Source organism: Rhinolophus hipposideros (genome assembly GCF_964194185.1).
Source record: "Rhinolophus hipposideros genome assembly, chromosome: 16".
In the NCBI taxonomy this organism is placed as follows: Eukaryota; Metazoa; Chordata; class Mammalia; order Chiroptera; family Rhinolophidae; genus Rhinolophus; species Rhinolophus hipposideros.
The window spans coordinates 37,170,140-37,242,228 of NC_138062.1; the positions used below are offsets into that span (position 1 = coordinate 37,170,140).

At 35.3% G+C, this 72,089-nt stretch overlaps 1 pseudogene across 1 annotated transcript; it reads right to left on the bottom strand.

Annotated features, from left to right (window-relative positions):
- Positions 1 to 9,006: 9,006 nt before the first annotated feature.
- Positions 9,007 to 49,326, bottom strand: LOC308509388 (eukaryotic translation initiation factor 4 gamma 1-like; annotated as a pseudogene). Its single transcript has 2 exons — positions 49,315 to 49,326; positions 9,007 to 12,835 (listed from the first exon to the last, which is right to left on the bottom strand). The product of its transcript is annotated as a eukaryotic translation initiation factor 4 gamma 1-like (transcript).
- Positions 49,327 to 72,089: the final 22,763 nt, after the last annotated feature.

The following is a 72,089-nucleotide window of genomic DNA, read 5'->3' on the forward strand; positions in this document are numbered from 1 at the left end:
CCTGGGGAGATAGCCATTAAAGAACTGTTTTGTTAGTTTGCTACCGTCTTATTAAACCTGTAAACAGAAGCCCTGAAGGATACCAGAGCCAGGTTACCAAAGGAAGTGTTTTCTGGGAAGCAGCTACAAAAGCCAGGGTACCACATTGGTACACAAAATCTCCTTTTTCAGAGACACTGGCAACCTGTGGTGGGCAGAGGGAGAGTTAGAAGATGGTGCCCAATGGAATTCTTTGTCTCTGGAAAAGATTATATCAGCTTCTAATGTGTGTTTACTTAGAAGTCTGCTCCACAGTCTGCGGGGTTAATATAAGCTAATAGGTCTCTTTTATAGACGAGGTGTTTCAGTCTGCTGCCTCTTCACTGTGCCCTGCTGTGTAATAAGTTAAAAACTGTTTCTCCATTTGTTATTGTCCTATGGGACCCATGATCATAAACCCAGGAGTCACCAGAGCCACACAATCAAGGGATGTCCCCTGGGCAGCAGCCACAATAATCAGGTCACCCTATGTGTGCACCAGCTCCCTTCTAGAAGCTACTGGCAACCTGCAGCATGGCAGAGAGAGAGCATTAAGAAGACACCTGCCAGCCTCTGTTTTTGGAGAGTATTTCAGTCTGCCTCTAGAGGTATGTTAAATGATATCTGCCTGTTGGGCTGAAACTTTAAGATAAGCGATTAGTCCTCTTTCACAGAAAATCTGCCCTTTTCAATTGGCTGCCTCTCTGCTGGTCCCTGGGATATGTCCAAGTGAGTATCCGTCAACCATCTCTTGGTTCACTATAGCCTTTTGGATTCTGTGGACACAAAGCCCATTAGCTTTAACGGCTAGATTTTTGGAGGGTTTGTATCTCTGGTGCAAGCCCTAAAAGTTGGGATGCCAGATATGAGGATCAAACCCTTTACTCCTCAGGGAGAAAGTTGGAATTATGAGTTCTCTCTGGATTGTGGATTGCTCCACTGGGAGTGGAGTTTATGGTGAAATTGTGTCTCAGTCTCTCCTACCAACTTTATTGTTTTTTGTCTCATTTGCCTTATGTGTAGGAGTTACTCAGCGAGTTTTGGGGTGTCTTTCATAGAAAATTGTTCCATATGGAGGTGTATACTCAGTGTGTCCATGGGGAGAGTTGAGTTCAGGATCATTTTTCTTTGCCATCTTGGACTGGAACTAGCTGAATAATTTAATTGAAAATAAAAAGGACTTATAAAATATCTTTTATACTTTTTTGTTTTAAACTGTCTCTTGAGATGCTTAATCTTTGACTGAATGTCTTCTGTAAAGAAATAAGAAGTAATTAATTTAGGAACAGATGAGGAGACATGTTTCACCTTATCATTGGCCATGAATTCTTCTAAAATATTGTGTGTGTGTGTGTGTGTGTGTGTGTGTGTTTTAATAGGCTTAGAAACCTATGTATTCTTCAGAATTACATCTGGGAAATATTAATTTTGAAATGCATATGCATTCAAAAGCATGTGAGTGACAGATAATCTTTAGAGAGATCTCATGTAAAGTGTAAAAATGAAGAAAACACTGAGCAAGGATCATAGCTCCCCAAGGAAGCATAAGACATATTCACACATTTATCTCTCTCTTGAAAAAAGTAATATCCACATCAGACTAAAATGATATATAGTTATTGTGTGTTTTTTTATTCATTTGAGTTGTACATTCCTTTATTTATTATTTACTATGCATTACTAAACTCTTTTTAAATCTGTTAAACACCAACTATATATAGGCATTGCAGTAACTTTTAGAAACTCAAACTTGAAGGCAATCTCATGCATGCTGCTATGGAGACATATATTTGTAAAATATCAGGTGTTTGTCCAATTACCAGGTGAATGCACTTGGAAGGTTGTTAGGTGTTTGGCTTGGAGCTCAGGAACAAGACCTAGGGCGGGCAGAGATTTGGGGGTTATCAGTGCAGAGGAAGCCATTGTTATGGATGAAATTGAATAAGCAGAGTTCATATAATGAGATGAAAGTAAGACTAAATATGAAATTATAGGGAATAACTATTCAGAAAAGAAAAATGCAGAAAAGGCATCTGGAAGCAAGACTGAAAGGTGTCACATGACCTTTGGGCCAACTGAGAGTATGGTCATATATACTAAGAAAGATAAAGTTTTAAGAAGAATGCAGTAGTAAATAGTGACAGATGCAGTAGAGAGTCAAGCAGATGAACACCAAATATTCATTGGATTTGGGGAGTGGAGGAAATTCAGGCAAGAAATGAATGACACTGAGTATAAATTACACTTCTAATATGCTAGCCTGTGGAAAAAATAAACTGCGTTCATAATGGGGGAATTGGGCTTAAGGGAATATTTTAGTTGTGTGTTTGTTTTAATTTCATTGGCTATACTAAACATGGAAACATTTAAACGTTAGACATCTGTGCCAATAGAAGAGGGACTGAATAGACAGGACAGAGAAAGTACAGATGATGAAACATGGTCCCAGAGCAGGTACAGTGCATAGGACCATATTCCAGAGGACCACAATTAGAATGTAGGCACGAGTGTTTCTGACTGAAACAATATCAGTCACTCAAGGTCCTAAGCACATCCTGTTTTCTGAAAGACTTTGAAGAATCTACATGACACACTCAGAAAGGTTCGGTCATGAAAAAAATACCTTCAGCATTGGAAGCATCTTACTTCCTCCCCATACTTCCCAAACAAAATGAATATTCACTCACATATGTACGTCTATTGCTACTTGGTGCAGAGTTGTTAAGTTGTCTCAGAGATCTCATGGAACACAAAACCTGAAATGTTTTCTATCAGGCCAAATACAGAAAAAGTTTGCTAATTCTTCACCTTAGCAAACCTTACAAAACTTAAAGTTAACAGTAGCATTATGGGTCATAAACCTGACCTCTATTGTTTATGCTTTTTAAAATTATTATTCATAAGTTATGTACAAAGTGTAGTATTGAGTTTATGAGAAAGTCTGTTTCACTTGTTGCCTGTTCTCTAAAACCAAACTGAATATTTCTAAAATCCCAGGTCTTGAACCAGTAAGCTACTTATCATGGGTAAGATTAAAAGTAGAAATTAGAATTATTAACCATTTACATATGAATTTAACAAATATTTTTTTAGGTACCTACTATGTGTCAGACACTGTTATCAATACAGGAGAAAGATTATAAACAACATGAGTTTTTTGAGTTATTTTTGGTTTTTTTTTAGACTGCACATGTAAGTGAGATCATACAGCATTTGTCTTTCTCTGACTTATTTCACTTAACATAATGCCTTCAATTTCCATCCACATCATTGCAAATGGTAGGATTTCCTCATTTTCTATAGCTGAATAACATTCCATTATTTGTATCTCACAACTTCTTTGCCCATTCATCCATTAATGAACACTTCGTTCCATGTCTTGACTATTATAAACAATATCACTATGAACATGGAGGTGAAGATATCTTTTTGAGTTAGTGTTTTTGTTTTCTTTCTATATATACCCATAAGTGGAATTGCTGGATCTTCTGGTAGTTCTATTAATTTTTTGAGGGCCCTTCATACTGTTTTTATCATGGCTGTATCAATTTACAATCTCCCCAAGAGTGCACAAGGATTTCCATTTCTCCACATCTCTCCACCATTTATCTCGTCTTTTTGATGATGGTCATTTTAATAGGCAAAAGGTGACATCTCAATATGTTTTTAATTTGAATATCCCAATGAATAGTTATATTGAGCATTGTTCATTACCTGTTTGGGCTTTCATGTATCTTTTTGGAGAACTGTTTATTCAGGTCCTTTGTCCATTTTTAAATTGGTTTACTTATTTTTTTTATTTTACTTTTTTATTTTTTTGCTACTGAGTTGTATGGCTTCTTTATATATATTTTTGGATATAAAAACCTTATCAAATATATGGTTTGCAAATATTTCTCCCATTCCCATAACTTGTCTTTGCATTTTGTTGATGGTTCCTTTTGCTTTGTAGAAGGTTTTTAGTTTGATGTAGTCCCACTTGTTTTTTATTTTATTTTGTTGTTTGTGTATCTGGTGTCACATCCTGAAAAGTATTACCAAGATCCAAGTCAAGGAGCATTATTCCTACATTGTCTCCTAGGAGTTTCATGGTTTTCAATCTTACACTTAAGTCTTTAATCCATTTTAAGTTGATTTTTGTGAGTGATATAAGATATGGGTCCAGTTTCATTCTTTTACTTGTGAATATTAAATTATCACAGCCCCATTTACTCAAGAGATTGTATTTTCCCCTTTAAGTATTCTTGGCTCCCTTATCAAATATTAGCTGACCATATATTTCCAGGCTTTTAATTATGTTCCATTCAACTATTTGTGTCTGTTTTTATGCCAGTACCAGACAGTTTTGATAATTACAGCTTTGTAATATAGTTTGAAATCAGGAAATGTGATGATCCTGTTTTGGTTTTCTTTCTTAGAATACTTTGGCTATTTGAGGTCTTTTGTGGTTACATATAAATTTTAGAAGGGTTTTTTCTTTTGTAAAAAAGGCCATTATATCCTTTTTTTTTTAAAGATTTTATTGGGGACGGGGAACACTGTATACTTCCAGAACTTTTTTCCAAGTCAAGTTGTTGTCCTTTCAATCTTAGTTGTGGAGAGTGCCATTCAACTTCAAGTTGTTGTCCTTTCAGTCTTAGTGGTGGAGGGCGCAGCTCAGCTCCAGGTTCAGTTGCTGTTGCTAGTTGCAGGGGGCGCAGCCCACCATCCCTTGCGGGACTCCAGGAATCGAACTGGCAACCTTGTGGTTGAGAGCCCGCGCTCCAACTAACTGAGCCATCCCGGAGGCAGCTCAGTTCAAGGTGCCGTGCTTAATCTTAGTTGCAGGGGGCGCTGCCCACCATCCCTTGCGGGACTCGAGGAATTGAACCAGCACCCTTGTTGTTGAGAGCCCACTGGCCCATGTGGGAATTGAACCTCCAGCCTTCGGAGTTAGTAGCACAGAGCTCCAACCGCCTGAGCCACTGGGCCAGCCGCAGGCCATTATATCTTTTTTGTTTGTTTTGTTTTGTTTTGTTTTTATTTTTATTTTTTAATTTTTTTTTCCTTTATCAATTTTATTTTATTTTTATTTTTAATTTTTTTATTAGTTTCAGGTGTACAAGACAAGGTAATACTTAGACGCCCATCATCTACATCCCTCACACTGTGAACCCTCCTCCCCCCACCCACCATCCCTCCGACCTCACACCCAGCCATCACATCACACACATAAAATTATAGTTGGCATTCATTAATGTTTAGCCTCTGGTGCACAACGCCACAATCAGGCATCCACACCATCCCTGAGGTGGTCTCCCAAATAGGACGCATGCCCGTCAGATACCCAACAAAACCCCTACAACATTATTGACTAAGTTCCCCAAATTAATTTCCAGAAAACCCTGAGGCCATCTTGCGGCCACCAGCCGCCTCCCAATCCCTTCACCTTTCCGCTTATCCCCAACCCCCCCTCCCGCCCCCACCCATCTAACAACTCTCGGTTTTATCTTTGTGTCCTCAAAATTGTCTCTGATTAGTTCATTCACCTATTCTTTTCTTTAGATTCCGCATATAAGTGAGATCATATGGTACTTGTCTTTCTCTTTCTGACTTATTTCACTTAACATAATGTTCTCTAGATCCATCCATGTTGTTGCAAATGATAAGATTTCTTTCTTCTTTATGGCTGCGTAATACTCCATTGTATAAATGTACCACAGCTTCTTAATCCAGTCATCTACCGATGGGCATTTCAGTTGTTTCCATATCTTGGCTATTGTGTAAAGAGCTGCAATAAACATAGGAGTGCATACTGATTTTTGAATAGGGTTTTCGTTGAGTCTGTAGGTCGCTTTTGGGAGTGTTGACTTGTGTTAATATTAATTCATCCCATCCGTGAACATGAAACACCTTTCCATTCATTTGTGTCTTCTTTGATTTCTTTCATCAAAGTATTTCACAATATTTTATTGTTTTCAATGCTGTTGTAATGGGATTGCTTTCTTAACTTATTTTTTTAATAGTTCGTTGTTAAGTGTATGGAAACTGATTCCTGTGTATTTATTGTGTATCATGCAACTTTACTAAATTTATTTGTTCTAACAGTTTTTTGCTAGTGTCTGTAGAGTGGTTTATATATAAATCATATGATCAGCAAATGGAGATAATTTTACTTCTTTCATTCTGATAATGGATGCCTTTTATGTATTTGTTTATTTATTTATTTTACTTTACCTAATTGTAATGGCTAGGGCTTCCAGTACTATGTTGAATAGAAATGGTGAAAGTGGTCACCTCTGTTTTCTTCCCTGATCTTATGAAAAGGTATTTTAACTTTTACCATTGTGTATGATGTTAGCTGTGGGTTTATCGTATGTGGACTTAATTATACTAAGGAACAGTCCTTCTATATCCAATTTCCTGAGCGTTTTTAATCATGAAATGATGTTGTATTTTGGCAAATGCTTTTTCTGTATCTATTGAGATGATCATATTTGATTTTTGTCTTTCATTCTACTAATATGGTGTATCACATTTATTGATTTGTGTAAGTTGAATCATCACTGTATCCCAGGAATAAATCCCACTTGATCATGGTGAGTGATCCTTTAATGTGCTGTTGAATTTACTTTGCTAATATTTTGTTGAGAATTTTTAAATCTATATTTATCTGGGATATTGCTGTATAATTTTCTTGTAATATCTTTATTTGGCTTTGGTATCAGGATAATGCTTGCCTCATCAAGCGAGTTTGGGAGTCTTTCCTCCTCTTCAATATTTTGGAAATACTTCAAAAAGATTGGCTTTAAGTTTTTTTGTTTTTTAATGTTGGTATAATTCACTGGAGAAACCATGTAGTTCAGGGCTTTAATGTGTTGGGAGCTTTTGACTAACAATCAGTATCCTTTCCTTACTCATTGATATGTTAGACTGTTTATTTCTTCACGATTTAATCTCTCATAGGTCATATATTTTTATATTATTCATTTATTTTATGGTATCCAGCTCAGTGGCAAATAATTGTTTGTAGTAGTCTCCCCTTTGTATTTCTACAAAGTCTAATACTTTGTATTTCTGTGATAGCAGTTGTAAGATCTTTGTTTCTGATTTTACTTATTTTAATCTTTATGTAGTTAATCTAGCTAAAGTTTTGTCAATTTTGTTTATCTTTTCAAGAACCAGCTCTTATTTTCATTGATCTCTTCTGTTCATTTTCTGGTCTCTATTTTAATTATTTCTGCTCTGATCTTATTATTTCCTTTCAGCTGCTAACTTTGGGCTTAATTTCTTTTTTTCTAGTTCCTTGAGGTGTAAAATGAGACTGAGATTTTTTTTTCTTTCTTAATATAGGCATTTAATACTACAGACTTCCTTCTTAGAACTGCTTTTGCAGCATCTCATAGATTTTGATATGTTGTACTTCCATTTTCATGTGATTCGAGATTTTTCTTGATTTGCCTTTTGATTTCTTCTCTGAACCATTGGTTGTTCATGAGTATGTTTGGTCTCCACATATTTATGAATTTGTTATAAAACCTGTAACAAGAGAAAAATAAAGGTGATTATATAATGATAAAGAGGTCAGTCAGTTCAACAAGAGGATATAACAATTGCAAACATATAGGCACCCATATTGGAAAAAATATATATAGCAAATATTAATAATTATTTAATATATTTATGTGCTCCAATATTGGGTGAGTTTTTGTCCTAACGTCTGTTTTGTCTGATGCAAGTATAGCTACTCCTGCTCTTTTTTGGTTTCCATTTGCTTGAAATAATTTTTTCTAGTCCTTCAGTTTCTACTTCTCTCTTTAAAGCTTAAGTTAATCTCTTGTAAGCAGTATATAATTGGGTTTTATTTATTTGTATTTCTGTCCATTTAACCACTTTATGTATTTTAATTGGAAATTTTAAACCATTTACATTTAAAGTATCTATTGCTAGTTATGGACTTATCACCATTTTGTTAATAGCTTTCTAATTTCTTTGTGTTTCTATAGTTCTTCCTTTCCTGATGTCTTTCATTGTTTGCTGATAATATTCTGTTTGTGGTATACTTTGAACTTTTCTCTATTGTTTGTGCATCTGTGGTTAACATGAGACTTTTGTAATACCTCTTATGGTTATAACCATCTATTTTAAGCTAATAACAACTGAACTACAATTGCTTAAAGTTCTACCCATTTACTTGCACCCCTCAATTGATGTTGATGTCCCAATTTACATGTTTTTGTATTCATCCATTAACATAATATTGTAAATATAATTATTTATAACAATTTTGTCTCTTAACCTGAATGCTAGATTTCAAAGTGTCTTACATACCATCATTGCAGTATTAGGGTAATTTTAATTTGACTATATATTTATACTTACCTTTACCAGTGACTTTTGTACTTCCGTATATTTTCATGTTACTAATTAGAATCCTTTTGTAGGAGCTTGAAGAACTCTTTTTAGCAGTTCTTGTAGGACGGTCTAGTAGTGATGAATTTCCTTAGGGGTGTTTGTCTGGGACTGTCTTTATTTCTTCTTTCTGAATGACAGCTTTGCTGGGCTAAGTATTCTTAATTAACACTTGTTTTCTTTGACCATTTTGACTATATCATCACACTCTGTCCTAGCTACAAGATTTTTGCTCAGAAATGCCGATAGCCTTATGTTGATTCCCTTGTATGTAATGATTTTTTTTTTATTTTTCTCTTGCTGCTTTCAAAATTCATTTGTCTTTGACTTTTGAGAGCTTGATTATAATGTGTCTCTTTGGGTTGAATATTTTTGGGGATCTTTGACCTTCCTATAGCTGTATGGCCACATCTCTACCCAGATTTGGGACATTTTTAGCCTTGATTGATTGATTGCCTCTTCAGCTACTTTATTAGCTCAGACATATCACACTAAAGGCACCTACCGCTGCTGCTGCTGCCCCCACTCCTGCAGTCTGGGTAGTTGGCTGGGCCATCTGAGTATCCATGGAGCTCCAATTCCTGGCCCCACCTGACCTCAGCTGTGGATAGACTCTTCTTTCTCATAAAGCCACTTGAAGAAAGCTGTGACAGATTGAAGGGCCGTGCTCTTGCCCTGCTGCTCAGTAGTGTCCTTGCTACTCTCCCAACTGTAAAAAGTGTCCTTCTTCACTGCATTCTCATCATACAGCACATGACAGAACATCCAAAGCAGGTTGCCAGGCTGTCCTAAGGTCATTACAAGGGCCTGGAGGGCACAGAGCACCTGCAGCTCCTTCTGCCCATTACAGAGGTATTTCTGTAGAAGTTTTGCTCACACTTTTAGTACAGTGACATCCACTTGGAGAGGAGTCTCAAAGATAATTGCAGAGTAGCAGGCGGTTGTTATGAGGGCTCAAACTAATGTGTTGGATGCTACCTGCTATTCACTCAGGTTGGCCTTTATTCAGTCAAACACCCACTGGTTACTGCTGCCCTCATCGAGCAACTTCTCCCGCTGCCTGCTCAGCTCCTCTGAGGAGAATAACCTCTGGCGATGGGCTTCTGATTCCTGTCCAAGAATACAGTTCACCATCTGTTCAGTGACTAATGCACCAACATCCTGGTCCTTAGGTAGAAATTCTTTCCTGCTCAGTCCAGCCTCTTGCCATAATGCCCCCACCTTTTTGGGACCCATATTTTTGCATAGGCACCCCAGGATCTCCAGCAACAGGGAAGCAGCTTTGTCCAGGGGCCTCAGAGGTTTTGTAATCTCCTTGAAGAGCTCCCCCATGGGCACCCAACCATCCTGCAGAATTGGTGTTAACAGTTCTGCTAGGAAACACATGGGGATGTCAATTTCCCTGTCTTTGGCCAATTAGAAGATTTTAGACAGCCACTGGTAGTACTGAGCAGTGAAGAGGTGCCAGGCACAGAGCAGCTGGTACTGCAGCTGTCCCATACGTTCATGAGCAATGGCTTGAGCTCCAGTGTAGACTCGATGCCATGCCGCACAAAGATGAAGAGCAGGGAGGGTGAGGCCAGTTCCTGCACCCACTACCCGGCCTCCTTCATGTCACTGAAATGGAGGTATTCCTTAGTGATGGCCTTGGATTGCTTCTCCAGCTCCTCTTCAGGGAGCAGAGCCTTTGGTGGGCTCCCTGGGGGCAGGGTGGCTTCTCACCTCACAGCATCTACCAAGAGGCTGATCCTCCAAGACGCTGGCTGCTTTATGCAGCCCCTCAGGCTGGGAGGACCGCTGTCTACTCTGCTCCTCTACTTCCTTCCTGAAGCCCTGCTTGGTGGCAGGTGTCTGTGAATGATCAAGCGGGTCCTCACGGTCACCTCCGTGTTCACTCTGGTCTAGGTGGTCTCTCTGGTCCCCAGCTTTCTCACCTTGTTCCTGGCTCAGGCTAATTCTCTGGGCCACATGTCTGTTTTCTGTGCTTTCTGTAGGTGCTGCTTGTTGAAGGGCTAAGAAGTCATTCAAGGTACTAGTAGCTGGACAAGCAGCTTCTGATGCTGAGTCAGAGGGCGTGGCTCCTGAGTTTCCACTGCCCTTGCCCCAAATCTTTCGCTTTCCAGGTGCAAAGAGCTGGTTGTTAGAACCAATGGCCTGGCTTCCTGATCTTGGTGAGTCGTGAGGTGTCAGTAGGGAGGTGGCCCTTATTGATGGGGACTGTGTTCCTACCACTGTCATCCACAGGTGGAAGGCCACGGCTGATAGGTGGGCCTGGAGGGCCACCCCGACGCTAGGCACTGCCCTTGACCATTAGCTGCTGCACTTTTATGTGTTCCGGATACTCCTTCATCTCCGCCTCATTGTGGGTCAGTGCTTGTGGGACCCTCATACCCTCGTGTGGCACCTAATTGCTCCATCGCAGACTAGCATGTCTTGCAACACAAAGCAGATTCGGGATGAAGTCATGTTTTCTTTAATTATTTTTTTCCATCAGTTGAAATACTGATCTATTTGGGGCTTGGCTTTTTCAAAGTCCAGGTCTTTGCCAATGGTTGTGAGCAGACGGCAAAGGCATTCGAGGATCTCTTCATTGTACTTGTAAAATAGATGAACCATGCCGTCATGCTTTATGACGTCTGTTAACATCTCCAGCTTGAACAACCCCCTGATAAACTCGATATTCCCTAAAGAGCACCACCGGGCCATGTATTGAGCCTCTTCCTGGCCTTCCTTCAGGTGTCCCCATTTCTCTGCCATAGTAGCTTCATCCATCTCTTTTCGCTTTGTCTCAAAAAAACTCAGCATCTTTGTTTTCTGCAAACTCCTCTGACATTCAACAGTTCAACAACGGTTTTCCCAAGTTCACAGTCTCTGTTGGCTTTTCTGTAGTGGGTACTTTGAGCGCCATGAGGCAGTGGCACATGTTGGCATAGGCCACAGAGAAATTGGACTCTGAAATGGTCCCTCAAAGATGTCAGTGACCCCTTTGAGATGTTCCTAAGTGCAGATGGCCGGATGTGTCATCTGCTTCATCAGCTGCTTGAACATCTGGGTGTCACCTTCTTCAGGATGGAGAAGGTGACCTGTATGCCCTGTAATACAGGTCCTCGGTTTTGCTGCCATTTGCATCCTCTGCCCTCTGTCCTTATCAGTTGCCATCTGCTTGCTTTTGGATATCCGGGCCTTCTCAGCTTTGTTCAGCTTTGTATCTTTAGTCATTAACACTATGACAATGAGCTTACTTGGCTCCTTTCAGGGGCCTTCCTGAGAGTGCCAGCGTCCCAGACTAACCGGCCCTTGGGACAGCTCTCCACCTGGCCCATGGTTGCTGAGGGCTTGTTGGACAAGGGTGACAAAGGATGGACCGAAGCCTGGGCCACAGTTTATGCCTTGATGTCTAGTGGGATCCCATGGCTGCAGTGGTGTTTTATTGGCCTTATCCATCACCATGTTACTGATATGGGGCCATGCCTCGGGCTTCTGCATACTGGCAAAGATGAACTGAAAGTCGAGCAGGAATTCATGATCATAATGTTTTTTCTCCTCAGGGTTTGGAGGCTTCTGCTGATGTGACTTGTATTCATACTTCTGTTCCCCAGGCTGGGTGTTCTCAGCATTGGATATTTTGTCTTCCTTTGAGTGTCTGGTCTCTCTACTTCCTCACGTTGCAGGGGCACACAGCTGCCCTCAGGCTCTGGACCAGGATCACTGTCTCCAGAAGGCAGATTTTCTACCTCTGGTACTCCGGCTTTGCCTCCTTGAAGGCATCTAGAACATCTCTTACAGCTGTCTTCTTATTGAGCTCCTTAGTTTTCCATCTCCTTGGCACAGATACTGCCACTGGGGTGGCTGATACTACCTCTCAATTCTGGGATAGTTTGGGACAGGGATGCTGTCTGGAAAGAGCTGTTCTTCTGCTCCCTTCTCACTTCTTAGCTTCTCCTGCTTCTTCCCCCTTCCTCTTCCTCTTCCTCCATTTTCCTCCAGAGCAGGGGAAATAGTTGGAGGAGCCATAGCTGGAGTGGCAGAGAGGACAGTGGGGGGAGCCACTGGTGCTATAACCTCATAGGCCTGCTCCTTTGGCTCACTCACTGGGCTTGAGTCTACAGCTGGTGGCGAGGGGACTCTGGTGAGCAGTTTCTCAGGTCAGGCAGTTGGAGCAATGGGCATACGGATTTGGAGGGACAAGCTGGGGGCGGGCACGGGGCTAGCTCTGGGTTCCACTCCAGCTCTGGTTCTGGATCCTTAGAAGGCCCCATGCTATTAGGCCCAGGAAGAGTTTCCACCTTGGGAGATGCCAGCCAGATGGAAACCTAGGGAGGATTGGAAGAGAACTCAGATCTGGAATTGGTTTGCTAAGTGTCACTTCTACTTCCAGCATGGGTTCAGTGAGGAGAGGGAGTGAAGCCTGAACATTCAATTCTACCTATTCATGCATTCCAAAAATAGTTTAATTACTACAAAAAACAACTAGAGTGGGAAGGCAAAGACAAAGTTACTTAAGAACTGTTCATGTTCATTAGCTCTGTGTGTGGCCTTCTTGTGTATATAGGCTGTGGTAGTTTGAAAATGAAGTATGTAAGCATAAGAAGTAAGAAGGAAATGGAACCTTAAGCTCATTCTCAATATGCCCTTTAACCAAGCACATCTAGCAGAAAATGATATTTATGCCTCATCCTAGATATATACAAACACACACAAAACACACACATACACCTATATATTAAATTTTTCTTTCAGTTTTATTGATATATATGTATATATTTATGTATATATATATGTATATGTGTGTGTATATATATATATTTGACATACAGCACTGTATAAGTTTAAGGCATACAGCATAATGACTTAATGTATCATGAAATGATTACCATGGTAACTTTAGTGAACATTCATCACCTTAAATAGAAACAAACAACAATTTTTCTCTTCTTCTGATGAGAATGCTTAGCAACATTTAAATATACCATATACTGTGTGAACTGTAGTTATCAGGTTGTATATTACATACTCAGTGTTTTATTATCTTATAATTAGAAGTTTCTATCTATCTTAACTACCTTCACTTAATTCCCCTATCCCTCACCACCTGCCCTGGTAACCACAAATTTGATCTCCTTTTCTGAGTTTATTTTTGTTTGTTTGTGTTTTGTTTTCTTTTTAATTCCAGCTATAAGTATTTGTGTTTTTCTGTCTTACATTTCACTTAGCACAAGTCCTCAAGATCCTTTCCTGTTGTTGCAAATAGCAGGATTTCTTTCTTTTAATACCTGAATAATATTTGTGTGTGTGTGTTGTATTTTCCATTCATTTGCTGATGGATACTTAAATTGTTTTCATGTTGTGGCTATTGTAAATAATGCAGTGAACATGGGAGTACAGATATCCCTTCACATAGTGATAGTTCTATTTTAGTTCTATGGTAGTTCTATTTTTAATTTTTTGAGAAATCTCCAAACTTTTCCATAGTGGCTGTACCAATTTACAGTCCCACCAACAGTGCACTGGATTCCCTTTTCTTCATATTTTCACCAGGATTTATCTCTTGACTTTTTGAAGATAACCATCCTGACATGAGGTGATATCTCATTATATTTAATTTTCAATTTCTTAATGATTTTTATGTTCAGCACCTTTTCATGTACCGGTAGATATCTTCTTTGGAAAAATGTCTACTCAGGTAGTTTGCACTTTTATTTATTTATTTACTATTGAGTTATGAGTTCTTTATATATTTTAGATATTAACACCTTATCAGATGTATGATTTGCAAATATGTTTTCCCATCCTATAGGTTACCTTTTCATTTTGTTGATCATTTCTTTTGCTGTATGGAAGCTTTTTAGTTTGATGTGTTCCCACTTGTTTTCTTTTTTTGTTTTGTTACTTGTGCTTTAGGTGTCATATCCAAAAAATCATTACCAAGACACATGGCAAGGAGCTTTTCTCCTGTGTTTTCCTTCTAGGAATTTTATGGTTTAAGATCTTACATTTAAGTCCTTAATTCATTTCAAGTTAATTTTTGGGTATAGTGTAGGATAGCGATCTAGTTTTACTTTTTTTCACATGTAAATATTCAATTTTCCCAGCATCATTTATTGAAAAGAATGTCTTTTCTTCATTATTTTTGGTTTGCTTGTCAGACATTAGTTGACTGTAATCCATGGGTTTATTTCTGGACTCTCAGTTCTGTTCCATCGATGAATGTATCTAGTTTTATACCACTAACATACTGTTTTGATATTTATAGATTTGTAATATAGCTTGAAATCAGGAAGTATGGTTCCTTCCTCCTGTTATATATATATATATATATATATATATATATATATATATATATATATATATATATATATATATATATATATGGTCATTGGAATCTTCATAAGGATTGCTTTGAATCTACAGGTGGCTTTTGGTAGTATGGATGTTTTAACAATATTCTTTCAATCCTTGAAAATGGGATATCTTTCAATTTATTTGCATCTTCCTCAATTTATTTTTTCACTGTCTTGTAGTTTTCTGTGTAGAGGTCTTTTATTTCCTTGGTTAAATTTATTCCTAGGTATTATATTGATTTTGATTTTTTTTGTAATTGGGATCTTTTCAAAAAAGTTTTCTTTGTCAGATAATTTGTTGTTGGTGCATAGAAACTAATTTTCGTATGTTGTTGTGTCTTGCTACTTTACTGAAATTGTTAATTATATCTAACACTTTATTGGTGACATTCAGGATTTTATCTATAAAATCACATCATCTGAAGATACAATTTTTGTTTCTTCCTTTCCAATTCTGTTACCTTTTTTGTTTGTTTGTTTTTTTAACGGCTCTGGCTTGGAATTCCACTACTATATTAAATAAGTGTGTTGTCAGTGGGCATCTTTATCTTGTTCCTGATCTCAGACAAAAATATTTCAACTTTTCACTGTAGAGTGTAATGTTAGCTCTGGGCTTGTCATTTATGGCGTTTATTATGTTGAGAGATGTTCCTTTCATACCTAATTTGTTGAGAGTTTTTATCATGAATGGATGTTGAATTTTCTCAGCTGCTTTTTTTTGCATCTATTATGATCATATTTTTTTTCCTTTCATTCCTTGTGATGTCTCACATTTATTGATTTATGTTGTTCAATCTTTCTTGCACCCCAGGGATAAATCCCACTTGAACATAGTGAATAATCCCTTTAATGTGCTGCTAAATTCTGTTTGCTAGTATTTTGAGAATTTTTGCATTGATAGTAATCAGAGATATTGGCCTGTAGTTTTCTTGTAGTGTCCTGTCCTGCCTTTGGTATCAAGGTAATGCTGACCTCAAAATGAGTTGGGGAGTGTTTCTTCTACTTTGATTTTTTTGGAAATGTTAGAGAAGTATCAGTGTTATTAATAATTCTTCTTTAAATGTTTCATAAAATTTACCAGTGAATCCATCTGGTCCTAAGCTCTTTTTCTTTGGGAGATTTTTGATTACTGATTAAGTCTTCTTACTATTAATGTGTTCTGATTTTTTATTTCTTCATGATTTGGTCTTGGTAGCTTGTGTTTCCATGTATTTATCCATTTTTCTAGGGTATCCAGTTTTCGGCATATAGTTGTTCTTAGTAACCTCTTATGATCCTTTGTATTTCTTTAGTATCAGTTGTAATGTCTCTTCTTTCACGCATCATTTTGTTCATTTAGGTCCTCTTCCTTTTTTCCTTGGTTAGTCTAGCTAAAAGGTTGTTCTTTGGCAAGATATATGGAATTGATAAACTCTTAATTTTGTTAATCACTTCTGTTGTGTTCCTGTTCTATATTTCATTATTTCTGCTCTAATCAATATTCTTTCTTTTGCTAAATAAGGATTAATTTGTTCTTAGTTTTCTAGTTCTTTGAGATGTAAAGTCATGTTATTTATGATCTTTTCATTTTTTGATACATATGCTTATTACTATGAACTTCCTGTTATAACTGCATTTGTTGATTCCATAAGTTTTGGTATGTTGGGTTTCCATATTCGTTTAACTCAAGATAAACTTTTTATTTCCCTTTTAATTTTTCTTTCAATCTATTGGTTGTTTAGAATGTTGTTTAACTTCCAAAATTCATGAGCTCTTCAGTTTTACACTTGTTTTTAATTTCTCCCTAGGTTTTGGACGTTTTTTTTCCCATTATTGCTTTATTTATTTACTAAATAGATTGGTTAATAACATACAAGTTTTAGGTGTAGAATTTTATATTTTCTGTCCCTTTCTTTTCTCCTTCTGGGATTCCCTTAATGTGGATATGTTTTCTTATATGGTGTCCCATAAGTCCTATATGCTTTTGTTTTTGTTTGTTTTCTTTTTTTTTTCCTTTTTGCTCCTCTGGCTGGATAATTTCAAGTGTTCTGTCTTCTGGGTCACTGACTTTTCTGTAATGCAGAAGCTCTATTAAATTCTTCATTTCAGTCATTGTATTTTCAGTACTTGGATTTCTGTTTATTTTTTTCTATTTCCTTGTTGAAATTTTACTCATGCGTCATTTTCCTAATTTTATTAAGTTGTCTTTGTGTTCTTTCAGTTCCTTAAAGAGTGTTATTCTGAATTCTTTGTCTGACAGTTCATAGCTCTCCATTTCTTTGGGAGCACATATTGGAGATTAGTTTCCTTAGATGGCGTCATGTTACCTGATTTGTCATGATCATCAGTTACTTACATTGATGTCTGTGCATTTGAGTAAGTGGTCTCCTTTTTCAAACTTTTTGGGTTCACTTTAGCATTGATAGTTCTTCAGCATGCTCATCTTGGGGTTCTGGATATGTAAGCTGGTATTGTCCTTGGACAGGTGGGGCTTGCTATCAGGGTGTATTTTTAGGTGAGGCCACTGCTGAAGTTGTGAGGTTTGGGGGAGAATGCCACTGGCTGAGAATAGTTGTATAACACTACTGGCTTGGTTTCCTGCCCAAGAAAGGCTGTTGGATGGACTCCACAGTTGCCCATGTTTTCTGGTCAGGTATTCTAGATGGTTGGGACTTTTGTTCCATACACAAAAGTAGATAAGGCTGTGAATCAGCTTCAGCATCCTGATGGGGCAGGAGACTGGGCCCTAAAGCCAGCAAGGTTTGCTGTTTGGACTACTAATTTTTCTCTACAGACAGGGGAAGTCATCAGCTATTGTCTTTGTTCAGGTGCCACTATAAGTAGGATTGTAGAAGAGGCTACACAGCTATCTGTGTGTCCTGGTTAAGTTCCCTAAATAGAGCCAATTGAAGGCTCTATTCAGCAGTGTACAGGGATACATTTAATTTTTCTACCCTAGAAAGGCTCCTATAACAGAGGCCTCAAGGCCACCAAGTTTCTTGTTTGGCGATCAAATTAGGCAGAACTATGCACAAAGTTTCCTGGGCCAACACTCTAGCTGTACAGATGGGTAGGGGGGCCAGGTGGACTATCTGTCCAAATGCCCCTGCAATCAGTTGCAAAATGGACTCCACCAATTCCTGGGTGCTCTAGTTAAGTTTTCTGGTCAAATTGGGCTGGAGGCTATTTTCAGCTTTGGAGGAGGGTCTATAAATTATCCTCCTTGTCAAGTTGGAGCTGCAGAACAGGCCCTAGGCTGGCAAGACTCTTTGGTAGGGAATTAAATCAGATATAACTGTGTGCTAAGTTCCCTGGATCGATAGGAGGTCCATCTTGGCTGTACAGATGCAGGGAAGCTGGCAGGCTCTCTGTTCAAGTGTTGCTGTAATTGGGGCTGCAGTGCAGGCTATCGAGATTCCTGGGAGTGCTGGTTAGTTTTTATTGGTCAAGGGGTTGGAGGCTGTATTCAGCAATGGGCAGGACTACAGATTAGCTTTCTTGCCAAGGATGGGGGTATGGGTGTGTAGAACAGGCCCCCAAACTGGCAAGACTTTTGTTTGGAGAGCTAGTCAGGCAGAATTGTCCATATTCTCCGTCCAGATGGGATTGCCGGCTTGACTCTCACACAGTTGGAGCTGCTGGCCAGCTTTTCTGTTACTGCTTGTTTGCTGCTGAGCCAAGCAGTTTCCCAGGTGTTCAGGCAAGGCTTTCTGGTTGGGAGTGGCTGGGAGCTACCCTCAGCAGTGTGTTGGGCTATCTCTTAGCTCCCCTGCCTTGGTAGGAAGGCAAAACTAGCTCCATGTCCAGAAAGGCTCTTTATTTAGGGTCTTGATTCAAGCAGACTTGTGCCCCATATTCCCTGGCCAAATGGGGCTGCTGGCTTTGCTCCACAGACCATCAGCACTGCCTGCCAGCCTCTCTGCTTGAGTGCTGCTGGGTTAAGCAGCTTTGCAGGTGTTCAGGCCCTGCTTCCTGGATGGTTGTGTCCAGGAGCTACACTTAGCAATGGGCAGTGTTATGGCTTAGCTCCTCTGCCTGGGCAGATCAGGCTCCATGTCCTGTAAAGCTCTTTGATTTACCTAACAAATCAGATCTGCACCCGCAGAATTCCCTGCACAAATTGCACCATCTTTGCTCTACCCATGAGCAAAGTTTCTGGTTGGGACTTTTACTTGGGTGCTGCAGGTAGGAACTCAGTTTGCCAAGATCGAAGCACCTGTGTTGCAAGCACCACCCCTCTCTTCTATCACAATCCAATTCTTAATGGCCAAGCCCTGCAGATTCCCCTGCAATGCTTCTGAGGAGAGACTGGATTGAGCCCCCTCTATGTGGTCCTGCCCTGGCTAGGGGGAGGGTGATGTGATTTGAGTGTAGCTGCTTCTCTCACCTTTATAAGGCAGGCTCTCTGCATCTCTGTGATATGGAGGTGGGGGGTGTTTGAGCCTCACCCCCATATTCTAGGATTTTCACAGTGGTGTCTTGTCCATGAATTAGTTGTTCTTGTGAGGGGGAGCTGGGGATGACCTATGTTGCCATCTTGGTCACGGCACTGTCTATATAACTTTAATTTTAATATGAGCCATGCAAAAGTATTATTATATTCATTTGGGACAATTTTCCTGAGAGAAGGAATCATATAATTATGACATTATATTGTCTTGGATATCTTGAAATAAAGGTATAATCTGTTAAGCTTGAAGTAATTATTAAGGAAAAGACATATTTATTAAAGGTTAAAAAATATAAATCACAACTTTTCTTAAAAGTATTCCCTCTTTTGCAATTTTTTTTCACTTGTTTAATTTGATAAACAATTAAATTTTAATTTCCCTGTTGACTAGTTCCCACTCAAACCCAACTTGACCAATCTTTAAGACCCGTGGGCAATTTATTTCATTTATCTAGGCCATGTACTGGCCACCAATTAGTAAGGCATAGATACTGTATTAGTGATCTAAAATTGTGTTCCCCCAAACTGAAATGTTTAACAGAAATGCATCAAGTGTCCCACAAATATTTGCATTTCAAATGAAATTAAACTTTATCAACTAACATTTAAGTTACTAGACTATTTGAAGACTATTTGACATATGCTTACACTGACCTATTGTTAAACCTCAAAGTCATCCTAGTACATATGTTTGAACATCTTATTAATGTATCCTTGATTTTAGAAGTACGGGCAAATTTACTTAGTAAAAATTATACAACCAAGTACACTGGTGTAAGCACGCATGCAACCCACTCATGTAAATTCTAGGCAAGTACATCAGGTATGTTCTTGCTCCCATCAAAGCAATTTATGCTGTTACAAAATAGCATGTTATCAGACAGTAGTACCATATGGTAGTTTTAGTAGGAAAATATAAACATTTTTCTCACCTAATTTTCTTTTTGTGCTTTTTAAATTTAAATATAGTTGGTATACAATATTATGTTAGTTATATTCGTTTCAAGTGTACAATATAGTGATTCGACATTTTTATGCTTACAAAGTGACCACCCCACTAATTCTATTATAGTTATCATCTGTCACCCTGCAAACTTATCACATTATTGGCTATATCCCCATTCAACATTTTCACCCATCCTCTCATCCCCTCCCTTCTGGTAACCATCTCTTTGGTCTCTGTTTCTATGAGTGTTTTTTCATTGTTTTTTGTTTTGTTTTTAGAGTCTACATATATGTGAAACCATATGGCATTTGTCTTTCTCTGATTTATTTCAGTTGGTATACTACCCTCTAGGTCCATCCATGTTGTCATAGATAGTAAGATTTCATTCATTTTACTGCTGCATAATATTCCATTGTGTATTGTGTGTATCAATTGAGATAAACGTGATTTTTATCCTTGGTTTTATTGATGTGATAAATCACATTGTTTTGTGATGTTGAACCACCCTTGTATCCCTGGTATAAATTCTACAATAACAGTATATAATCTTTAAAGTACTGTTGAATTTGGTCGACTAGTATTTTGTTCAATTTTGGCATCTTTGTGCATCAGGGATTTTGATTGGTAATTCTTTTTTTGTAGTGTCGTTACCTGGTTTTGGTATCAGGGTAATGCTGGCCTGTGGAATGAGTTTGGAAGCATTTCTTTTTTGCAAATGATAGATACTAATTCTTCTTCAGATGTTTGGTAGAATTCACTTGTGAAGTCGTCTGGTCCTGAGCTTTTATTTGTTGGGAGTTTTTTTTATTACTGCTTTAATTTCATTGTCGTAATTGGTCTGTTGAGATTCTCTTTTTCTTTCTGGCTTGGTCTTGGAAGGTTGTGCTGAGATTCTCTTTTTATTTCTGGCTTGGTCTTGGAAGGTTGTGCATTTCTAGAAATGTATCCATTTCTTCTAGGTTGTGCAATTTGCTGGCATATAATTGTTCATATTATTCTTTAGTGATCTTTGTATTTCTGTGGTGTCAGTTGTAATCACTCCTCTTTCATTTCTGATTTTTTTTCTTGATGAGGCTTGTCAATTTTATTTATCCTTTGAAAAAGCCAGCTCCTAGAAAAGCAGTAGAAAAGATTAATAAAACTGTTTTCTATTTCATTTACTAATTTCCTTCCTTCTACTTTGGGTTTTGTGTTTCTTTGTTTCTAGTTCCTTTAGGTATAAATTTAGATTTGGGATTTTTGCTGTTTTTTGAGGTATAACTATAAACTTTCCCTTATAACTGATTTTGCTACATCCCATAAATTAAGGTTGTGTTTTCATTTGTATTTGTCTCAAGGTAGTTTTGATTTCTTCTTTGATCCATTGGTGGTTTACAAGCGTGTTGTTTAATCTCCCCATATTTATGTTTTTCCCAGTTTTCTTCCTATAGTAGATTTCTAGTTTTACACCATTGTGGTCAGAATTATGCTAGATATAATTTATATATTTCTTAACTTATTGAGGCAGCCTAGTATGTGACCTATCCTGAAAAATATGTAATCTGCACCTTTTAGATGAAATGCTCTATAAATGTTCAAACTGGTCTAATGTGACATTTAAAGGCATTATTTGCTTATTAAATTTCTGTTTGGATGATCTATCCATTGAAGTAATAAGAGTATTAAAGTCCCCCATATATTATAGTATTACTGATAATTTCTGCCTTTATGTCCATTAATATTTGCTTTAAATACTTGGGTGCTACTATGTTGGGTGTGTAGATATTTACCATTGTTATAGCCTCTTCTTCAATTGATCTCTTTAAAATTATGTAAAGTCCTTCTTTGTTTCTCTTTACATTTTATTTTAAAGTCCACTTTGTCTGATACGAATATACCTATCCCAGCTTTCTTTCCATTCTTTCTACATGGAATATCTTTTTCCATCCTGTCACTGTCAGTCTGTGTGTGTCTTCTTCTCTAAAGAGTCTCTTGCAAGCAGCATGTAGATGGGTCATGATTTTTACCCATTCTGCCACCCTATGTATTTTGATTGGAGCACTTAGTCCATTTACATTTAGAGTAACTATTGATAGGTATTTGCTTATCGCCATTATGTTATCTTGATGTCTTTGCTTTTGATTTGTTAGTTTCTGTAGTGTTTTGGTTACCATGAGGTTCATCTATTTCTATAACAGTCTATTTTAAGCTGATAAAAAAAAACATTTAAATTCAATAGCATTCTAAAACATTACATTTTTACCCCTCCTCCACTATCTACACAACTTCTGTGGACAGGGCAGTGCCCTAGTATCTCTGTACCATCTCTGGAGGGGCAGTCCTGTGTGCAGGCACTGCAGCATTTTGCTAGCTCTGTATATTCTCCAGACAGGGGAGCCCTGCATAGAAGCATAGCCCAGAGGATGTACAAAATAGCACCCCTCTGAACCCGCTAGAGGGGCCCCTTATATGCTATGGTGCCCCCCTGTTCCTGCTGTGTCTACCTCCAGGAGGAATGGCTAGAGAAACAGTACAGCACCCTGAATGTCAACTGGAGAGCCTGGATGGAGTTCTCGCTCGCTATCCATGTGTAGAGGAAATGCAAACAATGATGCTCCCTGGTTCCACTGGTCTTGGGCTGTTCCCTGACCTTCTCTAGGTGGTCTCTCTCTCTCCCTACTATGCAATTGGCTCACAGTTGTCTCTAGGAGGAATTGCTCCAAATACCGGTGTATATCTAATATATTCTTGAGAGGGGAGAGCTCAGCTTCCACCTATGTGCCACCTTGGACATGCCTCCTCACTTGATAGCTTGGGATTCTACTATAAAAGAAAGGGAGAAAAGAAGGCTACCATGTTTTCCATCAAACTTCCAAATTAATTGAAGTGTATTTTAAAATTTCATAGAGAACTGGGAAGGAAGGAAAAAAAGAGAAATATAGAAAGGGAGATATAGTAATAGGTAAACTAGTGCTATTTGTAACTCATTATCTGTATTAATAAGATTTTTCTCTGCACTATGCAACTAAAGAAATTGTAAAAGTCAGTCAATTGCTGAGACTGGCATCACACTACAAATGTGGTCATACATTGTAGTCATATATTAAGTTTTAATTTAGAATATTGCTGCCTAAAAGACTTGTTTGTTAATCTGTTGGATGTTTGCTTAAGAGAGCTATGTATACAAGAAATAATTTCTGTATAGGGTTAAAAACTGGAAAAATTTAATACTAACTTTAGAGTATTTCTGAAAGAAAAAGTAAACAAAATTGTACGCCAAACTGCTTGAGTGGTTTCACATTCATATGTCCCGGAAATTCTGGGGGCAGTCTGTAAGTTGAACCATCAACATAGAAAGGGATGGACAGGGACCACACTGTCACACACTCAGGGAACCAGCCTTGTCTTATCTTGCCTCAGTTTATAGCATCGGGGTGTGAAATAAAATAAAGTTGGTGGGACTGACTCTTAATTCTCCACCATTATCTCTGTGTCTCTGACCACTCGTGAAAGAGTATCCAGTCTATATCTCATTCTTATCAATTAGCTTGGTAAATTCTCCTTGACTGTGGTTAGTAAATATGGAAGGTGAACATGAAATAATAGGAGTTGGGGAAAAAAATGTTTTCTTCATTCCAACATATGACAGTGATTTTAAATATTTGAGTGCATCAAAAAAGCCTTTTACTGATATTTTAAATTTTAATTTTTATGAAAATGATTCATTTCATTATAAATACCGTGTTTCCCAGAAAATAAGACCTAGCTGGACCATCAGATCTAATGCACATTTTGGAGAAAAAATTAATATAAGACCCGGTCTTATTTTACTATAAGTAAAATAAGTAAAATAAGACTGGGTCTTATATAATTTAAGACCAAGTCTCCTATAATATAATTAATGTAATGTAATATAATATATAATATAATATACCTGGTCTTATATTAATTTTTGCTCCAAAAGATGCATTAGTGCTGATTGTAGGCTAGGTCTTATTTTGGGAGAAACATGTTATGCATGGTATTAAAGTTTTAATAAAAACAAAACCAGCATCTACTCTTCACGGCTCTTTACAAAAATTCTACCCTTCAGAGATTATTTTCAGTAATTACCTGTTCATTATGGTATTTATTTCCATTTTTCTAAATACCTGTTAATACTGATAAGTTTTAGAAAGGAAGAATGGGAGTTTTGACCAACTTATACTACAGCAACTATTTCACATACTCTCCCATTTATTAAAAATATAGAGCTATACAATATTTGATTTAAGCCAATAGTATTTACCTTCTCACATCTATGTAAATATTATTTGCACCTGATCCATAATGCATTTCATAATTAAATTTGCTTTCTACAACATTTTTCTCTCTTCAGTTATCTTTAAAAAAAATAGTTTCTTGAGTTGACAGGCAGAAAGGTGGACAGCAGGTCACATGTTGTGTGACTCCAGCCTCCAGCGAGACTATAGTGGTGTGACTCCCCTATCTATGGCCCCGTGGGTGTTCCTTTTTGGCCTCACCGTGTCCTGCGTTCTTATGTGGGGAGTGGGAGCAGAGACCCCGCAGGCTGCCTCGCACGACAAATGGCGCAGCCAGCAGCATCTCCCGCATGACGTTGAGACTATTAATAATAGTTATAATAATAGTAACCACACCACCATTGAGTTACTGTGCACCCAGTGCTTTACATACATTAGCTCATTCAGTCCCCATCACGAATCCTAGAAGATACGTAGTATTATCCCCATTTTATAGGTAAGAATCTGAGCCTCCAAGAGGGTAAGCAATTGGCCCCAAGTCACACAGTTGACAGGTACACAGCTGGGATTGGAGCCTGCTTCTCTTTGTTTCAAAGCTCTTGCTAAACCTGTAGACATACCACCTCCTTGCCACCCTCACCTGTTGGAATCCCCTTTGCAGCTCCCCTCCACAGTGCCCAGCCTCTCACATGATCCCACTGGACCTCAAGAGTCCATATTCTCAAGCCTCTGCAGTTGGGTCTGTCTATACGGGGATACACTTCACCCCAAGGGCAGATCTGGCTGCTGGTATTGAACACATGCAGGGCACCCCATCTCACTGGAAGGACCCACTCAAAAAAAAAAAATAGTTTCTTAGTTTGTATACATTTATCACTAATTTGCTCCTAAAACCTTAGACCATCAATCTCCTCTAAATATTAAAATCAGTTTTGATTTTGTCATGGTGTCATGTGTCCTAGGAATTCCTCATTCTCCTGTTCTTATAAAGTATTCTTATTGGTCTCTAAGCTGGCCTGGGGATTTCCTTTCTACTCGCCTTTATTAGATCTGTTACCCAAACACCACATTCTGGATTATTCTTTCATTTTAATGAAATACTTTCTCCCATTGCTTTAAAAAAGGTGCCAAGGAAGGACATTTTATCATGTCCAAAATATCTTCACTGCCTGATTAGATTTAGTAAGTGTTGGCCCTAATGTGAAATTCCATACTAAAAATTATTTTTTCTAAGAATTGCTAAGGCATTGTCCTATTTATAGTCTTTCTTGAGTACCTAGTGAGGTCCAAGCAGAACTCATGAGTTCATACTTCCAGTGTTTTTGAGGTTTCCTGCTAGGGATTTCCTGCTTGCATGCTAGACACTGTATGACTATTAGCAACTTACTACATTTATTCTGCCTTCTCCCTTTAATGTTTATAGTGGCCAGGTCCTCCTCCCCCTATCACGTGTAAGGCAGAATTCACATCCCATTTCACCTTGAGGAGTCCCTGTTATTCCCTAGAGTTCAGACTATTTGACTGTCCTGAGATATCTGCTCTCTGAGGGATTCTAAAGAGTTGTAATTTTATAAAATTATTATTTTTGTGTCTTTTTAGAATAGGTAAGAGGCTGCCTCCAGCTTTCTTCCCCCTAAGCAAAATCTAGAAGCCCTTTTTAAATTTTTTTTGAGATGTGTATTTTGAGACTAGTAAAATGAATTGTTGATAAAATAACCTTTTGATCCAATTTGTAGGCTATACTGGTGTGTGTGTATTTATTTTAAAAATATAAGCAGATGGAGTGATATTACTTGCATAGATACTTAGAATACTAGGTGATAACTACAATTTAAACTAAGGCATGTTAAATACATCTAAAAACTTTTTAAAGCTTAATGTTATAAATATTGTAGTGCCACTCAACTTCAGACCATGCAAGTTTAGATCCAGTATCTAGTAATCCTTTATATTTCTGGGTATTTTATTTCCCCAAAGCCTTGCCATCCTAGCAATTTTCCACAGATGAATTTGGGGAAGGAGGCTATCGCCAACATATACTTGTGAAAGAACCAAAGGATCTTTCCTCAGAGAGAAGTGGGGTACCCTAAAATCAACTGTGATATATGAATGGGATGGGATCTGAAAAATGAGAGCGCTGTCACTAACCTCCATTGTGGTGACCCATGGCAGGATTCAGATCATCTAAACTGAAGTAGGAGTCCTGTTATATAGACTAATAACTTTTTAGTAGTTGGCTCATGAATTTCATTACAGTGATCAATTAGTCACTGATGACTTTAAACCTAATCATTCTCTGTACCACTTTTTCTGCTATTTATAGTATACTTTTATATAATGAAAATTATATATGAATATTAATGTATATATAATACATCAACATATATGTTGTACTAGATATTTTCAGATAGGAAAAAAATGATTGGGGGATACATTAGGAGTTAAACGTCAGGCATGTTATTGTGTTAATGCTCTACCTAGGAAAGAATATCTGTTGCTCTGCAGAAAGATGAGGTATGATTTATGAAGCATTTCCTTATTTGGGAGATTCTGGTAGAAAAGTTGTAGAAGTGCATCAGTTCATTAAAGTAGCATCAGTTTAGTCTCAGAGTCACATTACAAATAATTATTTTACTTTTTGCTTAAATTCAGTTTTTAAAAGTTTACTCCCAGTTCTTAGAATATGACTCTATTCCTATGCAAAATTAACTCAAGAACACAAAATGAGAAACAGCAGTCAGCCAAAGACCCAATTTTAGTATGTTAGTAACAAAAATAACTGAAGCTAAAACTTCTAACTAATTTTAGGGAGAAATGATGGCCAAGTACCTAAAAAATTGAATATAAAATGTATTTGTAACTATGCAAGCTTTGTGAATATATTATAGAATATTTGTTGTGTGTGTGTGATTTGGAGTACCTTATTTCCATGGCAACCTCTGGATCATAATACACATGATCCTTTAGAGATTTCAAAAATATCCTTGTAGAGAAATACAAACTCCCACTGTTTTTAAATCCCAGGAGTAAAAAATGTGTTACAGCAAACTATCACAGTTTAAAACTACATTTAACATAATATTTGTAAATATTTAAAATAAGCTTTCTTTAGGAAAACATGCAAACATTTATATTTGGCAGCTCCTTTTCCTCTTAGTATGTTTCATGACACTGAGGTTAATATAAATATGACAAATCATGGAATTACAATAACTAATTACTTGCATTTTCCCAGTATTCCTTACGTTCTAAATGAATTGTGGTAGAAACAGCACTCGTAACTCATGCTAACTATGTGTCCGTTTTGTAGCTCAGTTTATTTTTTCTATGAAATTAGGAGGTGTTCTAGCAATTTATCTGTAGTATATTTTACCACCTAGTTGTTCTGTCCTGTCAGCAAATCATTAAACTCTTCCCAAGTTGTTTACATTATATATAACATTCCAGTGCATTTTTTTAAATTTGCTTGTTTTCATCCATATTGTAGAGAACATTTTGAATACTGAAATGTCTAATAACACTTTCCTCTCTTTCAAAACCTTAAATGCCTTAAATGGAGTAAAGTAAAACAATATTCTGGAATTAAATAAATTAATCCAAAGAAACAAATGGCTGTATCTGTCAGAAATGCTGAAAATATTTTTGCAGCCATTGTTTGGTCCTTTCCTCACTTTAATGTATTGACCACATCAATCAGTTGTTTTGTACCAGTTCTAAAACAGAAACCTAAATTGTAGCATTTAGTATCACACAGAAAATATTGAGGGTATAGTAATAGCTATTTTAAGAAATTAAGTAAAACAGGGACCTATTTTCTTAAGGGTATATATTATTTTTAAAGTTATATTTAAGGTTATATAGATGATGATTGAATCTAATGTTTATCACTTAATGAATGATTAAAATATTATACAACTATATGATAAAATATCAGGTCACCAGAGTGACATTGGAAATATGGTGGAGAAGAAAGGGCCAGGAATCTTTCCCACCTAGAAAATAATTGTATGGTATGAAATTAAGTGACTGTTTGAACACAGTGGACTCTATTTGAATGCTTTCAGTGTCCAGGGGAAACCCTAAGTGGTAAACTACAGGTAATATTGGTGGATTTTGGTCTTCAACATGGCAGTGGCTACCCATCCCACATCCCTAAGCTCTGTGCCAGGAAGCTATAGGGATGGCAACCTCTGTTTTTGGCATGGCTTGATGGAGCCAGGGTGGACAATAAGGACCTTGTCCTCCAAATATTGGGGTTAGATGTTCTGAATGCTCATAGCTACTTTTGACTGCCAAGTTGCTGATACAGAGATTAGCCATCATTGTTTCACCCCACCAGCTAAGGAGGCCAACAGATTTAAAGGAGCCACATCTGGGTTTTTCTGTATATTCAAAAACAATAGGGTATACAGGAGAGCTTTACTACTACACATGCCCAAGGAGAGAAGTAGGAAAAGAAAAGACCTGAGAAGGTTGTAAGCTTTTGCCTCAGGTTCATTACCAACAAAAGATACCCTACAACAATCAAACAAGCAAGCAAACCCTGTGGAAGGGAGATAATCTGATTTTCAGTTGCCACATTCTAAGATTCAAATTAAATTTTCAACAACAACACAAAAATCACAGGGCATACAAGGATTATTCAAAGAAGTAAATTGACAGACAACATACCTAAAGCAGCCCAGACATCAGCATTAAGGGACAAAGACTTCAGTACAACTGCTAAAAATGCTAAGATATTTCTATATCCAACAAAACTGTCCTTGAAAAAATTAGGGAGCTATTCAGACAGCCAGTGATAAACAAAAGCTAAGGGAGTTCATTACAACTAGATCTGCCTTGAAAGAAATGTTAAACAGGAGTCTTTCGGATTGGCATAAAAGAAACCTAGACAGTAATTTTAAGCCAGACAAAGAATTAAAATTCTCTATTAAAGGTAAAAATGGACAATTATATGTTAGTATTACTGTAATTTTGATATGTAAATCCGTTTTTTGTTTCTACATGATTTAAAAGACAAAAAATTCTGAATCTATGATATTGTGAACACGATATGTAAAGATGCAATCCGTGACATCAATAACAGAAGTATTGGTAAAGATGTGCAGGAGCAGAGGTTTTTGTTTGTTTTAACATTAGGATGTTAATTTTAATCCACAAAGAAAATGGAGAATATACACAATAGGAAAGAGAAGGGTATCAAAATGTTTCACTACAAAAAAATTCAACTAAAAACAAAGACAGCAGTAATGGAGGAAATGAGGGACAGCGATGCTATAAAAAGCATAGTAGTAACAAAAAATAGCAAAATGGCAGAAGTTCCTCCTTATCAGTAATTAGTATAAATGCAAACGCATACACTCTCCAATAAAAAAAAAACAAGATTGGCAGAGAAGAGCTTTGAGGTGGCTATCCTAATAGTAGTCAAAATAGACTTAAAAATCCAAAATTTTTGAGAGACAAATACGAATATTATATATGAATAAAATTTCTATTCATCAAAATGATATGGCAGTCATACATTTACAGACCTAATAAGTAATCTTCAACATATGTGAAGCAAAAATGCACAGAATTAGAAACAGACAGTTATACAGTAATATTTGAAGACTTCAATTTCCCACTTTCAGTGATGGAGAGATCAATCAGAAGATATGTAAGAAAACAGAAAGTTTGAAAAGCACAGTTAAGCTTAACAGACATATACAGAACACCCAACTGCAAAATTTTCCACAACAGGTCTTATGTTAGACCATATGAATGGCCTAAACATCTATGATGATTATAATAGATGTAAAAAGGTAGATATCATGCATCTAAAGTATCTTCTTGGGCTACATAGGATGAAGTTAGAAACCACTAATTGAAGGAAACCTGGAAAACTCACAAATATATGAACTTTCAAAAATACACTCAAATAATGGGTCAAAGAAATCAGGAGGAAAAAATAGAATATGCTTAGATATGAATGAAAATGAAAACAAAAAAACCCCAAACTGATGGGATGCAGTGAAAGCAGTATTTAGAACATAATTTATGGTTGTAAATGCCTAGATTAAAAAAATAATAACAACAGGAATCAAATAACCTAATTTTATACCTTAAGTAAGTAGGAAAAGAAGATCAGAATAAAACCAAAGCTAGAGGTAAGGAAGTAATAAAGATTAGAACTGAGATAAATAGGTGACAGAAAAAATAGACAATCAATGAAACGAAAAGATAGTTCTTTGTAAAGATCAACAAAATTGACTAACCTTTAGCTAGTTTGGTAATGATAAAATAGAGAAGATGCAAATAACCAAAATCAGAAATGAAAACAGAAACATTACTACAAACCTTGTCGAGATAAAAGTATTATAAACATTAAGAACTATTAGATTGGTGCAAAAGCAATTGCGGTTTAGAAGGTTAAAAACAATTGCAAAAACCGCAATTACACTTTTGCACCAACCTAATATCTATGCCCTCTTAGATAAACAAGAAGTGGGGGCAAAAAAAGAAAAAAAAATCCTTGAAACACACAAATTACCTAAATGGATTCAACAGACATATAAAAAAATAAATATCCTGGACCAGATAGTTTCAAAAGTGAGTTCTACCAAACTTTTAAAGAAAAATTAACACTGATCTTTTTCAGTGTCTTCCAAAAATTAAAGAGAAAAGGACACTCCTTAACTTTTCCTATAAGGCAGTATTATCCTGATAAAGGCAGAGAAAGCTATCACAAGAAAATTACAGATGAATATTCCTTATAAATAGAGATGCAAAAATCTTCAACAAAGTATTAGCAAATCAAATCCAAGAGCATATTAAAGGAATTATTTCCCAGGACTAAGTGGGATCTATCCCAGAAATCCAAGGAAGATTCACTATAAAAAGTTCAATCAATGTAATACATCACATTGACAGAAAGAAAGAGGGAAAAATACATCCCAGTCGATGCAGGAAAAACATCTGACAAAATCCAACACCCTTTCACTATAAAAGCTCTCAGAAAAGTAAGACTGGCAGAAAAACACTTCAACAGGATAAAGGGCATTGATAAAAAAAAAAAAAAAAAATCTACAGCTAATATACTCAGTGGTGAAAGAATGAAAGCTTTCCCCTTAACATCTCAAACAAGTAAATTATTCCTGCTTTCAATGCTGCTATTCAACATTGTTTTGGAAAATCTGGTTAAAGTTATTAGAGTAGAAAAAAATAAAAGACATCTAAATTGGAAAGAAGTTAAACTATGTATTTTTGCAGATGATATGATCCTATATAGAGAAAATCACTAAAATTTCCCAAGAATGCTACTAAAGCTAGTTAATAAACTTAGCAAAGTGTCAAGGTACAAGACACTGTGTTTCTATACATCATCAATGAACAACAACAACAAAAATGACCACAGGCCGGATGTAAACGTAAACCATGACAGTAGGCAAGGGCTCATTTAAAGTCTTTTGATTTATGTTAAAGAATAAGTTGATTTAAATGGGTCTGCAGTAACTCCTAAGAGTAATAGTGATATGCTAGACAATGATAAAATTTTACACTGTAAATTAAGAGCAACAATGATAATTTTACCTTAAAAAGCACAGTGGAAAATTTGAAAGGAATCCCAAAGTCACCTAGACACAATGCAACTTGGATTTGGTATAATAGGATTTTCAATCCTGTCATCTGTTCTTAGGGTTTTGTTTTTTTGTTTTTTAATATAGGAGGGAAACTAATATACAATTCTAAACTGTGGTCCCACACCCTACATACTACAGTCTTGATGGAGAAATATAACACATTTACTACAAATGATTTAGAATGGGATATATATATATATATGTATATATATATATATACATATATATATATAATATGATAATAAAATAAATATCATATATATATATTATATATGATAACAAAAACAACAAATTCCAAAGAATTAGTATACCCATCCTAACTATTGGGAACTAAGTAATTTAATTGCAGATTGTATTAGTGACGGCATTGTAAAAGTTGTGAATATCTAATCAATGAAAGAAATAAGATCACATTTAAACATGGATAAAAATAGTGACTGCTTATTAATACTTATGATTCAGAAAACAATATCAATTGAAAGAAAAATGCTTTATATGAAACTCAAATGTAAATTTAGGGCAGCATAGTAAAATAATCTTGTCCTGGACTCAATGAAAACTATTCAAAAATGATATATTCTTGTCCTGGACTCAATGAAAACTATTCAAAAATGATATATTATTACTAGTGAATAGTTTTCAAATTGGCAGATTACTAAATTTTAATGTTTGAAACATAGGTTGAATTTTAGAGGATTTGTGAGATTGTACTAAAGAAACAAGAAATAGGAAGTAGGTTTTATAATAAAACATTTAAATACCCTAGATATTAGACCACCACCCAAAAATATGGAGTATAAGTTATGGTGATGGGTCATCATAAAACATAGAAAAAATCTTGGGAACCAAAATTGAGAGAACACAATGTTCTGATTACCCATCAAACATATTTTATATACAAAGAATAGAATGTCATGATAGAACGTTGAAGCCTAGAAAACAAGACCAGAGTGCAAAAATATAGGACCTAAGATAAAATTGATGAATTTTCCTCAAATATCAACTAGGACAAGAAAAGAACTCCCAAGTTATTTCTCTAATGATGACCAGTGATCAAGATTGGTGTGTTGGAAATCTAGAATTAAGCAAATAGGATAATATAGTAAACCAATATAGACTATTTTATTAAAGATAACTTAATTGAATATAAAGATCACAGCAATGCCAGTAGATAATGCAATCAACCCTCAAGTGCAAAAGTAACATTGCATGGAAATAAAATATTACTTAGTGCATAGAAATAATCAAGGCAGTGGATAAGCAAAATAAAATTAATTACCTAAGTGTAGGAGATACCAATTGGACCAAAGTAAGACCATAAGCAAAATGATGGTTGTGATGCTATGAAAAATTGTCATATGTACTTAGAAGTGATGTCAGAAGTGTAAAAGTTACTTGCCTACCCAGTATTTCCTATGGATATTAACCTGGCATTGAGGTTCATTTGTTTGTTTGTTTTTTGGATGATAGGAACTAAACACTCTTCTAGTAGTAATTGGATTACATGGGAAAGAATGTTATGTATATGCTCTTGGAGAAACAGCCTGCTCAATGATTATTACCCCTGGCATCATTCTCACCACAGACATGGGTTGTAGGATATTGAACAATTAATTTATCTTTGTGTAATAGTTTAACTAAGGAATTTGATACGGAGTATTTTAAATGACTTTAAAAAAGGCCAACGTGGTATGATATAGACACATATAAAACTAAAATATGAGGAAGAATTTAGGACTCATCCAAGTTATATTTTCCTATAATAAAACCATTTACCTTTTTCAAAGGTTGAAGAACTAGAGGAAATACCTCCTGGTCCTGCTCAACTTTTCATGAGAGTATACAATGACAGTAAGATTACCATCCTCTATTGATAAGGTGGAGAAATTATAGAAACAGTAATTACTGAACAGGAAGACATAATGGCAAACATTTGGCACACAAACAGATAATTATTTGGAGTTATGTTGTCTCTTGCTTTGGGGAAGTAGAATGTAAAAGGCACCCTTGAAATTACAGGAAAGACTGGACTAATTGGACTCATTTTGTTACTACTGAGTAAATCCAAGGATGTGATATTATATAGATAATGATCTTTAATAGTAGCCAAAGGTATCTAATAAGACCTAAATGAGAGATAAATCTAAATAAAAAAGATTAAAAGATGAGAAATCCTAGTGGTAGAGATATACAAAAAAGGACTAAGAAATTTTTGTAAAGAATATCCCATCCTAAATTTCAACAGAATTTGAAAATCTTGTGCACTGTACATAAGAGCTCTGACAATTAAGTTCGAGAACTTATGCACCAATGTTGTTAACTTTTTTTGATAGAAGAGGGATTATTCATTATGAATTTGTACCAACTGGACAAACAGTTAACCAAGTTTACTATTTGGAAGTGCTGAAAAGGCTGCGTGAATAAGTTAGACAACCTGAACTTTTCACCAACAATTCATGGCTCTTGCATCACGACATTGTACCAGCTCACACGGCACTGTCTGTGAGGGAGTTTTTAGCCAGTAAATAAATAACCGTATTGGAACACCCTCCCTACTCACCTGATCTGGTGCCAATGACTTCTTTCTTTACCCAAGATAAAGGAAATATTGAAAGGAAGATATTTTGATAACATTTGGGACATCAAGGGTAATACAATGACCATTCCAGACAAAGAGTTCCAAAATTACTTTGAAGGGTGGGCTATGCCCTGGCTTCGGTGCATAGCTTCCCAAGGGGAGTTCTTCAAAGGTGACCATAGTGATTCAGCAATGAGGTACCTATATGTATTTATACATGTTTATGTTGGAAGTCATTTATAGCAAAATTATTCAGAAGCTTCAAAGAGTGACATAGAAGAATTAGACTACATTAAATGTAAATGTTTTGTCCAAAAAAAATCATAAATGGGGACAAAAATATATCAGGAAAAAAAACAAAAACATATGTCTTAAAACAAACAACAACATAACACTGATGGAAAATTCACAGACGAGAAAGTCAAGGTATAACATGATTTTCAATCTCACTAGTAGCCGGTGAAAATCCAAATCAAATTAATGAAAAGGCACATTACCTTTACCATCTAGCTGGCAAAAATTTTATAAAGATAAATGAGAATGCTTGATGCTGTAGATATGCAAAAAATTCACTATTACACATTAGTGAGATATTTTGTAAATTAATATGGAAATAAAATGTATATATAAACTATATATATTTAGATTTATACTTAGAGAAAAGGTCTTGACTATATTATATTTAGGAGCTATGTATACACATGTACCTATACACTCATGTACACATTTTTTACATACATATGTAAAAAAAAGTGAGTCATAATTTTATGGAGCATAAACTACAAACAGCTCTCTCTCTCTCTGCTATCATTATCTTTAAACATGTACTATTAAATCTCCACTCCTTATTTACTGATATTTTTTAAAGGTGGTATTGCATTTAGCTAGCTTTAATTATCAGAAGGCTACAACTCTTTCAGATAGAAAAATCCAGTCTAATTTAAAACTTTCATCTTCCGTACAGTGTAGGGCCTTCACAAGATCAGTGCTGTCTCCCTTGTTCTAGAATCAAGTGAGAAAAGGAGAGATGGTCTATTTATTTACCATTCCCCATTTTCGTCTCCCTTCTCCTACTCTTGTCACTGAGGGAAAGTGGAGAAAACAAATGTTAGAAAAATGGGGAAAGTTTTGTATCATCAGTGCTCTGCAAATTGGCCTGGCCTTCAATATATCTTATGTATCAGATATTCAAATTCTGGCCTTCCATGGAGTATGTGTAGGGTTTCTTCTCAAGACCTGTGGCATTTGTACATGGCAGATTTGGGGTGATGTCCTCATTTACCTCAGATTTGCCCCTAGATTGACACTCTGCTGCTTATTCCTCACCCCAGAATCCTCAGCTCACTTGTCCTCTAGTCTCTGTGTCCCTTGGGAATCTCACATATTCCCAACACGTGGAAGAATAGTGGGGTAGCGGCAACAATATTACCCTTGTCACCTGCCTTCCAGATGATTTGAGCCAGACTCCCACTTTTAAAATTCTCAAGGTGAGGCAGAGGCACCATTCTCTATGTTCACATATTCCTCCCAAACTCCCAGAACATGTTTAAGCTCTCCCAAGAATCATCATCACATTTCATTTCACTGGCTATACCAAGATGGGCGTATCTGCTTCTGCCAACCACCAGTCATCCCGATGCCAATTCCCCCTTCTGGTGGCCACCACTAAACTTAGGGATTTCTTTCATTTGGCTTAATGGGGACAACAATTTCATAAGGGATGGAAAGGGAGAGTTCATGATACGTTCCCCTTTTCACCCTGCCAGGACTCCTTCACACTCTCACATTTTCAGCTTTCTCTTTATTTTGACTAGAGTGATGAGGTGAGCATCACAGCAGTGGAGTTTTACCATCTTTTGGCAAGCTCTGGTTAGGGTGTCTGGTATTAACTACATGCTCTCAGAAGTATGTGAGTGCACTTATTACCTGTAAATTTTCAGGTTTGGGGCCTAAATCAAAAATTAATACAAAAGGTAAACCTCATTCAATATCTGGTTACATGCACATTGGTTTTCACTCAATAATGGCATGAAATAAAGACACCAGCTTGTAATGTCAGATATGCAAGACTATGGCAAAGCCAAAACAAAATAAACCCAAACTAGAAATTACCTGAATTTGCAAAATTGGACATACTATTTTGGCACAAAATATTATGCTGTTATTAAAGTGATGTAGAATTTTTTACAGGAATTTTTAGAATACATATAACAAAAAAATGGAGGTATTTGGAACATAAAACAAGTGACATAAACAAGAAGAAAATCTTTATATTCATATGTGATTGTATAAACATGGAGAATGGTGTGGAAAGACACATGCCAGGATTTTAACCTATTTTATAGGAAAGGGTGGCAGTGAAAAGAAAAAAAGACAGACCTTTTTAAAGAGAAATTAGAAATAAAATACCATGGTATAAGTTTCTATGTACGACAACGCTATAAATATGCAAAAACTTACTATGTACAAAACCAAAGACCAGAAGGCAAATGAAACAAACATGAATGTGATTTTGATTTGGGATTGTGACCAAGTTTAACTTGGAGATTTGTTAATTTTAATATAGCTTTTTCAGTGAAGCAGTTGGAAAAAAAATGCCTGGGGTTTATTTTGTATAAATGTTTCTCTGGTTATCAGTTGCAATTTCTCCATAAAAATCTTCCTTTAGCATTTCACATTGAAGTACCTTGTTCCCCCTCTAAAATATAGCAATTATGTCCTACATAATGTAATAATTAAAACAATTAATCAACTGCTGCACCTCATTTCTTTTCCTTCTTGACCTATATACATTTTAAATTCTTATTGAAATTTAAATATTTGTCATATTACTCAAGTATATTTTGAATTCCTTGTGGTTAGAGAAGCTCTCTAATGAATCTTGGGATTTGTTCAGTCATTCACTACTTTGCTTTGCAAGTTCAGATGCCCTTAATAAAAGTTGCAAAATGAATTTAAGAGTCTTTTTACCTAAGGAGGGCAATTGATTTAATTGCCACCATATTCCCTCACTCAACAAATATTTACTCAATGGGTGCTGGAATAAAAAGTGCTCTTGTGGGTACTGGCATTATTGGATAGAGAACTACCAGATATTGCTGGCAATAAATAAAAATACAATATAATAGCAAACACTGATATGAGCAATAAAGAACAAATGAGACAGATTAAGGAGGAGAGAAGGGAGAGAGAAATTATTTCTATTTTGATGAAATGCCATCTGAGTGGAGACCTCAGTGCCATGAGGAAAGAAACTATATGGGTAACTGAGAGATTACTTCAGACAGAATAAGTTATGCTGGCTGTTTTCCGGGGGAATAAAGGAAGTCCCTGTAGCCAGAGTACTTATGAGCAGGAAGAAGAGTGGTTGGCAAAGAGTTAGATCATACAGGTGCTTCTAGGATTTAGAATTTTATTCCAGAGCTTTCAGAAGCTATTAGAATGTTTGACCAAAGAAGTGACAAAGAAGTTATGGACTACTTCCATCATTATTCTGATACAAAAATCAGACAAAGATATTACAAGAAAACTACAGACCGATATCCATCACGTACATAGATACGAAAATCCTCAACAAAACACTAGCAAATTGAATCCAACAATGTGTAAAGGAATCACAAAATAAAAACAACAAGGAGATACCCACCTATTAGAATGACCTAAATCCAAAACACTGACAACACCAAATTCTGGTGATGCTGTGGAGTAACAAGAATTCTCATTCATTGGTTGTCAGAATGCAAAATAGTACAGCCACATTGGAAGACAGCTCTACAGTTCTTTATAAAACTAAGTATATTCTTACCATACAATCCAGTAATCATATTTTTTGATATTTATCCAAAGATGGAAACGTATGTTGACACAAAATCTGCATATCAATGTTTTTAGCAGTTTTATTCATGACTGCCAAAACTTGTAAGCAAGAAAGATTTCTTTGATCAGGTGAATGGATAAATAAGCTGTGGTAAATCTAGACAATAGAATATTATTCAGCCATAAAAAAGAAATGAGCTATCAAGCCACGGAGAAAACAAATGCATATTACTTAGGAAAAGAAGCCAGTCCATAAAGGCCACGTACTATGTATGTGGTTGCGACTCTAAGATATTCTGGAATAGGTGAAACTACGGAGTCGTAGTAAAACAATCAGTTTGTTGCCAGGGGGAGGGACCTCTGGAGGCATGAGTAGGCAGAGCACAGAGGAAAATATAGAAAAATATTCTATACTATACTGTAATGGTTAATACGTGTCAGTGTCATTATACATTTGTCAAAACCTACAGAAGATACAACATCCAGAGTGAACCCTAATGTAAACTGTGGACTTTAAGTGATAATGATGTGTCTATGTAGTTTTATCCATTGTGATAAATGTACCACTGGTGAGAGCAATGTCGATAGTGGGAGAGGTTGTATATATGTTGAATGTTGAGTGGGGAGGGCAGGTGATATAGGGAAACTCTAGGTACTTTCCCACTCAATTTTGAAATACCCTATAAAAAATTAAGTTCAGGGGTGGCCAGTTAGTTGGTTAGAGCGTGGTGCTGGTAGCACCAAGGTTGCCGGTTTGATCCCACATGGGCCAGTGTGACCTGTGCTCTACTTAAAAAATAATAATAATAATTAGAAGAGCGTAAATGGGGTCTCATATATGGTGATGGAAAGAGAACTGACTCTGGGTGGTGAACACACAATGGGAGATATAGATGATGTATTACAGAATTGTACACCTGAAATCTGTGTAACTTTACTAACAATTGTCACCCCGATAAACTTTAACTTACAAAAAAATAATAAAAAGTTTATTAATATATTCAATAAAACTGTCTTAAAAAGGGAAGGGGGGGATTACCTGCATTACATACTGTCCACATATGGGAGCTATGATCCTTTGTTTCAAAAGGAATTAGTAAGTTACAAACACTGTTGGGGCTAATAAATATTTCTGGCAAAAGGTCAATGTTCTTATTGCCAGAATTCTCATCCCAAATTCTGTCCCTTGGCAGTTCATAGACAAATATATCTTGATAGACCTGAAAACAGGAAGATCTGCATATTGCAAGAAAACCCAGTGTTAGTACTGACACTAACACTTGCACTCAGCATCTTTGTGAGTGACACAAAGTTCTCCACTTGCTGAGGCAGCTGGTGGGATCCAAATATATTTTTCCCATTGATATAGACTCCGAAGTACTTTCAAAATTGTTTACAAAGTTAATTGACTTCACAAGTAATAAGCTCTAACTCAGCTCTAACATGCTTATGAATCAGCTGAGGATCTTGATAAAACACATTTTCTTAGATGGAGCCTGAGATTTGTAAATCTCCAACAAGCTCCCAGATGCTGCTGGCGCTGCCCATAGTTGGACTAGAACAAGGCCTTGGACCACATTTTTCAAAGTATAGCTTTAGAATAACCTGCATTAGAATAGCCTATGGTGGTCCTGAAAATTTAGGTTCTAGGAAGGTTCTCATACCCACTGACTTATATAGGAATCTGCCTTTTAAACAAGTGCTCATGCGATTCTCAGGTATTTCAGTATGGACCACCAGACTGAGTCTGCACAAATCTATGAAGTAGTCTCTCTGTGGAATGAGTTTTGTTTTGTTTTGTTTTTACTTTTCCTTTCAACTTTGGAATAAGTGTAGAAAATCAGTAGTTATAAAATCACTTAAACTTTAAAAGACTTCTGTAGTCAGATAAAGTGAGTTTAAACTATGTTTATATATTACTTGATTTTTGGTGCCATTTAATTTTTCTGTCATTTCATGAATTTTAAATGCAAAGAGAGGAAATATCTTTGCTTTTGCTACAGGCAGTGTTTTGATTTGCAAGCCTGATGTCTAAACCCTGATGAAAACTATTGTCTATCTTTATTGTGGATTGTCTCATATTGTAGGAAATATTTTGAGGAATAAAAAGCAAACTTTTCCGTGATATCCCTCTTATTAGGAACTCTGCCTCTGGGCAAACTATCAGTCAGAACACAAACAAACAGCTCAAAATATGCAAAAGCAGGATCTCAGAAGTGGAAATGGCAGCCCTAAGACTCCCACCCCATGTGCTTACACACACACACACATTTGTTTTACTTTTACAGCCTAATTCCCTAATTCACTCAAACCATATTTCCTTTCAGTATCTTGTAGAAATTTCATAAATGCTCAGAGAAACAAACTATAAAGCCTTGGGGAGCATTAGAGACACAAACACAAACAAAATGTATGCGTAGAAGTCAAAGCTAACAACTCAAATTTAAAAAGTAAAAATTTTAAGGTTACAAGTTTTCCATTTTTAAGAATGAATATGTATGTTTGGTTCGTTTTTTGTTAAACATTATTTTACTGATGTATTAGATTGTAATTATGCTTCACTTATCTAAAAATTTATTGTAATGTAACCCTGTTTTATTTTATTTTACCTATTTTATTTTGATGACAATAAATAAAATATCTGTATACCATTTTAAAACAATTGAAGAATATGAACAACCATAAATCTGCTTACCATTTTCCTAATTCATGCACACACAAAAATATTCCCCAAACTTGGTCAGAGATTCACATATTTCATTGGCCCTCTTTAATTCCAGGGCTAGAGAATAAAAGACAAGTGAAACAATGTTTTTGTAACCACAGAAGCTGCATTTTGCAAAATAGTGAGGACTTGGTATAACTGGAAACATCACACACCTAAAGCGGGATCCAGTTAATCAAGCATGACAGGCAGGGAAAAAACAAAATCACAACACTCAGCAGAGTAAGACAGTCCATTTAAAATGGTAATACACACAGTTGTCATCTTATTTCACTCCTGACATCCTTTGGCATTTGCTCATGTCAGTTATTTGGTATAGTTTGTCAGCTGAGTATCAAACAATCATGACTAGCAAATGAATTTGAAAGTCTGAGGAAATATACTCTGACAGGAGTCACAGCTGAGCATGAGCACACGTGCTCACTGATACTAATGATTAAATTTTATTCATGACTTGAAGGCTAAGAATCCTTCTCAACTCTCAAAAATCAATGTTGTGATTTTCTCATGTTACACACACAGACACGTACACACACTCATCATTTAAGAAATTAGAAATCATTTCACATTATATTGGTTAATTCATCCAATCTACTTTCTCAGCCAATTTTAGGGATAAACATGTCTGGTTTAGTGTTGAGAATGAATTAGCCAGGATCTAAACCATTAGCAAGCATCATACCTCCAGTAAGCAGGAACCACCTGATCAGCCACGTTCACTGTTCATTTAGTTTTTAAATAAATTTCATCAACATTAAGGAAAAAGATAATTCTATTCTGTAAAAATCAAACTTTACTCAGAAAACCTAGGGAACTGATTTGTTCATATTCTATCAGTTGAAATCATTTCAAAGATCAATAAAGTCATGAGAATAGACATTAACTTTCAAACAAATTGCTATGCATTATTTTAAGGGAGAAAATATTCATCAATTCCAAAAGATTACAATTAGATGTGAAGCACAAAAATCTCCCTATTGTCTACAAAGACTCTCAGTAATAAAAGACTAATCTATCTAACTTGCCCCAATGAGCCCTTGGAACGTAGATTGCCCCCACATTGAGTGACTGGCCTCTGCATAAGGAATAAATTGATGTAGCTTTCCCCCCATTGGGTCAACAAAAGCAAACATTCAATCTCAAGGTTTAAAAGAATATTTCCTTCCCAGCGCTGGAGAATTAGTTTATTATTCCAAGTATGCCCTGTCGGATCCTTCTCCAAGACTTCATCTGAACTCCACAAGGTTTTGTTCGGAACTACTGAAAATCAAATCCTTCCACCTCACTTTTTCTGATTTTCAACTTACTAGACTTATGCCTAAGTCAAGCAGAGTATCACACAGCAGTCGAACACTGAAGAGTTCTAAGAGGCCCAAAGTTATCTGAGAAAGCCAAAAAAGCAAAGAACTTTTCTGTGTGGTATTAGCCACCACAAAGAACTTAAACTTCAAGCTTATACTATTAAAAGGTCCTTCCTAAAATTTTCTCAGATGGTAGAAAGAAGTAACACTTTTTTCTATGAATACATATTTAAAAAGCATTTCCCTAGAATTTATATAAACACTAAATCCAACCCAAGTGAGAAATAATAAGGCAGACTTAATATATATTTCCTACTACATCTCAGCTTAATTTAATGTTTCTATATTTTTAAAGAATACACATTCTTTATGACTCACCTGAAAATAAATCAATGTTTCGTTTTCAGTTTATTTGTATTCTCTTTAGCTAAGAAATAATATTTGAAGAAATAATTGCCATTGTTGATAAAGGACTATTACTCAAATATACAAATAACTCTTAAAACTCAATAAGAAAACAACCTGATTTATAAAGGAGTCAAAGACCTTAACAGAAACCTTACCAAAGAAGATAAAGGGATGGTAAATAAGCATATGAAAAGATGTTTCACCTCATGTCATCATGGAAATTCAAGTTAAAACAAAAAGATACCTACCACCACACAGCTATTAGAATGACCAAAATCTAGAACACTGGAAACACCCAATGATGGTGATGATATGGAACAGGAACTCTCATTTATTGCTCCTAAAATGGATAGTGGTTCAGCCACTTTGGAAAAAGGGTTGGTGGTTTCTTATAAAACTTAATTTTACCATACAATCTAATGATGTGATCCTTGTGATTTACCCAAAGGAGTTCAAAGCTTATGTCGACACAAAAATCTGTACATGGATGTTTATAGTAGGTTTTTTCCATAATTGCCAAAATTTGAATTAACTAACATGTCCTTCAGTAGGAAAATGAATAAACTGGTACACCCAGATAACGGAATATTACTTGACACTAAAAAGAAATGAGTCATCAAACAATTAAAAGACATGAGTGATACTGAAATGCATATTAAGTAAAAGAAGCTATTCTTAAAGCCTACATACTCTATGAATCTAACTATATGACATTCTGGGAAAGGCAAACCTATGGAGACAGTAAAAAATCAGTGGTCACCAGGAATTAAAAGGGAGGAAGAATAAATAGGCAGAGCATGGAGAATTTTGAGGGCAGTGAAATTACTTTGTAGGTTACAATAGTGATGGATAGATGTCATTATACATTTTTCTAAACTCACAGAATGTACAACACCAAGAGTGAACCCTAATGCAAACTATGGACTTTGGGTCATAATAATGTGTCAGTGTAGGTTCATTAATTATCAAAAAACGTATCACTTTGAAGGGACATGTTGATAATGGGGAGGCTATACGTAACGGGACAGGGAGTGTATGAGAGACCTCTGTACTTTCCACCAAATTTTACAGAGAACTTAACACTCAGGAAAATAAAGTATATATATATATATATATATATATATATACTTTATATACAAAGTAGAAAGAATTTCCTAGGAGAAAACAATTTACACTCAGTATGTACAAAATCTATATAACTTCCAGATTAAGTAAAATTTAAAAAATATTTTCCAGATTATAGCTAATATATTCCCTGCTATGTTTACATGTGGTTTTAGATTTTAATATATTTTGTTCCATATTCTATTTATTTTCTGCCTAATTAGGCTCTAATTGTTAAAATATATTGCTTATACTTTCTCTTCATTGCATGAAAATCAGACATTAACAGTGAAACAATTTCTGGTGGAACTTTAAAATTTTTATCTAGGTATCAAAGGTAGAAAAATAGTTCCTAATTTGTTTTGTGTTCTCTAAAGAATAAAATTCCACTAAGTAAATTTATGTGTTTTATTTTTCTTTATAATAGAACATTAAAAATGAATAATTAGCAAATAAACTCACAAAAATAAAAAATGGATCTTGCCTATTGTAAACAAAAAACTGCTTGGAGGAAATTTGCAACTTAGTGACAGAGAAACCAGTTTCACCAGTGATCTATTAAGGTATATTATTAAGCATGGTAAATTTTTATCTAACAATAAAAAGAAGGCTTATGAATCTGTATTACCTAATGCACTGACTTCCCATTGAGACCACCATTAGAAGATAAATTTTTAGAGTTTGGTAGATTACATTTGAGTCACAGAAAGGATAGACAAAAACATGACACAGTAAATATTTTAGTAGCTTTATAAGTTGTATTTAAAATAAAAATGAAAAGATAAAAATCAAATATGTTTTAAAGGAAATTTTGAAAAGGCAACTCTATGAGATAGGAGATAAATATATTTTGAGTAGAAGCAGCTCCTGCTAATATCCCAAGAAAGGAACTAATTTGGCATTTTCAAGACCCAGAAAATGGGCCAGTGTGAATGGAACAAAAGTATTACGATATGTTTCTCCTCTCTGCAGAAGAAAGGTAGCTAGATATGCAAATTATCTGAGAGAAAATCAGCAGAAACTGGTTATTGATTATAGGTAGGAGTTGAGAAAGGGATAGGGTTAAGCTTAGGCTTGATCAACTATGTAGATTTCAGCATTAGATAGGAGGCAGAGAAAGCATAAATGGTTTGGGTGGAAAATATTATAAATATGAAGGACTCTCAAGTAAGGGAAACCAGGAAGCAATTAGATATATGGTCTGAAGCTCATACTGGTTGGTGAGAAATTAGGTATAGGTCACAAATTTGGAAAGCATCGGCATATATATTACTGTATAACTGTGGTACAGAAAAACACAAGACTAGCTAGAGAAGAGGGTCTAGGGCAGAACCCTGAGGAATTTCAGCATTTAAGGCATAGGGAAGAAAAACAATAGGTTCAAAGGAGTCTGAGAAGTCCGATCAGAGAAGTGGGGAGAAACCACAGACATGCATTCTCATCTGAGCCAAGAAGAGTTTCAAGAAGGAGCAGTCAGATGGTCCAATGCTGCTAAGAGTTTAAGAGAAAAAGGCTCATTGTAGTTAGCAAAGAGGAGTGTTCACTAAAATCAGAAATGCAGTAGAAACCAGACTGCCGTGAGTTGAGGAAAGATTAGGGGGTCAAGAAAATAAACAGTAAGCAAAGGAATTTGATTATGAAGAGAAGCTTGAATAGGATGAAATTAAATATAGGGTCAGGGAAGGTTTTAGTTTTGATGATAAGAAGAGATTAGGTGAGTTTGGTTACAGAAAGATAAAAACGAGATAAAATTGCCTGTATTTAAATGTATGTTGTTGGTAGTACTCTAGTATGGTGTTGTAAAATGTGAAATAAAAGGGAAAAGGAGATAATTTATGAAATAATGGCCTACATACATGAGAAAAGATGGGATCCTAAAATCAATGCAGGGATTAACCAAAGACAGTAGGAGGGACACCTTGATAGCTTGGAACCTGGAAACCAGACTTGTAAGACCTACTTGCTGTGTGGTCCAAGTTAAATAATTGAACTTGTCTATGTCCCAGTTTCTTCATTTGAAAAATGCGGACAATGATATTTACCCCACAGGGTTGTTGCAAGGATCAAGTAGGTCAATCAATACCTGTCATGCCGTCAAAACTGTATCTGTTACATGGTAAACTGTGAAAAATTTTTATTGTTATTATCATTATATTATTAATAGCATAACAGGATAGTTGAGAATTAGGATGTGTACAAATAGCTAATAGGTACATAAAAAAAAAAAAAGACGCTCAACTTCATTAGAGAAATGAAAACTCAAAGCCACAATGAGACACCACCTCACACCCATTATGACAGCTACTATTTAAAAGACACAAAATCACAAGTGTAGGGGAGGATGTGGGAAAATTGGAACCTTTTTGCCCTATTGGTGGGAATGTAAAATGGTGCCGCTGCAATGGAAAACAGTATGGCAGTTACCACAAAATATTGAAAATAGAATTACCTAGGATTGTGCAACTCCACTTCTGGGCATATGCCCCCAAAATTGAAAACCAAGTCTGAAAGAGATATTTGTACATCCGTGCTTACAGAAGCATCATTCACAATAGCCAAAAGGTAAAAGTATTCATCAATGGATGAAGAAACAAATGTGGTATATACACACAATAGAATATCATTCAGCCTTTTTCAGAAGGAACCTCTGACACATGCTATACCATGGATAAAACATAGAAAATCTTACGCTAAGTGAAAGAAACCAGTCCTAAAAGGACAAATATTGTATGATTCCATTTATATAAGATACCAAGGATAGACAAATGTTATAGAGTCACAAAATAGAATTATGGTTTCCAGAGATTGGAGGATGGAAGAATAGGGAGATACTGTTTAATGGATAGAGTTTGGATTTTGCAAAATGAAAAGAGATTTGAGGAAGGATAGTGGTGATGGTTGTTCAATCAGGCAAATGACTAGGTAATACCACTGAACCATGCACTTAACAATGGCTACGATGGTAAATTTCTGTTACATGTACTTTACCACATTAAAAAGTCGTTTTAAAAGATTTTTCGGTTTGTGATCAGCAACAAGTTGTGAAAGTTCTAGTCTCATGGGTCCTATGACCTCTGTGATCTAAAAAGCTATCATCTGTTATGAATGAGGGAAAGAAGTGTGAGGAGCTGAGGTTTGAAAACAGAAGTAAGGCTTGTTCTGTTAATTTTCATCTGTCTACTTGTTAATATGTACAATTGTTTCTGAATAGTTTCTCTGTAAAACCTGACTATAAATTCTTCTATTACATTAATGCATATTTTAGCTGTAATATCTCATTTGTATGTGGCAAATAAATTGGGGGAGGATACCAATATAACAGTTATTTCTTGCTCTATAGCCTGGAACATTTGCACACCAATTCAACTTCCTTCAGATCAAATGAACCACTGTTAACAAGCTTTACACGACTCGTATTTCCTAATGACCATCAATCCCAGACTCTAATAATTATCTAGAGCTACAATTCTTTTGTAGGAAACCTCTCCTACTAATTCCAAAAATCGAGAGGCTGAAACTCTTATCAGTTCCTAACTATAGAAAGATCTAATTTCATCAACTACTGTGTGCTGACTATACCCTGCATACTAATCTCAATGCCACAGGGATTTATAGTCAGCAAAAGACATGGTTCATGCACTGAACGCTGCTAAAATCAAAAATGAAGTTTTTTGTCCTAAACCATTTAGGACTTAAACTCCTTAAATTGTACACCAATAACTTGAAATGTGACTGTTTTGTACTTATGGGAATCCATTCTACTTAAAATGTAGGCAGTAGCTTTTCCAACTGCATTTACCAGTTGATTTTTGCTTCCAGTATTCAGGTGCCTAAGGCCCCAGTGGTCTGAATGTGTTTTCCACATACGGGGCATTATGAGGGTACAATTTGCACCCTCATAAATGTGAACATGGTAGGGCTCAGGGATGGCATTGTATTGGGTGTCACACTATTTCTTTGGCTCATAAAATGTGTCAAGGGAGCCTGTGGGGAATGCCGCCTGTTAGAATGTGCTTCGTGCCTGCTGGCAGGTATCCAGGTCCTGTGGTAGTGGGAGAAACTGTACCTAATCACTCCCTAATGCTGTTCTTTTTTCTTCAGCATAAATTATGGAAACATATCCTATGAAAAATAATGTGTGTTCTTAAATAAAATTAGGTGAAATTATATGATTAACAGCCGATCACAGAAATAGCTCCACAAAACCTAAATAACAGTTAAGCCAGGCCAGAGTTTTCATCAACATCTAAGTATGTATGTATCATGTAAATGATTTTTTAGATTGCATTTTACAATCTAAATACATTGCTTTGTATTTCAGGTAGCAGCCAGTTATCCTCAAACATAATTCATCTACTATTTTCTGAGGTCTAAAAGTTTGGGTAAGAATACAGAACTTTCTTGGTACTAGTTGCTATGACACACACTCATTTGGGATTTACTTTTCTCTGTATTTCAAAGTAAAGATTTCAAATATTCGGTACTAAAAGTTTGTGCCATATGAATAATAGTGTTTTCAAATATTCGGTACTAAAAGTTTGTGCCATATGAATAATAGTGTTTTCATTAACTTCACTGATTGCCAGACACTGGAATGTCAGTATTGCCTGGAATTTGAACCCATGACTGATGACAACTGTTTGCTTGTGTGTACTCTCTAGTGCAGTAAAATTTCACTGGAACTCTGATAGCTGTCTTTCATATTTTGTTAGGATCTTTTAATCCCTCTGCAACTCACAATGACATGAGACATTTTCTGCCATCACTATAGGTTTTATAAAGGAAACTTCTCTCATCTGTGTGTCTATTCCCCTGCAACTGGCAATTCCATCCAAACAAGCTCATTGTCATTACCGACCCCCATGTACTGATAGGAAAGGAAAGAGAGGATTCTGGGAATTTTGCATCCCACCTCCAGCGCCTCTCTCGGCTTGCTCCCCATGGTCTTTGCTTAACTAGGTGGATAGGCCACACACTGACCATGGTACATGCATGAACTCCTGACGTTTCTCTAATGCCTACTGAAGTGATGCTAGTTGAGACTGTTTCCTGAAAACTCCCTTCAGTCTTCTTATCTGCCTGTCTGCCCACCAGGGGGCATCCTGGACCTGCTCCCTGTCCAGACCCTCTAAGTGGCTTCCTCCAGGTCAGCACCTTTGTTTTTTCCTGGGAAGAGGACTGAGGCAATTAACTCTCTCAATAAACATCCTTAATGAAAGTCCTCAGGCAAACTCATCATAGTTCAAATAAACAGGGAACATAACTACTCCTAGAAAACAGAAGGGCACATTGGAGTGGGTCAGGGAGGCAGGTGAGCCACATCAGACAAAAGAAAAATCTCACAGTTTAATCACCTAAATGGACTGGGAGAATGGAAATAGAATGAACTTGACATACCGAAAATGCCATAGCGCCTACTTCAGTTATGCAGCTTGTTTTACCATTATTGTTAGCGTGTGATATTGCAGAAACCACTGTGAAAAATTAAGTGACCTAAATGTATCAGATACACAGACATTAAATAAAGTACAATACATGAGTGAGATTATCTGGGAACTTTGGGCTATACGTATCTGCTTTAATATTTAAAATTTTAAAAGAAACATGAAAAGAAGCAAGTCATAACTCTACAACCTAATGAAAAACAAATAATTCATCATTTTGCATAGATTACTTATATAATCCCTAAGTTGCTTGGAATACATATTAAGTTTCAGACATTAGCACATACTTTAAATAGTATCTTAGTACATTTCATCTTCTCTTTACTCTGGAGAAAACCGAGGATCAGAGATTCTAAGGAATTAATCCAAATTCAGCTAATAGGTTAAAAAAATTAAAAAAAAAACAACTTTGAACTCTGATCGAATTCTAATCTTATTCACTTTCAAGGTATATTTTCTTATTCTTTCCTCTGGCCTTTTTTGAGGAGCATGGAGGGTGGAGAGTGAGATTCTGTGATTTTGGAAGCACAGAATAAGCAGTACCTGGAATTTACTGTTGTTGATGCCGACCCATCCCCAAATGCATTCACTTTCCCCCCAAAATTTCACCCGATTTAGAAGACAGAAAAAGATAAGTGGCACCTAGGACACCACAGTGAGGACAGACAGAGATTCATTGTGGCAGAGAGTGATGCTGAAACAGTGAGACCTGATGACTGTCAAATCAAATATGGCAAAAAAAAAAAAAAGGTCTTTGAAAGGCTACCTAAAAAGAAAGACAGATAATAGACTATGGATTTCCTACAGCACGGTCAAGACAATGGTTTATTTGCAAGTGTCTGAAGCTCATTAAACTAGCCTATGCTAAAGGATAGATTTGTTGATGGAACCCTGGAATAAGTTAAGAAAAAAACCAAAATGCAAAAAAACAACAACAAAAACAGTACAGCTAAGAAACTAAATCTTGGGAAGGTAGAAACCTATACACAATTGCATATCTCTCTCTCTCTCGCTCTTGCTCTCTCTTTAATTCTGAACACTTATTATGACCTTTCAGATCCTCTTTCTCTAAGAGACTGGGTTGGGTTACAGCTCTGCTTTCCAGCAGCACATATTTGAAAAATCAGGTGGACTGACTGCAATTGGTCTGACTCGGTCTTCTGACCACCGTACAGACTAGTCATTGGAACTTTGGAGTGGGTTTCTTAGCATGGTTTCCATAGAAAAGCAGCTCTGAAACACTGTAGGGGATTCGCAATGTATGAGTGAATAAAATGACATGGGAAAAAGCAAAAGGAAAAAAAGCAAATGAGTTGAATGACCCAGTTGGCCAAAGCCTCATCAGAAAGCACAGCTGATTTCCTGTCATGCAACATGTCTCAAGAGAGACCAGGTGGATGGAAACACTGAAGCGCAGAATAGTTGCTGGAAGTGGAAGAGAATTCACTCACCAGCTCCTTTACATCTTCCACCCTTCATTAGTCAACGTTTGCCCATTGGGTATTAGTTATCCCCACTTCTCTGGGTGTTGGTGCCTGGCCCCTGCACACAGCTCCTGGCAAAACTAGAGCAGCGCAAGACAGCAGCAGCGTCCACTGCACATGACACCAACTTCAGGGTGGGTCAGCAAAGAACCACTGGCCAGTGGCCCTATTCACCTACTGGCCAGCAGCCTAAAATCTCACTAATCTGGCCACGTGGGTAATACGTGGGTGCTGAGTCAGTGTGAGATATTTTGAACCTTAATGATAAGAGAGAAGCCCTGGTTAGATGACATAAGTCAGGTATTCAGTGGGAGACCTGGGTATTTTGAGCACTGAGCAACATGGGGCACTGGTTATTGCATTAGGCTGAGCCAAAAAGAGAGGTGGAGTGATAAAGTGACAATGTTTATGTCATGACAGTGCTGACCGAACCCTATAAGTCTCTCTCCAATAAAGAGCAAAGCCTTCATTCTTATAAAGATTGTGACTAGTGCCCAGAGATCTTCCTGGAATGCCAGTCAGATTGAGCAGGAGTCTATGCCAAGGAAGTATTTGTATGCACAAACATTAGGAACGGAGCATTGGTGTATTTAATTATTGCACAATGCTTGACTCAGATATTCATGACTTCATTAACGCAGCTAAGGATACTGGTCATTTAAAAAGAAGGGCATTTACACATACACACGGAGGACATAGACAAATTTTGAGGAAATGAGAGAAGGAAGTTGGGAGGAAGCAGGATGGGGAATGAGGAAATAAGAGTATAGGATGACCGAATTCATAAACTTGATGACTTTAAGGAATAAAGAGGGAGTGGGATAGAAGAGAAAGCTAGAAATGGAGGGAGAAACCTTAAAGGGAGATAGATACACACACACAGAGAAGGAGATTTAGAGAGGAAGAGTGAGTGAAAGAATAGGAAGGAAGCTAAGGTAGATAATGAGATGAACAAAAAGAAAGAAGAGCTGATATACTGACCGCTATTCAGATCACATGTCCCCAGGGTTGGTTTTTGAAGTTTAAAATATTCATGCAAGTGCTGGAATATCAGCAAGGAATTAATGGCATGGCTAGTTTTGTAAATTTGACCATGCAGTGAATCTGAAGAATGTTCTGCCTCATATTTTCCTTTTTACTTCATATAGTAAACAAAACTCTCCAGGCCTCTGCATGATGATCAGAAAGAGCAAGATTTCCTATCTGAATAATGAATTGGGAATATTTGTTTGGACAATCAAGTAAGGCAGCATCTAAATGCTTAAGGAAATGCAAAGAACCATCCCACACATTGTACCACATATTTACACTGTCTGCAGAGCTGGGGGATGAGATGAATGAAATAAGTTTGAAAGCAACACAATTAAGCTCTCAACTAAATCTCTCTCTATATATAGTTATGACTGTAAATATGCACAACATATCATAATTTATGATCATATTTCTATAAATTTGTATACATCTATGTAACAAATCCTGTTGATTTACTTCAAAAGTATTTCTGATATCCAGTCCAATATCTATTATATTCCATTGCTCCTCTGCTAGGCAATACTCATCTGTGCCTTGATGATATGGTATTTTCTTATTTGCCTATTTATTATCTGTCATCCCTGCTTGAGAATGTCAGCTCCAGGGAAGCAGGGATCTATCTGTCTTGTTTACTGTTATCCCACCAACCCGAACAGTCTTTGTACAGCGTAATTGTTTTACATGCAGAAACACAAAAAAACTTTTATTCACTGATCATCTGTCTGAAAGAATCCTCTTCAGTTTACTGTTACCACAAATTTATCTCCAGTTACTTCTTTTAGATTTTATATTTTGATAGATGGAATTATATGATTGATCGTATTATGTGAATTATAGATTTTCTTTCTGTTACCTGTACCACTATGTTTCTACACACACATACTAGTCAATAAAAGTGGAAACATGCACTGTAGTCATTTTTGCTATTAGGCATTGTCCTGGTCATAAATCATTATTAAGCAGTAGTTCTAAATATTTCCTATTCAATAATAATTGATATTGCAAACACTGACCCTAAGTGCCATTTCAGTACCCAAAGTTAAATTATCTATTGTATTTTATGTTGATTTTTTCTATTTTGTTGTTTTCCTAAGTATTTCAAAACTCATCACTTATCCTACATTTCTCAACAGACCTTACATTTCTCCATGTGTCTCTTAAATAGATATTTGATTAATTAGAACATTAGAGCCTCTGGAAAAGGATACAAAGGAGAGTGAATTACCAACATAGCACAAAACACTCACATTAACATATCAGGAAGCTATGGAAAGATACATATATGTATTCACCACTCCTTGAACAGTGTGACAACCCATAGTCAAGGACCTAGGAGGTAACCTTAGATAACACTGCATTGTACATGGAACGTATTGCTAATGACTAAGCACGATTACTTTGGAAAACAAGGATTATATATGCATTCACTTCTTGAATAGTGTGACAACCCATAGTCAAGGACTATTTGACTATTGACGGATTTCCTCTTTCTCAAACGACATACAAGTTTAAGGAGCAAAAAAAGAGAATAACTAAATTAGTGTTTATAAACTGAAGCAAATTTTTATTCCAGCATTAGACTAAAATCAATTTATAGACTTAAATTGAAACTACTCACAATTAATACTAATAATTAATAATTAATAACATTTAAAAGACCAACAATGTTGGCAAGGATTTGAAGGAGCTGACACTGTCATACTTTGTAATAGGTATGAAAATTGCTACAAACTCTTTGGATGTAAACATATACCTATCTACATCAAGTCAGTACCATTGTAAAATTTGTGAATGTGTTCCCACAAAAACATCTGCGTAAAAATGTCCCTAGTAGCTCTGTTGATAATAGACCCAAATTGGATACTATTCAAACATTCATTAACTGTAGAATGCATGAATACATTAAAGAACACTTACATAACAGAATGATACTAACAATAAAAAATAATGGACTTCTACTACCTAAACCAAAGTGCATCAATTTCACAAACAATGTTAAACACTAGAAGCCAGACACCAAAGGATAAATACTAGGTATAGATATTCTGCTTCCACTGAATAGAGAAAGGTTACAAAAAATTTATATCTTATCCTAACAATGAGAAAAATCTGGGTACTGTACAAAATGGTAACATTAATGGAAACCATCAGAGCATCAGAGAGCTGGGTTTGCAGAGCAACCAGGTAGCCTAAATTCTAAATAAAGACAGGCATTTTCAAAGAGAGATGAAGCATGGAGTCTGGTGTATTTGAATACTTCAAAAGTGATAAAGGCAACAACAACACTATAGACATATCATATTCAAACTGCTAAAAATCAAAGATGAAGAGAAATTTTGAAGGCTACTACTATAGAAAAAAGGACACATTACATATAGAAAAACACAGATAAAAATTAAAGCAGATTTTTGTCAAAATTACACAATTCAGAAGATCACAGAATGCCATCTTTAAAGTGCTGGAAGAAAAACAAAAGCTGTCAATGAGAATTCTATACTCAATGAAAATACCATTTAAAAATGGAGACAGAACAAATACATTATCATATGAGGAAAATCAGAGAGAATTCATGTGCTCAGATTGTGAATATATAAAATGTCAAAAGAACTTCTGCAGATTGAAGAAATATATATGACAAAAACTTGGGTCTATAGACCCAAGTTTTAAGTAAATAACTGCAGAAAAGATACAAATGAAGATAAATCCTTATTTGTAATCACTCTAAAACAAACAAAACAACTGACTGTCTAAAACAAAAAAAGTAATCATATTATGAGGCTCATTATATAATAATAAAATACATAATAGCACAGTGGATAGATGAGAGGAGCTAAAAGTATAGAATTTGATGTTGTTATACTACACATGAAGTGATATAATACTATTTTAAAATAGATAACAAATTACAAATATATAGAAGAACTATTAGAAATCATAATGAAACAGATATAACTAATAAATTAACAGAGGAGGTAGTATGAATAAAAATACTCAATTGCAATAAAAGCAGAAAACTATAAGACAAATAGACAACTATTTTGACAGACAGCTTTACTGACAAATATAAATATAACCATATTAATAATTAGATTACATATAAATGGCCACCCCCAAAGTATAAATGTTCTAAAATACAGATATTGTCTGATTTAATTTAAAACCAAGATCTAATTAATCAATTCTACCTACATAATCTACACAGACTCTACTTTAGATATCAAACTATGATTAGATTAAGCATAAAAATAATGCAAAAGATGTACCGTGCAAACACTAATCAAAAAAAAGCTGGAATGGCTATATTATCAAACAAAATAGACAAACAAAAGAATATTGACAGGGATAAGCAGGAACATTACCGAAGGACAAAGGGGGTCAATTCATCAAAAAGACACAATGATTTTCAATGTGTATTTACCTAACAAAAGACTTTTAAAATACATGATGCCAAAAAAAAAAAAAATGGAACTGAAATAGACAAATCCACAATTATAGTGGAAATATCAATATTCCTTACTCATTAAGTGATAGAATAAGTAAACAGAAAATCTCAGATATATTGAAGACTTACATATTACAACCACCAACAACAGGAGAACACACATACTTTTCAAGAATTATGATTATGTGGAATATTCATTACAGTCCATATTCTTTGGGCCATAAAACAAAACCTGACAAATTTAAAAGAATTGAAATCATGCAAGGTAATTTATTCTGATATCAATCAAATTAAATTTTAAATGAACAGAATAAATATGTGGAATATCCCCAATATTTGGAAGTTAAAAAATAAATTTGTATTTCCCGTGGTTCAAAGAGAAAGTCACAGAGAATTAAGAACATTATTTGAATTGCAAAATCAAAAAATACTGAAGACACAACATGTAAAAATTTGAAAACATATCCAAGTATAAGAAGCATTTTTTAAAAAAATTAAATAAATGTAGTTATATGTTGTTCATGGATTAAAAGACATAATGTTGTCAAAATATCAGTTTCTTCCAACATGATCTGTAGATTTAATGTAATCTCAATCATAGCCCCAGTAAGATTTGTGTGTGTGTGTGTAAATTGAAAGCTCATTTGGAAAGTAGGAGGAAATAGTCAGTTCAATTTGGAAAAAACAATAAAAAAATTTGGAGATCTCACTTCTTATTTCACATTTTAAAGGAAGCAACAGTAATAATGACAGCATGGTTTTGGTAAACAAAAGATACATAGACCAATGACAGAGTCAAAGATTGATCCATACATACCTGGTTAATTGACAAAAAAATTTCATCCTGCAAAACTGCTTCAACCCCATTTATCCTCAACCCCCCACACCTCCTCTCAATTTATGGTATCATCATAATGTTATTCATATTATTATGCTATTAATCTGTAAACTATTGTGCAAAAATAGTATCACGGGTACAAAATAAGGTAAGATAAGCAGTAGGTATCACTAGCGTAATTTAAATATAAAAAGGAAGGTCAAATGCACTGATAATTGTTTAGGAAGGCCATATATTAATTTTCTCTAATATTTTTTGCTCATGGTCAATTCGTTCTTGCTGAGGACAAAATAATGAAGTAGGAGAAATGTTGGAAGTAACTCTAAATTTGTAATTGCTATTACAAACTTTAGACTTAAGATTCTCTTTTAAGCCTTTAGAATTTACATGACCATTGCTCTCTAAAAGTTCCATATGCTGAAAATGTGACTGTGGAAATTTAAATGACATGAAATGATCAACCTTTTTTTAAAGCATCTTAGAATCTGTCTAAGGCTAAAATTCTGATTTAAATGCATGGGGACGTTGCAATAACTACCCTAATGAAACAGCTATTACTTTGATTTTTTAAAAATGTGTTGTTTAATAAAAAATCACATCAATTGTTTTAATATTTACTTAATTAGAATCAAAGCACTATCGGCTAAAAAAAAAAGGCATGTCCATTTTAAGAATCGCGATTGAATTATTTTGACCTTTAACGTTTCAGAAACCTGATTGTGTATGTGTGTGACATGTGTTTAGTTTACACTTAACCTTCATTTACCTTAAAATTTGAATCAATTTTTTCAGTCTTTTCCTCCAAGTCTATTTTTTTCTGCAGTGCCTATCAGCTAAATGAAGAAGTATTTAGCTTACTGGTCCATCTTTTAGAATTCCAATAAATAATGGCATTCCCATTAATTTTTTTGAGGATTTAACTTGCTAAGGACACCCCCCCCACACACACACACACATTGTACTTCTAGTCATATATAGAAATGTTTCTATAAATATACTTGAGGACATTTTGGTGTTCTACAATCTGTTATAATCAAAACACATTAAATGTTAACATAATTGCTGCTGCATATTTTGTTGGGCTGCTTTAATCAAGGATTCCAAAAATTGCCTAAGTCATAAGTAGCAGTCAGGTTCTATGAGATCAAAACTACCGATATCAAAACTCATCTCTTATGAGTTACGCCCAACTGATGTTTCATGCTTTTCTTTTTTCTTTCTTTTTTTTTTTTTTGCTACAAATGTTTAAGAACACATCACTTTCTATTTGTCCTGACTCTGTCCTGTTGAAGGTGTCAGTGAACATAATTATCTTAAAAAATAACTCTGCTCACATTAGTGGCTCTCAGTTGCCAGCATGTTGCCAAATGCAGGCAGCATCCTCCTGAATTTCCCTGGATTTAATCAGAATAAGTCAACATACTCCACATAGAGAAACAGTAATATAAGGAATCAATGGTTCTGTGCTATTTTCTTATATCGAGATTTATTTTTCAACTCATGCCTTAATAGTCTTCCCATACACTTGAGCCATGTCTCTTCAAATTGTCTACATTTTAAGCAATAATTTGCACCACATAAATTGTCACAGTTCTATTAAAAACACTGTGATTACATGGAAGACTGAAAAAAAGAAGGGAGAGACAATGGAGGGAATTAAAACTGATTTCTAATGGTTTTTCATGGTCCAGTGACAACTGAATAATGAATTAGAAGCTTAGAAAAATTGCTTCGACTCTTTCTAGGGTATAAATATCCCAGAGAAACATTAAAATACTGGGTTGGAAAAGAAACATAAGGCTGTTTTCTGTTTAGGACTGGATTTTATTAAACAAAACAAAGATTCAAAAGAATGAATTAAATAAAGGCCAAGAAGAAGATAACTAAGAAATAGGACAATTTAATAAAACCTTGTTAAATATTTATTTTGAAATGGGAAAACTATAAGTATTAGGGAGGGCATTCAGGAATGTTTCAGGTACTTCAAATAGTTTTGACAATTAGGGCAGAGAACATATTTGCAACCCCTAGATTGAAGTAAAAGAGGTCTTGCCAATATTGTTTCATTGTAAATCAAGTTTACAGTTTTTCCATAAAATCTGATCTTAGCATATGGCAGGCATGCCATGATAGGAAAATATCTGAAGACAATGCTAAGATGGTGCCAATTCATCTAGGGAGGATTCCACAGTAGTAGGAAGTAAAATTGGAACAAAAGAAGAGTATTTGGTTTCACCTAAAAATGGTTCAATTATTAGATTATATGGTCCATATATACTAGAAAGGGAAACAATAATAGAAACTACAGAAGTTTCTATGGGAAAAAACCTTGAAATTTGTGTTGGTTTAAGAAGTTTTATTTTCCATATTCCTTCTCACTTGTTCTTTGATTCAGATCAGATACCCACAACTTTAGCTTAAATTATAATAGTCATCTCTGAGGAGACACTGTGGTGTAGTCTTACTCCAAGGCATTGGTTGATTCAGTGGTTTCAGAGAAAAGAAATACTTAGAGTCTAAGAGAATATGTTTCTTAGTGGTGCTATGTAGGTATAGTTTATGTCAATGTGGTATGTTTTTTATTCACTCTATTAATATGCTCTCAAAAGCCACCAATAAATTGAAGTAGTCCAATTTAGATTTACTAAATGATATAGCACAAACAATATCTACTTTTAAGCACATGGTAGCAATTTATTCCTCAAATTTATCTTCTATGTTCAGTGGAGTTAAATGGCCACTCACAATGTTAGATCAAGTTAATAGAGTTAGTATTTGACCAGGAACGCAAACTCACTTAGGTCCCTTACATCTGATCACTGCTTCCTGGAAGATTGACAAGAGATCAATTCAGCTAAAACATACTTAAAATCTCATTCCTATTTTGTTTTCTCCATTTCATTTCACTTGTGAATACCCTGTTGGAGCTTAAGATAGAGAGACTGAATTTTAATTTGTCACTTTACTTCAAACATAGATTTTCACGGTCAGACTAGAGGTAGTGCGTCTGCTGGTTAAGAGATCTGTCACAAGAAAGCTAATATATCACAAAAAAGACAGGTAACCTGTATTCAAGGAGCACCTGTGTGTGTTTGGTAGTTGGAGCTAACCCTATCAGATATTAAAAGACTCTATAAATAAAGCATTGTGGTATTGACTTATAAATAGAATGGTGGACCACTTGAAAAACCATTAAAAATCCAAAAATAATACACATGTAGTATATTTTGGAGATGGCATCTCAAATTAGTGGCAAATATTTTCCCATATATATATATATATATATATATATATATATATATATATATATCTATCTCCCGTCCCTTACACCATACCCAAGCATATATTACAAGTATATAATAGATCTAATTATTAAAAATGGAGGCATCCAAGTGTATGATGGATAGTGCTTTCAACTTGGTTAAAACTTGTATTTGTTTTTTTCCAGAATCTCTTCATCATGAGTTGATTAATGTTAACTGAAAGAGAAACTAAGGCAAGAATTAGAAAGATAAGTGAAGCAACAACCATTCCTCTTTGAAACTCATCAGAGTCACATATAGTGATGTACAAGCAAAAGGTACCCAGTGGGTCACAGATTTCACTCACTTCCCTCTGCTCCATGTGTTAATCCTGCTAGAAAAAGCAGTCGTGGCCACCATCAGATTTTTCACTGTGATTAGCACCACCAGCTGTTACAAAGAGATCTAATTCTCTCCACAAGCTCACCCTCTGCGGTCTCACTTTTGTGACTGAACACGACTGCCTTATTGCACTGTTAGCCTGCAAACTCTGATTTGTCCGCCTGTGTGAGTGTTTCAGGTAACTCGGTAGTGACTTTCTCTGATTTTCTGACGTCTGATGCCAGACCTTCACTTCCTCAGCTTCAATCACCTCATGCAAATGTAATCTCTTTAAATTATGCCTTTTCTTTATATTGTTTATAGGGCTCTCCTTCCCTGATTTCTGCCTGATAAAGAAATTAGTACTTAGAAATCAGGTTCTGTCTTATAAAAAACATAAAACAGGTGGCATTGATTTCAGGATGAGGCAGGGAAAATAGATGAGAAACTGTTAGTGAAGTTAAAAAAACAAACAGACAAACAAAAAAACAAGCTAACCATTCATAGAGACTGAAAAAGCAAAGAATAAATTGTAGCAAGTTGGAAAAATGTTGACCTGTGTCTGTAGTTGCAGAATTGGCAAAACTGTCATCCACAGTAACTGAGAAAACAGAAAATTGCCTAATGAACTCAGTCACTCTGGAAGGATGATTTCCAGGCAAAATTTATAAAGTGCCAATTCATCTGTTTTAGCTGCCTATGATAAGGTACAGAAAGAGATGAATGAAAAAATGAAATGTTCAGTTTGAAAGCAGAAACAAGTCCCCAGAGGAGTACCAAGATAATAAGTGAATCTGTTCCTTATCTGCAGACTCTCATCAGTAGAAATATTCCCACATTGGCAGTAAAACAAGGTCTAAGGGTGAAGACTAAATCCATGAATAGGGCTGTAGGATTTTTTTAAGAACTTTACTAAATTTAAGTTAGTGTCTGACAGCCCTTTAAGCTAGACAAAAGGACTTCTCCGAATTTTAAGTGTGTTGTCCCACTGAAGATCCCCTTATAGAGAAAGATCTGTCTTCCAAAAAGTAATGGATATGTCTTTGAGTGCATGAAGAATACCTGAATCACACAATGGGATTTATAGATGATGTAATACAGAATTGTGCACCTGAAATCTATGTAATTTCACTAACAATTGTCACCCCAATAAATTAAAAAAAAAAAAAAAAAAAAAAGAATACCTGAATCAGATGCATAGAAAGCTGGTAAAGTTTTTAAGGGAACTGTACTAATGAAAGTACCACAACCTTGGTCTACAAGAGACTGAAACTCTTTTAAAAAGAGATTTGAGACCTTTCATTTTCTATAAGCAGGAAACAGGTTGAATTTGCTACTCAGCTTTTGTTTTGGTTACCTACATAATAAGTAATTCAAACTTATTTAATTCACTCATGATTTTGTGAGTCAAGAATTAGGACAGATTTACCTGGGTGCTTCTGTTTCCTATCACACTGACTGGGCTCATTTAAGTGACTGCATTCAGCTGGTAGCTGTTCTAGGCTGGAGGGTCCGGGAGAGCTTCACTAACATATCTGGCACCTTGGTGTTCCTGCATGTGGCATCTGGTCTCCACATAGTTATCTTGAACTTCCTCACAGCTTGTCTCAGCATACTTGAACTTTTACATGGTGGCTAGTTTCCAAGATGGATTGTCCCAAGCCAGGAAAATCGAAAGCTGTATATTTCTTATGTCCTAATCTCAAAAGTTAAACATCTCTTCTGCCACATTCCATTTATTAAGGCTTCCTAAGGATCAGCACAAATTCCAGAAGAAAGCAAATGTGTCCTGCCTCTTGATGGGAGGACTGGCAAAGAATTTGCTGACATCTTTAAATCACCATAGTTGCTTATGTTTTATGAAATACAAAGGATATCTCAGAGAACAGATGACAGAAGACAGAGGGCTGAATTATGAACCGTGGTGAACACTGGCATAGAGAACATCTCCCACAAGACAGAATTGTACAGTGGACTGGAAAACAATCCATGGAATATAAAAAGGTCAGTTAACTGGGGAAAAATTTCCAGGGATCAGATCTGGGTCATATTCATGGATATTTCCTGTTCTTGGTAGAGAGGGTCCTAGCAGTATTTATCCAACAAGATTTCAAAATTGCTGTAGCCCATGATGACGTAACTCCCATCCTTCCCCTATCTGAATGACCATAGTTCCCGACATAGAGTATACTTCTCATATATGCATCCAAATCACAAGGTAGAGTCTGATACCACAGTTGATTAAACTTTTGGGTTCCTGAGTTGGGGATTTTTGCTTATGGGAGAAATATGAATACAGTGGTACCTCAGTTTTCTAACGAAATCCATTCTGGAAGATCGTTTGAGTTCTGAAACGTTCAAGGCATGGTTTCCCCATAGAAAGTAATGCAAAGTGGATTAATCTGTTCCAGACCTTTAAAATCAAACCCTAAAACTGCAAATGTAGCATGAGTTTTACAATACCATAGATCCATAAAATGTATGGTGTTCATAAACCTAAATGTTTGTTAATGGAGACGTTCAAAACCCGACGTACTACTGTATATGTAGCCAAAAACTGAACTGTAACAGATTATAAAGACTACAGATTTTTCCTTCCCAGAAAGAGGTAATGATAGATCTGAGTTGACCATATAACTTTCTTTGACTAATGGTACATTAGCAAATAGGACACAGCAGAGGGCAGACGCATGCATATTGGGACTTTTCAACTACATGCTCTTAGAAAGCCTTAAACCACCACCACGTGAAAAAGCTTGGGCTAACTTCCTGAATGATACAAAAACATGTGGCCCCGTTAAATTCATCATTTTTAATTCATTAGAAGCTTGTTTCTATTAGATATTTTTGTCATTATTCTCAAATCAAAATGTTCTAACTATCTCATTAGTGTCTTGAAATTCTAAACTATTTGCCTTGACTTTTCCTTAAGAAGAAAGGTAGAAGCCATATTACATATTGTTGTCTATATTTATTCTTTTATAGAGTTTGGTTACCAAGGTGACTGTTCCCATAAGAAATCTTAACATCAAATATAGAGAATAATATTGCTTTTATTTAAAAGTTACTTCTATGAGAGACCGTTTTCTCTAGAAATGAAAAAAAAGTTCTCATGTCTATAACTATACCTTATTCAACTGTGCTTTAAATAAGAAACTTCAAAAAATAATCTTTAAAATGTATTCCAGCTTTGCTTTCTTATATTTTAAGATATTAACTTTATAGCATCAGATTCTAGGGAAGTATCATCTGCAGTGTTGTATAATTTGTGACCCACTAGGAAATAGTTAATGTACAGACGTGCTACTATTCTTAAGCTAATTCAAAATACTTATAGATTCCCATATGAATTTATTTTTAAAAAGGTTTAGCTCAAGATATTCTTTTGAATATATTTTCTGAAATATAGTATCCAATTACTATGGCTTTATAACAGATTACTCAAAATTTAATGGTATAAGGCAATCACGTTATGCTCTTAGATTCTATGGGTCAGAAATTTTGACAGAGGATAGATAGTCAGGATGATTTATCTCTTTTTAGGGTGTATGAGGTCTAAGCCAGAATGCAAAATATTGAGAGCTAGAATCACTGTAAAGCTGGAGGTTGATGGTGGCTGTTAGCCAGACATCAAAATATAGGTAATCTGAGAGGTGAGAATTAGTATGTCAGTGCACTTTTAATCTATTTCTTTTTTTTACATGCAAGGTTATAATTATTTTTATGTTTAAGAAGTATGTTTTCGTTGAGTTCTTTATGCCTCTTGCTTTGTTTTTTTCCTCTTAGAACTTATTGGTCTTTTCCTTCTCTATTTTTAAAATCTACATAGTGGGGATATTAATCCTGTATTCGTGATATCAATTGGAAATATAGTTTCTTATTTTATCATCTTTTTTAAAAAGAAATATTTTTATGTCATCAAAATTACTATTCACTTTCCTTATAGTCTCTGGAACTTTAATCATAGATAAAAAAAAAAAAAAAGAAATCCCACTTTCAGTAAAGGAACTTACCCATGTTTTCTTCTTGTTATTTGTATTATATAGATTTTACAATGTAACAAACACCCAACACTGAGTGGCTTAACATAGGTTAGTAACTTTTTTTTTTTTTTTCTGTAAAGGGCCAGAGTAGAAATACTTAAGGCTTTGTGGACTGTATGGCTCTTCTTGTGACTACTCAACTCTGCCATATTTTTCTGACTCCTGTTCTCTAACACCTTGTTTTTACAGATAAGGAATATGGCGTTGTGCATAAGCCATTGGCAGTCATTTGCTTATTAGATGAAGGGGTATGTACCATGTTTCCCTGAAAATAAGACCTAACCGGAAAATAAGCCCTAGCATGATTTTTCAGGATGACATCCCCTGAACATAAGCCCTAATGCGTCTTGTGGAGCAAACCATAATATAAGACCCAGTCTTATTTTCAGGGAAACTTGGTAGAAGGCTGAGTCATGAGTAATGGAGAACACTAGAACAGAGAATCATGCTCAGGGAACAGAATAGTACAACAAAGTACAGAACCGTCTCTGGAGATACAGAGGAGAATGAACTGGGAAGTCCCTTCTCTATGGATAAGATCTGGGTCCTTCCATAAAGGAAGATAAAGTATTCTTCAGTAATGCATAAAGGACAATAACAAAATTAGAATAATAAATGGAAAGATTGTTTGATTTATACTATTTATTTTAAATACCAAGTATATTAGAAACATATGTACTTGGTACTGAGTTTGAATAGTATAGGTTTATTGACTTTAAGTTGGTCATATTAAAATTGAAATAATTATTATGAATCCAATGCTGTAAATGTTTTATACATAAAGCATAGTGATATCAAACAGATACAACAATAACAAAAGACAAAAAACTACCATGTGCTGTTTTTTATATAAATTATAAATTTGAACTTAGAAAATTTGATACAAAATTTTTGTTAAATGGGAAATGTCAATGTTATGATGGAAATTTTTAGAATTTTTCAATAAATATGAATTTGGAAAGACACTTGTCTGGAACATGTTCTGAAAATTAATCATAATATTTTTGGGGGGATACTGTACAATAAATCATGTGAACAGGGCATATTTCCTGATTATTAACTTTTATAGAGGAAACTTCAAAAATTATCTTTGAAGAGAGCATAGAAGACTGTGTATTTGTCCTGAATTCTTGTATTCTAGAAACCTAACCAGTCACTTCATGTTTCATATATATTCGTATGCATATTTCATAGTGCATTAGGAAATGCTATCCTTCCTCCAATAAAAAAAAAATTATAAACAAATTCTATGATATAGAGATCCCTGAGTATCTATTTTCTGGTGATAGTATGTGTTTATGTCCATGGGTGTTTGTGTGTAGACCAAGGGTGGGGGAGAGCGAGCACTTGTGAAAGGGAAGGAGGGAGGTAGGGGCGAGAGGGGGATGGAGAAAGAGGTTGGTTACAAATTTCTCTTTAATAAACTCCAATTTCTATGCTGTGATTCTAAGTGTAGTAGTTGTTCTTTAAATTTCTATAATGACACCTTCCTTTTTCTCAACTGGAGATGATGTCCAACTGTTCTCACTAGCTGAGAATTGACCTAGTTATATTCTGAAGTCAGTAATAACACTTAGCACTATGATTATTATATCTTATGATCCATATACAGTCATTACATTTCAGTTTATATGATAATCTTAGTGTTAATGGGAGGTACTTCCGTCCCATTTTTCTCTCACATATTGCGGAAGACACTAACACCAAACTTTATTGTGATTACTCACAGTGATTAAAATTACAACTAATTTTGACACAGAGTAGACAGTTCCCCAACTCTGACTAATTTTTCCAAAGGGTCAGGGGCCTTTGGTTGAGTTTACTATCTGGCAGAAAAAGCAAGACCTAAAGTCTAACTTGAGGAATGCTTGTCACCTTACAAGTATTTGGCAATGCTATGCCAAATGTTATGCCAAACATAGTTAACATGTGTGATGTGTACATTTGTTTGAGCAAAGTGACCTACTACTTTGTCACATAGACTTTTGTTCAAAGTGACTTGAAATACTACAAATCCTTTTTCACTTTAAGCAAAAATAAATATTTACATTAAAAAACAATCATGTTGCAATTTAATGTTCCGTTTAGCTTTTTCTGACACCATTTCTACTAAAGGTAGGCAGTTAGGAGTGTCTTATCACATCCTGGTGAGAATGGACATCTAGATTCCCACTCAGCCTTTGCTGCTGGGGGTGGGAGTGGAAGTACAGTATTTTCTATGGTAGATGACTGGAGTATGGTAGTCGTTGCCTAAAAGCTTTCTGTCTTGCCTGGCTGTCCTTTTCCTATTCTTTGAACTAGAGAGAGGTGGCTTTTCATCTGCTTTCTGGCTTTTGCCCTTTGGCATTTCCAGGTTAATAACTTCTCCAATGCCCAATCAGGGATAAATAAGGCAAAAACAAGAAACTCAAGAAAGTCACTGCTGTGTCATTCCATGACAGCTTTCCTCCTCTCCACATTTCAGAATCTTCTTATATTTGTTCTACGTACTTGTATAATTTGCAGGATTTTTAGTTATACTTATTAGAGAAGTGGGAAATAGTTTGTCTGATTTATTTTGTATGGAACTATTATCATTGCTCATTGAATACCCCAGATATTGCCAAATTCGGGTCATTTGCAGGTAACTCTGTGTCTGTACGTGTGTGTGAAAAAAATGTTCTTAAAATTTAAGTCTGATATATTCACACAGAGGAAAAGGCAGAAAAGTGTCTATGACGCAACCCAAACATGCAATTCCCAAAATGTTTTGAGGTATGACAGCAGCACTTGAACAAAAATGCATCATTTTCTAATTTATTTTTCTGGAATCACAACATTCATTTAGGTGCTCAGATTGTGTATTTAAAAAACAAAACAAAAATTATTAACTCATTACTTATCTTTAAAAAACAGTGAGTTCACAATTTTGTGAAGGCCTTCTCAACATCTTTGTGGTTTCTAGTTATGAATCTTTGCCCTGGATTACTTACTGATCCTTAAAATTTCATAATAGAGGATGATAGCCTCACAACTATATTTTTCACTAATTACTAGGAAGCAAGAGGGTAGAGGAATTACCATATTTCCCCCAAAATAAGACTTAGCCAGACAATCAGCTCTAACGCGTCTTTTGGAGCAAAAATTAATATAAGACCCGGTCTTATTTTACTGTAAGACCCGCTCTTATATAACATTAAGACTGGGTCTTATATTAATTTTTGCTCCAAAAGACGCATTAGAGCTGATTGTCTGGCTAGATCTTATATTCGGGGAAACATGGTAAGATTGTTAGCTCTTAAATTAAACTGACCAGTGATTTATTCTGACATTTCTCTTTTATTGAAATGATTCTGAGCAGGTTCTTGAAACTTTCTATTACTCATTTTGTTCATGTGCAAAATGATGATAAAAGTATCCCCAATGGATTATAATTATGTTTAAATAAGACAGTATATGTAAACCCCTTAGGCACAGAGAAAACACTAAAAAATGTCATCTATTAATAAACATTAACTGTATTAAAATTGTAATACGCAATATATACCGATAACAAAAGATGAATACAAGTTATATGTATACATTTTTTGGCATACCCTGTATATATATGGAGAGACAGAAAATCATATTTTCAGGTATATTTAAAATATGTATACAATTCTGGCTATACCCATTAAAAATACTACAACAAAATTATTTTAAAATTCTAATAAATTGTTCTAAATAATTTTGTTGTAGTTTTTGAAAGAACATAGCCAGAATTTTATTACATATATATTATTTTTTAATGTACCTCAAAAAATAGCATCCTCTTATTCAATTCTAACTTGTGAACTTAAAGTGACTTTAACAGTTACTGTGCTTCATTACAAATATGTACATTTTTTTCTTGTTTAGTATTTAAATATCTTTGAAAATTAATTTTTTCATCAATTTGCACTGAAAATATGGAACTCTACACAACAACCTCTTTGAGCGTTTTTCTATTTTCACTTGTGTGTAAGTAGATATATTTGAGTTGAATAATTTGGTAACCAGGGCAATGGTGAAGTAATTCATTAAATTGATAATATGCCATAACTGTGTTATTATCACTTATTTCCTTATATCAGGTTATTGTATTTTCATAAGTATGTGATCATGAGCAGTCCTCTCATAGTCTGAAAGCTGTTTGGGACATTTTCTAATTTAAATAACCTTCATCAAAACATTTCATGAACTTGCATCAACTTATAATATGAGCAGTACACAAATGCATTTTCACATGTACTAGTATCTAAAATGCCATAATTAAATTACTTTGTTTAAAAGTTAAAAATGTTTTTATTCAGTTCTTCTAAGATTATTTGAATTGCATTTTCGGAGAAAGAAGGGATTCTCTGGCATTTTTCTTTCCTCATATTTTGTATATACACTATTTTATATATTTGGTCCAAGAAATGACACTGAGTTCAGAAAACCATCTAAATCCAAGAAAAAATATCAGGTACAGAGTTATGAAAATCCAATTCACAGTGGTACCACCGTAATGATGCTGCCATTGATATGGTGGTAACAGTGAGTAACAGTGAGGTAAAAAAGCCAAGAGGAAGATTTAAAAGGTTGAAACATAAGATTCTTTAGATGTCAGTGCAGATTTTTAAATGGCCTAGTTCAACATCTTGGTTTTACAAACAGGAAACCTGGCCCTGGGCATGGTTCCTCATGGTCAGTAGCTTCTTAGTAAATTATTTTTTTTTTTCAAATTGTTTGGCTATCCTTGTTCAGTTCATGATTTATTTCACCTTGACATTGCCTATACTGCATGAGAAGAAATAGTTGTATGGAACTGAGTTAAGAAATAAGGAGGCCCCAAACAGACTATTTGGATAAAAGAAGATTTTTTTTATACCCTCTACCACCTGTTCGCAGGCAAGACTGGCAACAGCAAGATGAGTTAAAAGTTTGATGCAGAGTCTAGGTGAGGGGCATTGCTGACTTGGATGAGGGTTATACAGATGACGTGGAAAGAAGGGATGGATTTCAGATGTGGTCTTGAGTTAGAAGGGACAGATTTGCTGACAAGAGAGGACGAAAGGGAGTTAAGGAAAAGCACAAATCAAGGATAATGGGCTTCTAGTATCTAGCATGAGCAATTGGTATCATTTATTGAGACAGGTAGACTGAAAGTGGAACAGTTTTAGAAAGGAAAATAGTTCAACTTTAATCATAATCATTTCAGAAGTATTTGTATACTGTGTTTCCCCGAAAATAAGACCTACCCCGAAAATAAGCCCCAGTTAAGATCATCAGCCAGATGGATGCATTTAGTAAGTTATGAAGATGTTCCAGAAGAAGATGACATGACTGTATTTGAATAAATGTAGATTGTTGTACATGAGAAAATAAGATATCCCCTGAAAATATGCCCTAATGCGTCTTTTGGAACAAAAATTAATATAAGACCTGGTCTTATTTTCGGGGAAACATGGTATTACACTGTAAAGGCCATTAAGTAGTTGTATATATTAGCCTGCAACCCAGATGAGTAGTTTTATCTAGATTATTTATTTGAGTGTCATCATCCTAAAGATGTGCTTCAAAGACATACGGTACAAATATGATCAATCAGGAGAGAAAATGTGGAGATTGTTCCCCAAGTGCCAAATATTAATAATATTAATGAAGATCACAGCTATAATGTTATTTTAATAATTATATTGTTACAGTAGTAGTAATTAACATGAATATGAATTTATGCTTATATAATGATATTAACACTATGAATTTTGAATATAGTAATATTGAATATTTATTAACATTTAATAAAAGCACAATATTTGACATAGCTTGGAGGAAATTTAAACTCTAAGGAAAAAGAGAAAATTCTTAATAGAATCCACAGGGTAGATAGTATACGTCAATAACAAAAAGCCTAAGGTGATAAAAGCCTTTTAATCTGTGATCTATTTCTAAAAGAATATGGATAAACTATAGGAAAACAAAAATTGTATCCAAGAAAGAAAATTCTGGACCCCAATAGCCTCTCATCTAAAAATAAGTCATTATGGTACCTTATCTCATAGTTCTCAATTGTTTTATCAGAAAAACAGAAACTTAAGGAGAAATGGGCATATACAAAATTGGAGTGGAAGATTTAGAACAAATCTCTCTCATCAAGTACTACGTTGAAGTATATGAAATTGCCAATACCTGACTATTTTGATCTATAAAAAACTGGCAAATAAATATATTTAAACTAACAGTCTAAAACGGAACATTCTAAAGAGCTTGAAGTACACATTTAAAACTTGTTCATTCTTTTTAAAAGTAAAAAAGAAAGACAAAATCCTTGCTTTCCTTGAACTTACCTTCTGGATGAGCAATAGACAGTAAGTTTGATCTAATGGATATTAAAACAGATTAGAGAAAGAAAAAGAATAGTTTCATGGATTTCTCAGTGTTCCCGAAAGAAGCTCCAGCCTCCAATAATATGTATTGATATAAAGATAGGAAACATTTGTTTTCATTTCCCTAGAAATACTTTACTTGTTACATACAATTAGAATGAGATGCGTAGTCATTTGTCTAGTTTATTGCTTTTATCCAAAAGGAAAATTAAAACTTATCTCTCAGAGAGCCAAATGGTTACAGGCCAAATTACACCCTGGGGTAAATTCTAGAATGCCAGAAAGACTGGAACAATAACTCGCTAGATAGTTATATGTCAAAAAGGAGAAAGTCCAAGAGCAGAGGCACATCTCTAGGTAGTAAAAGATGAGATATAGGGATTATCTGGATCCTGGATAAATTTTATTCAACCAAAAGGTTATAATTAAATTTCAGGTCCTGTACATTTCCAAAGAACCCTTTCAGAAAGGGAGAGGGACAGTTGACTCCTTTCCCTTGATAAGCAAAGAATATATATTTTCTCCTATGGAGTATCCATTCATCATATAAAACAATTACCCTGGCACTTAACACGTCCCCCTAGGGATGAGGAAAAGGGCAAATGGAGGGTCAGTGCACTTATTATTTATAGTGAAGTATTTCATAACAAATCTATTTTTGACCCGGAATATCTCATGTGCTCATTCAGAATAATAATGAACAAAGATGAATATTAAAAATCCAACATAACTTTGTATCCAACAAAAATATAATTATCATTTAAACACCTTTCAACCATTAATAAGAAATCTCAATAAATTCTTAAAACAGATATTATGAACCTGCCCCCCTCTTACTAGAGTACAAAATAGAATCAATAGGAGGTTGGTTGAATAAATTATGAAACATCAGCACAAAGGAGTATGAACAGTATTTTTAAGAAAATTCTTATATTTTTGAACATTTTAGTCTGTAGCATTTTGATAGACAATATTATACAGAACTTTTATAGACACAGAAGTATAAGAAATCCTCATGTACCTATCATCGAGCCGGCAAACCATTTGCCCATAGCCAATCCTGCCCCATCACTATTTATCACCAATTAAGGATAACAGTAGCACCTACCCCAGAACTGCTATTTAACCTAAGATTCAGGTTGCTATGGCTGTGTCCACCCCAAACAATGAATTCCAGACATTAACTTCTATCTTGCCCTGATACTCAAAGCTGAGTCTTTTTCTACCAGAACCTATAAACACTCAGGCACCCTAAGGCACAGTCCTTCTGATAAGAAGCTATTCTTTTTTTTTTTAGGTCAGTCATAAGAACTAAAGCGTACTGAGCAATTATTTCCATTTCATTCATCTCTTGTTTATCCATGTAACCAACGCAAGATTGTTTTCTTCTATTTCTTTAGGTGCCTGGTATTAAAAAATCTTTAATCTAGTTGATCTATGACAGTGGGTTAGAGAATTTGAAAAAGGCTATAAATTATTGAGGTTTGCCCACAAAAATCATTTTGCAGTAGTGCAAGGTCATTAGACAAATGTATTCAAGACACCATTAATCTGAGAAGACCAAAAACGATTAAAAAAAAAAAGAAAAGCACTATTTTTTTATTTTTGAATAAATTCCCACAATATAATAATTTTATTCTCAACTTTAATACTTCATAATAGGTAGTATTTGTGATTTTCACATAGATGATAACAATTACCTTGTAGTTGTATTTACTATTAAATAAATGTGTAAAGAAGCTGTTAAATGATTCTTTCAGCCATAAGTTGTATTATTTGTCTACCTTATTCTTGAATAACTATTTTATTTAAACTAATCATACATATAAGAGGGTAGTTAGTTCCCTTTAGGTTGACACTTAAAAATCATGATAGAATAAAGTACATATTATTCAAGT